The sequence below is a fragment of the Trichosurus vulpecula genome, chromosome 3, assembly GCF_011100635.1.
Source record: "Trichosurus vulpecula isolate mTriVul1 chromosome 3, mTriVul1.pri, whole genome shotgun sequence".
Classification (NCBI taxonomy): Eukaryota; Metazoa; Chordata; class Mammalia; order Diprotodontia; family Phalangeridae; genus Trichosurus; species Trichosurus vulpecula.
The window spans coordinates 431,455,645-431,527,733 of NC_050575.1; the positions used below are offsets into that span (position 1 = coordinate 431,455,645).

At 39.6% G+C, this 72,089-nt stretch overlaps 1 protein-coding gene and 2 pseudogenes across 1 annotated transcript; 1 reads left to right on the forward strand and 2 right to left on the reverse strand.

Moving 5' to 3' along the window:
* Positions 1–4,150: 4,150 nt before the first annotated feature.
* On the reverse strand, positions 4,151–30,098 carry LOC118842823 (zinc finger protein 883-like). The gene is made up of 5 exons (XM_036750136.1): positions 30,043–30,098; positions 16,184–16,363; positions 15,879–16,097; positions 7,145–7,259; positions 4,151–5,378 (listed from the first exon to the last, which is right to left on the reverse strand). Exons 1-5 carry the CDS (start codon positions 30,096–30,098, stop codon positions 4,212–4,214), a joined length of 1,737 nt encoding a protein of 578 aa, XP_036606031.1. The 3' UTR covers positions 4,151–4,211.
* Positions 30,099–31,836: 1,738 nt separating this feature from the next.
* LOC118844504 lies at positions 31,837–33,011 on the reverse strand (annotated as a pseudogene).
* Positions 33,012–63,481: 30,470 nt separating this feature from the next.
* Positions 63,482–72,089, forward strand: part of LOC118842824 — a 9,618-nt pseudogene continuing 1,010 nt past the window's right edge.

A 72,089-nucleotide genomic window follows, 5' to 3' on the forward strand; every position in this document is an offset into this window, starting at 1 on the left:
CCACTGCTGCCAATGATTCAGTGCCTTGAGGCCTGCCCCGCCCAGTCCACCCCGGCCTGGTCTCTTCCCAGCGACCATCCAGGCTGTCTTGGGCTAGAGATTTGTTTTACTCTGCCATTTTGTGGGTTGTGTACTATGGAATTTGTTTAGAGTCATTTTTATAGGTATTTGGAGGGATTTGGTGGAGAGCTCAAGCGAGTCCCTGTTTTCACGCCACCATCTTGGCTCTGCCTTCAACCTATTTCCTAAATGGCACCAAATCATGTTGATGATCTCTGCTCTGCAGTATAGTTTGAGATCTGGTATTGTCAAGGTCCCTCCAACCCACTTTTTTTCATTATCTCCCTTGAGATTTTTGACATTTTGTTCCTGTCGATGAATTATTTTTTTTCTAAAAAATTGTTCTATTTTTTTCTATAAAGTAATCCTTTGGAAGTCTGACTGGCATAATAATAAGTATATTAATTTAGGTGGTACTGTCATGTTAACTATATTAGTTCAAGCTACCCCTGAGCAAATAATATTTCTCCAATTATTTAAGTCTGCACTTGTGTAAAGAATGCTTTGTAATTGTATTCACATAGTTCCTGTCTGTGTCTTGGCAGGTAAACTCCCAAACATTTTATACATTTTGTAGTTATTTTAAATAGAATTTTTCTGTTATCTCTTCCACCTGAGTTGGAAATATACAGAAATACTGAGAATTATATCCTGTATCTTTGTTAAAGTTGATATTTCAATTAATTTTGAGTGGACTCTCTAGGGTTCTTTAAGTAAACCATCATATGACCTGCAAATTGGGAAAATATTTTCTCTTGATTCATGCTTCTTGTCTCAATTTCCTTTTCTTCTTATTTCAATAGGTAGAATTTTAAGCACTATATTAAATAATAATGTGCCAATGGGCATCCTTGCTTTAACTCCAATCTTATCTGAAATTTCTCTATGTTGTCCCCACTACAAATAATGTGGGCTCTTGGTTTAGATGTTTTCATACTAAGGAAAGATACATTTATTCTTTTGGGTTTTTTTTAGTAAAATATTGGAAGTTCCCATTAAAAATGAAGAGGAATGTGTTGAAGCTTGTCTAAAGTTTTGTCTGATCTACTGATATACTCACGATTTTTTTGTTCTTATTGTTAATATAGTCAATCATATAGATAATTTTCTTTATGTTGAAACAATTCTATATTTGTGGCATAAATCTAACATAGGTATAGCATATAATCTTTATGATATGCTCCTGTAGTCTCCTTGCTAATTTAAAAAAAATTTTGTTTACATTTATCTCCATCTGAAACAGATGCATTGAGGTCCTCCACTATTATAAGTTTACCATCTATAATTCATTTAGCTTTCCTTTTAAATATTTAGGTACTATGCCATTCGTTGGAAAAATGTTAAGCAGCAATATTGTCATAATGATCAACTGTGAAAGACTTAGGGTACTCTGATCAATACAGTGATCTGCAACAATTCCAAAGAACTCACAAAAAATGTTTTTCACAGAGAGAGAGAGACAGACAGACAGACAGAGACAGAGAGAACCGAGAAACTCTGAATGCATATTGAAGCTTTTTTTTCATTTTCTTTATTTCTGGCAACATGTCTAGTATGTAACTACATTTTGCATAACTTCACATGTACAATGAATCAATACTTAAAGAAATTAATTCAGGGTGTTCACTGGAAGGTTAAATACTGAAGCTGAAGCTAACTTTGGCCACATAATGAGAAGACAGGACTCACTGGAAAAGACCCTGATATTGGGAAAGGTTGAAGGCTAAAGGAAAAGGGGACAGCAGAGGATGAAATGGATGGATAGTTTCATGGAAACAATGAACATGAACAGATTTTAAGACACAGTACAAGATAGAAGGGATTAGTGTGCTGTGGTCCATGGGGTCACGAAGCACTCCAATACAATAGACTATTCTTTGTCCTTTTAATTCAACTGCTTACCAGAATCTTCTGGGCTTCCTAGAATTTCTAAGCACTTCAAATATCTCAGCAATTTAAAATACCACTTTTTTGTGAACAAAAATCTTTTCCTTTTTAGTTATTTTCAGTTTTTAAACTTGAAGATTTGCTCATTGACATTATCTATGTAGCCTTAGGTAAGTCTCAACTCTACAAGTAAAATGGGAATTGTTGGACATATTCTTGGGATACCATGGCAAACTCCCACTCCCATGAGTGGGCTGGTCTCCAGGGGGCAGCTGCTCCACTAGGAATTCTAAGACATACTGAAGGGTTGGGAAGTGCTGCTGGTGTGTTTCTCTAGTACTAGAACTCAAACCTTGAACAGCAGCTTTCCATTGGTTATTAATATCAATTGGCCAGACAAACTTAATTAGCTTTTAGAAACAGGCATTTACCAAGGTGGTATATTAAAAGCAGATGGTACAAAACATCCCCTCTGAGTAGGGGTACAATATGACAGGCACACATGGAATCAGGGGAAAGTGAGCAAGAAGACATGACACAGAAAAGGGAAATCTCACAGGTCTGGAGTCGTATTTCTGGAAGTACTTTCTCCTCTTTGTGTGTCCTCAGGAGGTTCCATTTTTAGCATGGTATAGCTTTCTGCTGGGCTTCTTGTAGAGTCCTGAAGCTAGTCTAGTTTGTGGTTATCTCTAAAGAAGACACTGCCATCAGTTATTGGTTTTCTGGGTATACTGCTTAGGATGCCCATGTCCTCCAACCTTTCAAAGTTCACAAGGTCTTCCTCGTTAAGTCAAGGGGGAGGGGAAGAAACAGAGGATTCTCTCCTTCACTCTCCAACAACGCCGCACCGCCCCCCCCCCCATGATTCTTTCTCAGGGACTTGGTTGGAATTCTTCCCTCTATGTTGCCAGACACTCAAATCCTGGGTTGAAACTGGTCTGCTCTTTTATATAAGATTCACAAGCTACAACCAAATCTCTTCAACCAACCTCAAAACTCCCATGCAGCACTGATTTATTGTATCCAATGGCTTTTGCTCCTATGAACTAACTTCTCAAACATAATCAAATGCCCTTGACTCATTGATTAATATGTGTTCTCACCTGGTGAAGGTATTCATTTTGAATGAGGTAGGATGATTGATTCAATAAAACCATCCAGGCCTTGCTCATACCTCTGATTGATTCAACTAGGAAATCCTCTGTAATTATTGGGACAAGTCTATGGAACATCATTCTTATGAATAGTAATATTGTATATCCTATCTAACAGGGGTGCTATAAAAAAAGCACTATGCAAAACTTCCAAAATCAGAAAAATGTGAGTCTTTAACAGACAATTTAACATAACTGTTTAATTTTCTACTCTGTAATGCTATAAGCCATCTCATTATGTGTTAAAAAATGAAGAAAGGGGGCATCTAGGTGGTGCAGTGAGTAGAGCACTGGCCCCAGAGTCAGAACGACCTGAGTTCAAATCCGGCCTCAGACACTTGACACATGTACTAGCTGTGTGACCTTGGGCAAGTCATTTAACCCCAATTGCCCTGCCAAAACAAAAAAAAATGAGGAAAGGAGGGAAAAGAAGTGATCCTTTCAGTGAAAGGAAGAAATTATGGGGAAACCTTGAGCACTATGAGTTAGGATTCACAATGGAACAAATGAGGGTATCCTGAACCTTGCATGGCTTAAAAATAATGTGTAGAAAGTGTGACTGGAATAAATAGATAAGAACTTACATAAAACAGGGCTACAGTTCTGAATCCAAAGATAAGTGAGTTGGTTTCCTTATTTTTAAGTTGAATACATATCTATGTAAAAGCTATAGACAGGCTCTGGTTCTAGAGAGATTTACAGAAATACAACATTTTGGACACAGACTTGAACATGTTTAATATTTCTTTCACTACAAAGGGCTTTATGTTTCATTAATTTGCTTAAAATTAAATATGTTTTAATTTTTTTTTGCTATTAGGTATCTTGGGATTTAGTTGTCGCTATTTTGCATTTTGGAGCACTCTGCTCTATCAGATTTGAACGACTAACCACGAAATGACAGCTAATGTTTTATAGGAGCACTTTTATTCTTCTATGAAGCCCTATACAACATCACAGTTGGTAACAAACTGTGCTGCTTGGACTCTCAGGTATTTAGCAAAATGATAAGTCTAACTGAGATTTCCCCACAGTCACTGGATTCCCAATGCTATTCTCAAATGTAAATTACCTGAAATTTCATGAGATTCTAACTACACATCAATGATTTCATGAATCATTAAATTCACAGTGCTTTCCTTCAGTATGACTTCTCTGATGTTTAGAAAGGCATGACCTCTGGCTAAAGGTTTTCCCACATTCATTACATTTATATGGTTTCTCCCCAGTATGAATAAACTGATGCTCAATAAGGGATGATTTTCGGCTAAAGGTTTTTCCACATTTAATGCATTCATAAGGTTTTTCTCCAGTGTGAATAAACTGATGTTCAAGAAGAGATGACTTACGACTAAACATTTTCCCACATTTAATACATTCATAAGGTTTTTCTCCAGTATGAATGAGCTGATGTTCAGTAAGGTGTGTGCTCTGACTAAAGGCTTTCCCACATATATCACATCCATAGGGTTTCTCTCCAGTATGAATTCTCTGATGTTTAGAAAGGCATGAGCTTTGGCTAAAAGCTTTCCCACATTCATTACAATTATAAGGTTTCTCTCCAGTGTGGATTCTCTGGTGTTTAGAAAGGCATGAGCTCCGGCTGAAGGCTTTCCCACATTCACTACATTTATATGATTTATCGTTAGTATGAATTCTCTGATGCTGATTAAGGAGTGTGCTCTGGCTGAAGGCCTTGCCACATTCATTACACTCATAGGGTTTCTCTCCAGTGTGAATTTTCTGATGTTCAAGAAGAGAGGAGTTGCGACTGAAGGCTCTTCCACATTCATTACATTTGAACGGTTTCTCCCCAGTATGAATTCTCTGATGTTGAGTAAGGTGTGCACTTCGGCTGAATGTTTTCCCACAATCATTACATTCATAGGGTTTCTCTCCAGTATGAATTCTCTGGTGTTGATTGAGATAGGAGCTTTGACTGAAGGATTTCCCACATTCATTGCATCCATAAGGTTTTTCTCCTGTATGAATTCTCTGATGTTGAATAAAGTGTGTGCTCTGAAGAAAGGCTTTCCCACATTCATTACACTCATAGGGTTTTTCTCCAGTATGTATCCTCTGATGCTTATTAAGGGATGAGCTCCGACTGAATGCTTTCCCACAATCATTACATTTGTAGGGTCTCTCTCCAGTATGAATTATATAGTGCTGAGTAAGGGTTGAGTGATCGCTGTAAACTTTTTCACATTCATTACATTTATATATTTTCTTCTCTGTATTTCCCTGGTGTTTAATTATATCTGAATTCTGTTCGAAGTTCTTTCCATGTATATCACATTTATGTAGCATTTTTTCCATAAGAACTTTCTGTGTTGTATCAAGGGTTGACTTTAGACTATATTTTCTCCCAAAGTGACTACATTCATGACTTCTTTCTCTAGGAGTTTCATTGTGGGGGACTACTGCTTGCCTCACATGTCTCTCCTCATTCCCCAGTTGCTTCTTTAACCAAGCATCACACTCCTGGGTTTCTCTTAACTTGTAGTCAGAGGGACTATCCTGTGATTCCATTACTACCATCTGAAATGATCCTTCTTCAGAAATTTATTTCTTTGGAATTGATTTGTTGGCCTCAGACCTAGTATCCCAGTCTGAAAAACAAATAAAAAAAATTCAGTTGGCAGATTTTTCCAGTGCTGGGTAAAAGGTAAATGAGATGATAATGTAACTCAAAAGAATGTGTCTACAAGGAGAATATGCATGTGATATATCATACAAATGGTTTTACAATCTGTCAGGAAGCAAGGTGATAAAAGGGAGTGAGGGCTGTTGAAAAGTGAAGATGATCAAAGAGAATAGACTGTATGAGCAATGTATCCCAATTCAACTATTTGGTTTTTCAGCTCTATAACACTTCTAGCATTTAGTAGCTGTTTCATATTTCGTTGAAGTATAACTTTCTGAGATCTGAATGACTCCACTACCATGACAACAGTATTATTTTTTCAAAGTAAAAAGGTTTCATTAACCCTAATCCAGTTCTGTGTTGTTACCATGATATTTCTGGATGTCTGATGGTTGGACCTGTGCCAAAGACGGAGATCTCCTGGACTAAAGGTCTACTTAAGCTTCCCTAAGCTCTATTCCTGTATCCTTTCTGCTTGAAGTAGTCTTCCCTATTTGGGCTGATGAGGCTAATACATCTGTGATCTCTATGTGTTCCTATAGCAGGTGCCTTTTCAGTCCTGTCCTGGGCTTACTTTTGCTTGCAGCCTGCCTAAGATCTCTTTTCAGCTGTCACTTTAGAAATGAAGTTTCTTGTTGAGAGGTGTCAGTTGTGGCAGTAAGTGAACAAGATGACCTCCTAGTGTGAATTCTCCTTGACTTTCTTATTAATGCAGTAGTGGGTGTATGCAAATGAAAACTTTAGATTTTTTTCATGCAGCTAATTTCCTGTATGTGGCTTCTAAGGCTCACGGAACAGGCTCCAGCTCTAGGAAAAGCCTAGGTGCCTCATATGCATATGAAACTATCTGCTAAGTTGGGTTATATGGCTCCATATTGTTCCCAGACTGAAAAATCCCCAGTATTTTTTTAGTGCCACATATAACTTGTAAGAAAAGTGGAGATAAAAAAAAATAAAAATAAGAAAAAGAAAAGTGGAGATAAAAGCTTAATAGGAGAATGCTTTCAAAATCAGCCAGCCACGTTCACCAGCACTCATAAAGCTCTCTGGCCACTGATTCCATGGCCTGGGGGTTCTATGATGACAATGTTTTATAGAAGAGCAAGATATGGGGAGGTGGCATAAGGGAGAGAGGATGCAAAGCCTTTACCTTTTTCAATCCCTAAACAACATCACCATTACTGGCAATCTGTGCTGCCTTGACTCTCCGGAATTTGCCAAGGTGAAAAGTCTGACTGAGCTTTCCCCATACTAATGATATTCCCAGTGGCATCCTACAACATGAGTCATCAGATATTTGATGAGAACCTAGGTAAACATGAATGATTTCATACAATCATTAAATTTATAGGGCTTTTTCAATGATGCTTGGACAGAAAGGATCTCTGGGGCTCATGGCTTTCCCACATTTATTATGTTTATAGGGGTTCTTTCCAGTGTGAATGAACTGATGTTCAATAAGATGACTTACAAATGAACATTTCCCACATTTAATACATCCAAAGGTTGTTCTTCAATAAAAATGCACAGATGTTCAGCAAGAGTCACTCTGAATAAATGCTTTCGCACATTCATTACACACAGAGGATTTCTCTCCAGCATGAATTATCTGATAGTTATCAGTGGAAGACCTCTGGCTGAAAGCTTTTCCACTATCATTACATTTGTAGAGCTTCTTTTCCAGAATGAATTATATAATGTTGAGTAAAGACTGAGCAGTCACTAACGATTTTTTCCATATTTATTACATTTACAAATTTTTCCCCATCTTTACCTAATATTTAACATCTGAATTCTATTTGAAGTTGTTTTTGTATATGAGAAATTTATGTATTCTCTTTTATAAAAGACTTTTTGTTGCATAGCAACAACCCTCAAACTATTTTTTACCCCCAAACAACCACACTGATGATCTTTTTCTTTAGTGAGAATATTCTTGGGATGACTATTGTCTCTAATGTCTCTGCTGGTTTCCTTATTGTTTTGTTAGTCAAACTGCTCTAAACTTTTGGAATACCAGGGAATACCCTGTGTAAATCTTTCCATTACCACAATCTCAGAAGATGTCTTGGTTTCAGAAATAGTACCTTAAATATGATTGGAAAGAATTTTTTAAAAATACACATACCAAATCTTTTCTATGTTAGGAAAACTGAGAAGTTATACTGAGAAAGTAATGAAAGTGGATAGAAAAATTACAGGTAATATATGTATTTGCCATTTTTCATGTATGAAGGATGGCAGTATAAGAGGAAAAGTAAGAAAAGAGAGTGGCGTCTCTATCAAAGTTAAGATGATCAAAGAGAATGAAAAAATTAGGTGGTAAGTAGAGTGAACAAAAAAAGAGGCTAAGTAGAATTAGAGAGGAGTAATAGTCCCCCAATAGATAATATATATACAGCACTTCGAGGTTTGCAAAGTGCTTTACATATATTAAGTCACTGGACCCTCATGACGACCCTGAGAGGTAGTGCTATTATGTATGTATATGTATATAAGTATGTGTACATGTTTGTGTGTAAGCATATGTATTGTATATGTGCATATATGTCTAGGTATGTATACAGATTATATATACAGATATGTGTGTATATGGATACATATATGTGTGTATATATTTGTGTATATATATATATATACACATACATATATAAATAAACAAGTTTAGAGAAGTAAAATGAATTCTCTGGCTTCACGTACCTAGTAATTAACTAATTATCTAAAGCAGGATTTTAATTCTTATCTTTCTGATTTCAGGTTCTATACTTGATTCACTGTCCCACTTAGCTATGCCAGGGAAGGATATCTGGAAAAATGGGAGGATGATTTTTAGGAGGTGCTCTCTGCTACTACCCTAATTAAGGCCCTTATTACCCCAACCTTGAATTAGTGTAATAACTTCCTAACTTACCACAGGTTCCAGTTTCTTTCTTCTCCATCCCATCTGGTATGCCATCAATAGCTTGACCTTTCTTGAATACTAATTTAACACCATTTAATTCTGCTAAAACACTAATTTCCTCTTATAACACAATGCTTTTAACATCTCCTTAATGTTTACATGATAAAATCCCAACTTTTCAATGTCATAAAAAAACTAATCCTAGTCTATTAACTTTTTCTTCATCATTCTTTTTTAATCTAGGTCTGTTGCTTCATCATTCCCCATGAAAACCATGCTACCTCAGTCTTTCTTTCTAGTGAGAATGTACCTAGCCTTAGTCACTGAATGAGTGTTGCCTCAGACAAACTGAGACCTGGGAAAGACCTTTACTTAAAAAAGTCAAGGTCTCCTACCTCACGTGGGGCCATCTCCAGTTGGCCTGACTGATATCTGGCCACCTGACCCAGAGGGCTCTGGAGGAGAAAGTGAGGCTGATGACTTTGCACAGCCCTGTGTAACCAGAATGGCCTTTGTTTTCTTTGAGTGACTCAATTTATCTCAGTGAGCTTTACTAGGTGCTAAGCCCCAGGCCCAAACCCCATAAGGTGTTAACGTAATCCATGTGGATGTGAACCTTCCAGGCTCCTAAGGGGAGGGGCCAACTCAAGAACCAATCACCAGAGCCTGAGCTCTGGTGATTCAGATGATGTTTGATGTCTGAAGCCCTATAAGAAGGGAGGACAGAGCCATTTGTGCGGGGCTCTGGAGGTGGTGTTGATGAGGAGACTCTGGGCAGCTGTATCTAAGGAGCCCTCCAGCTTGTAAACCCGGATGCTGAAACTTTGTTGAACTCTGGTAACTTTGTGTTGGGATTGAATCAGACAAAGTCTGTCTGTTGATGTTTGTAATTTGTTTGCATTTTGTTTTGAAGTTCAGGGTACTGGCTTTTTCCCCTGAACTAACTGAATGATATTTGAATTAAAAGTAAGCTTGTCAACCCCTTCACCTTGCTTTCCTTAATTAAGTAGATCAGAAGAACCTGTGCTGTTGGCAGCGTTCTGGGTGCTGGCTGTGGGTGAATCATACCCCCACAGAAGCTGCTAGCCAGATTGTTGAAACATATGGCATAGTCGGTAGGATCTGGCTTTAACAAGGAAGCATGGCATGTTGGGGTACTGGGCTGGTTGAATGTTTCCCAGTTTTTGGATTGCTCTTTGTACTTGGAGTGGCTATGGTTCTGTGCAGCCTCAGGAGCAACAAAGTCCTGAAGGAAAACAGGCTGGTGGAAGTGCTGGGCATGGTTTCCCAGGGGCCCAGAGCAGGAGATAATCCCTTCTTCCCAGGGCTTAAGCTGATAAGCCTGGCCCCGGAGGACTGTACTGAAAGGGTAAATGTCTTGAGATTATATTATATATGGAGTTTTGAAACAGGAGTGGAGAATGGCCTTCCGACAGATTTGGCAGGAGGGGCTGGTGAGGAGAAAGAAGAAGCAGACAGCAGCTGCCAAAATATCGATCCAAGAGACTGCCTGCATGAGAACTTTGGAAAGGTGAGAGCAGTGAGCTACTTTCCAGCTGACTTTGGTGAGGTGAGCACAAAGATGGGGAACCACCTACATCCGGATTCCAGAAGAAGCCAGGTGAGGCCAGTTGGAGTTGGAACCCAGGAGCCTGAAGTCCAGCCCTGGGGCAAGATGGAAACTTTGCAGCAAGGCACTGAGTCTGCCTTTTTGGTCCCTTCAGCTTGGGCTGCTTGGGATCCAGGAGGGAGGCATGGATTTGTTTTTGTTGGGGTGGGGGAAGTGCCTTGGACCCCCAGGGACCCCATCCTGTTGGCTCTATTGCCCAGCAGACTCTCGGGACTTGGAACCATGGACTGGAACTTAATGGGGAGAACAGACCCTAAAAGAACTTTGGACTCTTTCTTTGAAATTGGGACTTTGGGTGCCACGTGGAAGCCTGCAACCGCAGTTTGGGGAGGAGATATCCCCAAGAGAACTCTATTTGTTTGTCTGTTTGCTTTAGGACTTTACTAACTAAAGCATGCCCATGTCTCAGGGTACTGGGAAAAAGCCTGCGATGGCAGTGTGCTGCTGAAGAAGCACTTTATTTGGACACTTTATGAGCTTAAGAGATTAACTTGCTTTGACCCTAGGGGTGGACATTTGAATAGTTAACAATTATTTTGGGAATGATTGATTGAAGAAATTATCTTGCTGGGACCTAGGGGTGGGTCACATTTGAATTGTAAACCAATATTTGGGAATGTCACTGAATGATATGTTTTAGTTTCCTTTGTAATTGGATCACACAGTATGTTCTAGGATACATGGCTGATTAGATTATGTATCCTAGAACAAGGGGTGGAGTGTAACCAGAATGGCCTTTGTTTTCTTTGAGTGACTCAATTTATCTCAGTGAGCTTTACTAGGTGCTAAGCCCCAGGCCCAAACCCCATTAGGTGTTAACGTAATCCATGTGGATGTGAACCTCCCAGGGTCCTAAGGGGAGAGGCCAACTCAAGAACCAATCACCAGAGCCTGAGCTCTGGTGATTCAGATGATGTTTGATGTCTGAAGCCCTATAAGAAGGGAGGACAGAGCCATTTGTGTGGGGGCTCTGGAGATGGTGTTGATGAGGAGACTCTGGGCAGCTGTAGCTAAGGAGCCCTCCAGCTTGTAAACCCGGATGCTGAAACTTTGTTGAACTCTGGTAACTTTGTGTTGGGATATGAATCAGACAAAGTCTGTCTGTTGATGTTTGTAATTTGTTTGCATTTTGTTTTGAAGTTCAGGGTGCTTGCTTTTTCCCCTGAACTAACTGAATGATATTTGAATGCTGAATTAAAAGTAAGCTTGTCAACCCCTTCACCTTGCTTTCCTTAATTAAGCAGATCAGAAGAACCTGTGCTGTTGGCAGCTTTCTGGGTGCTGGCTGTGGGTGAATCTTATACCCCCAAAGAAGCTGCTAGCCAGATTGTTGAAACACCCTGCGTCCCTTAAATCCAATTCACTTGCACGTCATGGCATCACCTTCTTGTTATCATTGGTTCTCTTCAAGAACAACAACAGTGTCCCCAGCACTTAGCACAATGCTAGACACATAGTAAATGCTTCACAAGTGCTTACGGACAGGAATCATTCTCCTGTCTTAACCAGCCCCTTCACTTGTTGCCCAGTGGAGTTTGAGGAATTTTATAATCAAACTATTTGTGTGTGTTTGTCTATTCAAATCTCTCTTATCTATTTCAGATAAGAGTGAGGTTCCTCTGATATTCATTTCCTCCACCCTTTCGTCTACATTTGTATACTCTTCTTCTCATGGATGACAATTATTAGAAATACATCAGTGTATTTCCTTTCTCTTTCCCTTCCTCAAACCCGCGGAAAGAATCGATTCATCTCAAGAAAACTTTTCTTATTAAATTTCCTCAATACCCTTTGAAGACATTAAGGTTCTAAAGGCACACTTATTTCTTCTCTTAATACAATGTTAGCACTATATCATCCACTTGCTAACAAATTTAACTTTTTGATGTTTCTCTGGACTCCTGTATTTGCACTTGAAAGTTCATGTTTAGCTGAAGTCTTTTCATCAGAAACATTTGAAAATCCTCTCTTCCACTAAAGATCCATTTTTACCCCTGTAAGATTATACTCGACTTTTCAGGGTAAAGTATTCTTGGTTGACAGTCCTGTATTTTCCCCATATTCCTGATGGATTTTCATATTTAAATGTTTCCCATAGTTTTGTTTTTCTTTTTTCCTCCAATATTGTATTCCAAGGTCTCCTCTCATTAAGGTAGAGGCTTCCAGGTCCTATGTGATCCTAATTGTAATTTGTTGGCACTTGAACTGTTTGTTTCTGGATAGTTGCAATATTTTTTTTCTTTCATGTGGGAGCTCTGGATATTGGTGATGACATTCCTAAGACTTGTCTTTCTAGAGTTCCTCTTTGTAGGTGATTGGTAGAGTCTTTTTACCTTTATGTTGCCCTTTGGATCTAAGCAGTTTCCACTTATGATTTCTTGATATATAGAGTCTAAGTTGGTTTTTTTTTTAATTATGGTTTTCAGAGAGTTCAATGACTATTAAATTATCTCCCCCTGACCAGGTCAGTTGTTTTTTATATCAAATCGCTTACATTTTTGTCTCATCATTTGTTTTTTTTCCAAGATTTCTTGCTGTCCCCTAAAAATCACTGACTTCTATTTGGCTTATTTTAGTTTTCAAGGAGTCCATTTCTTGGGTAATCAATCAATTCATAAACATTTGTTTAGTGCTTATCATGTGCCAGGCATTGTGCTAAGTGCTGGAAATACAAAAAAAAAAAGGCAAAAGACAGTCCCTGCCCTCTAGGAACTTACAATTTAATGAGGGAGACAACATGCAAACAATACATATAAAGCAAGCTATATACTGGATAAATAGGAAATAATTAATAGAGGGAAGGCACTGGAATTAAGAGGGGTTGCGGAGGGCTTCCTGTAGGAGGCAGGATTTTAAATGAAACTTAAAGGAAGCCAGAGAGGTCAGCACTCAAAGTGGAGGAGGTAAAGCACTCCAGGAATGGAAGTCAGCCAGAATGTCTAGAGTTGAGAGATGGAGTGTCTTCTTTGTGAAATAGTCAGGAGGCCAGTGTTATTCAATCAAAGAGTACATGTCAAAGAGTAAGTTATAAGAAGGCTGGGAAGGTAGGAGGGGGCTAGGTTATAGAGGGCTTTGAATGCCAAGCAGCATTTTTTATATCTGCTCCTGGAGGCAAGAAGGAACCACTGGAGTTTACTGAGGGGAATAAGGTAACTGGACGTGTTTTTTAAGAAAATTACTTTAGTGGCTGAATGGAGGATGGGCTGGAGTGGGGAGAGCCTTGAAGCAGGCAGACCTCACAACAGCTGTTGCAATAGTCCAGTCACAAAGCTATGAGGCTATGAGGATCTACATCAGGGAGGGAGCAGGGTCACAGGAGAGAAGGGGGGGCATACTGGAGAGATGCTGTACAGGTGAAATCTACTAGAGATGCTGTACAGGTGAAATCCACAGGCTTTGGAAACAGCTTGGATATAGGGGGCAAGACAGGGGTAGGAGAGAGTGAGGAGTCCAGGATGATGCCTACGCTGTGAGACTGAGGGACAGTCTGAGGGTCTGTCTTCTAAGTTACTCATTGTCCTTCCAATCCTTTCCTCTAGAGCTTTTGTTTCATTTTTTTTTATCTCTTGCTTCATTTCCTCTAGGTATTCATGTGCTTCTTGGGGACAATAATGTTTTCCTTTGAGTCTCTACTTGCAGTTCTTTTGGGGGATCTCTATGTTTGCAATAATTTTTGATCCTGATCAGTGTTTTCTCTGACTTACTCATCTCTTCAGTTTTGGTTCCCAACTAGGGCTTTGTGACAGGGTCAAGCTTCACCCTATGTTGCACTTGTGATGGTACAGAACCATACTGGTCAGCCCAAAGGGGATAGGAGATTTCAAGAATGAAACTCTAAAAGGAAATGGAGATGTTGAGTGAAAAGGCATGGATATGAGATATGTAATCTAATGAGGTGTGAATGGGCAGTGTTCTTGTGTACTGGAAAGCGAAGTGTTAGAATACTGGAAATGCAGAAAAGGACCGAGGTATGAAGGACTTTACATTCCAAGCAAAGGAGTTTATATTTGATCCTGAAGGTAAGAGGGAGCTTGTTGAGAAGGGCACTGATATGGTCAGATATAAGTTTTAAGAAAAGCACTTTGGCAGCTGAATGGAAGATGAATTATTGATGAGAGACTGGAAGAAGAGAACTCAATTGGAACAAGAGTATAGTCATTCATTTGAGAGGTAATGTAGGCCCAAACTAGGGTGGTGGCTATGTGATTGGAAGGAAGGGGATGGATATGAGATGTTGTGAAGGTAGAAATAACAATATTTGGTAAAAGAATGGCTGTATGGGGTAAATGAAGAATGAGGAATCTGGGATGACATTGAAACTTAATGCCAATGTATCTGTGAGAATGGTGGAGTTCTCAACAATAATAGGAAAACTGGGAAGAGAAAAGAGGATAAATTGTATTTTGCTTAAACTGAGTTTCAATGCTTCTAGGACATCCAAAGGAAGTAAGTTAAGTGAGCCTGGCGCTCAGGGCAAAGACAAGGGTTGGATATGCAGGGAATATCAAGTAATGAAGGATAAACATGACTGTGGCACGGTGCTATAGAAATACTGTTAAGAATGCTAAAACTCACAATGAGCTAAGGCTGGTGAGTGAGTCGATAAATATTTATTAAGTACCTACCATGTGCCAAGCACTGGGGATGCAAAAAAAGGCAGAAGACAGTCTGCTCTCAAGGAGCTTTCAGTCTAATGAAGGAGGTAAGATGCGAACAACAATGCACAAAAACCGTATGTACAGGATAAATTGGAGATAATCAGCAGAGGGAAGGCATTAGTCTGAAGAGGGAATGGTGTTAAGGACAACAAAACGGTTTGGTTTTTTTTAAAGCTATACCGTAAAAAAACAACAAAAAAAGCAGGTTCAGAAAAGGGCTAGGACCGGTGTCTGTGGTGGAGAGGATAATGACGAGTGACGAGAGAGAAGGTGGAGCTATTCCTTTCTTATTCTGTATCTGTCTTCTTTACAAATTACAATGACCTTTACAATGGAAATGACAGAACAAAAAATGACCACTGAAGTTGATACCCAATATAAGAGCTCTTAGAGCCCCCTCAAGTAACCTGTTTCGGGAACTTCATGATTCCCTTGTGTCCTGAAAGATCCGGTAGCTGCAACTGCTGAGTCACTTTCAGTGTCAAAAAGACCACGGGAAATGGGACAAGTACTGTGAGACTGAAGATGGGACATGTCCCAATTTTAAAAAAAGGAACCAATAGTCTGCAAATTACAGGCCAGAGAACCTGACTGAAAATGAAATACTAAAATAAGTTTAGAATCATGGCAGAAATTTCTATTAAAAATACTTATAACAAGATATGAGAAAGCTGGACTGCTCCACAAGTGAAAAAAAATAGAGAAACTATAAATCTGTAACTGAGTTTGTTAATTAATGTGCTTGATGAGCGCCCCCTCTAGTCATGTCTAGGTTTTTACGCTTTGACTCATGGAAATTTCACTGAAAGGGGAAGGAAACGAAATCATCTCCCAGGACGAACAGAGGAAACATGAAATAACTTAACACATTTGTCTGTCCGTGGCATTCTGCACATGTTATGTATTACTGTATCCCGCATCGTATCCACAACGCGCTCGCCGCCGGATCACGTGGTCGGCTCCACGTACTCCACCCTGGGAACCACAGACCGAGGGGTTCCGGCTGCCCACGCTGGGGAAGAGATTACGGCAGCACACACTTCCAAAGCTGCGCATGCGCCAGCTCTCCCTCGGCCCCGCCTCCCCGGGCGCGCCCCCGCTCAGGCATGCACATGCACGCGCACAGTCCAGCACGCACACACAAGAAGCGCGCTCACACCTGAAGAGGCACCTAGCTTGCACACACGACACACGCGCACGAACACACCTATACTAACACGCACTACCCTGCAGGTCCGGACTCACCTTCCGAGCGAGCGGAGCCGGCTTCGAGCCAACAAAGGCGACCGGCGCCCCATCTCACTGAGGAACGACGCGTGCGCAGACGTGCCGCGAACTACGATGACCAGAATCCTCCGCGCCTCGAGGCCTCTATTTCCCAGACGCCTCCGCGGGGCGCTAGCCACTGCCTGGAAAGCGTCTTTCCTAAGGTTATAGAGGGGGTTTGTGGCGAGGCAGAATTGGAACCCACGTCCTCTGGCTCCAAATGCAACGTGCTCTTTCCAATATCCCCAAGCTTAGCTAGGGTCCACCTTGTCCATCCAGGCTGTAGAACCAATAGGATGGCTGTTGAAAGATCTAGGAGAATGGGAGACAGCCCTAATTATAAAACTCCGAGTTGTGAAAAATAAGATGGTTATGTCTGGAGTCTGAAAACTATAGATTACTGAGCTTCGGTTTTGTTCCTGGCTAATCGTTCCAGAAAAAAAAAATTAAAATGTATACACATATACGTATATAGAGATACAGATATAGATATATGAAACTATATATATATATATTTACACACATACATACATATGTATATGTGTATATATGTTTCAATATGCTTCATACAGAGACAGATCCACAGGGCAGCAAAGTGGAAACTGAGGAAATTGAGCAAAAGGGATTTTTCACCAGCATATAGCTATGGGGCAATGCACATTTTCTTTTTAGACTTGTCTAAAAATCTGACTGTGATTTGTATATAAAGTCTGAGTTGTCAGAGATAGATCTACTTTCTTCCTTTTTTTCAATTCTTCCAGTAGTTATTTTTTTGTCCATTTAACTGGTTAAGCAGTATCTGCAGAAAATGGAATGTTTTTAGACAAGTTTGTTCATTGTGGAGCAAATTAGTAAAATAGAATTTTTAGTGCTTTTATCTGTTGCAATCCATGTACATTCCATCCTGAAGGGAGCTATCCAGCAGTAAGCGATGTCTAGGCTTAGTCCTTTTGGAATATTTAAAAACCTAGATGTTCTCCAGTATGTTGGTAGATCCTCTGTGTCATATGGATGGGTAAGAATCAGCCAAAAAGAAGAGGAGGCATGGATGGGTTGGGATCTGCACTGTCGGAAGGGGCAGGAACCTTGATGAGGTCACAGATCCACAAAGGTGTACACATTGAGACTGTATATAAGGTGATGTGTCATCTGTGGGACTCCTGTGTCTGTCACAGTCATGAGTGCTTAATGTACCTTGAAGTACCCAAAGTAACTACATCTGTGGCTGGAACCAATGATTCTGCCCTCCCCCACTACCACAACCTAATATGTGGGTAGAATTAGAAGTAGATGTTTTAATATTGACTTTGTGAAACCACAACATACTAAAAATAGTCTGCCAAATATATGCAATGTCTAAAAATTCCATTTCTCCATGTTGAAAGTAGAAAACTCTTCACACGTTGGCTGGCTCTCCTCCCCTAATGTTAAAAACGAAGACCACATGGAAAATAGAGAAATCAAAATAGGAGTAACAAAATCTGTCAAATGTTAAACTAAAATCATTTGAAGCTAACATGGATGACAAATGGTCTGTTATGTACATTTAGAGGCAGCCAGGTGGTGCACTGGACAAAGCCTGGACCTAAAATTAGAAAGAAAAGTTTGAATACAGTCTCAGATATTACTAGCTGTATGACTCTGGTAAAGTCAATCAATGAATAAACATTTATTAAATGTCTACTATGCGCCAGGAACTGTGCTAAGTTCTGGGGATACAAAAAGAAATAAAAAGCAGTCCCTGCCCTCAAGGAGTTTACAATCTAATGGAGGAGACAATATGTAAACAAATATATACAAAGCAAGCTAGATACAGGAGAAATAGGAAATAATTAACAGAGAAGAGGAACTGGAATTAAGAGGGGTTGGTGAAGTCACTTAACATCTGTCAGTTTTAGTTTCCTCATCTGTAAAATTGGGGTAATAATCACACCTATCTTGCAGGGTTGTTATAAGGACCAAATGAGATAATATTTGTAAAAAGTGCTTAGGATGGTGCCTGGCACATGGTAGGTACTTAATAAATGCTTGTTTCTTCCTCTTCTACCTTCTTAACTTTTCCCCCTTCTTTCTCCTTGGAGAAATAGGCTTATCTTTTGTCTTAGAAAATAGCCTTGAGGAAAAGAGGTGATGCAAAGAAATTAAAAAGAAAAGGCAAGTAAAATATTTTAAAGAAAAATGTAATGCATCATTTTTTTAGTAGGAAGAGTTGAATTTGTCTACAGCAAAGGGCAAAGTAAGAGAAGGGCTGAGATAGGAGGAAATGTGGGGAAAGGAGAAGGAAGGTGGAAGGCTGTCTATGCTAGATGGAGTGAGTGTCCTGTACCCTGAGGAACCAAGGGAAAGACTAAGAATCTCAGTAAAGAATACAAGTGAGCCATTGCTGAGGCCAAATTGGCTGAACAGGCAAGTATGAAGACATGGCAGCCTGCATGAAGTCTGTAATAAAGCAAGGAACTGAATTATCCAATTAGAGGAAGAATTGTCTCTCAACGCTTTCAAGAATGTAGGATGCCAAAGGTCATCTTGGAAGGTCATCTCAAGTATTCCTGAAAGACTGAAGGTGCTGAGAAAAACAGCAAGTGGTTTGAGAATACACAGGAAATTCAAACCATGTAAAGAGATATTTGCAATGATGTACTTACTCTATTGGGAAAGTTTTTGTTTCCTAAGGCATCATTAAGCAGAAAGCAAAGTTTTCTATTTGAAAATGAAAGGCAACTATGCCTGGAATTTGGCTAAGGTTGCTACTGGAGAACATTCATGAATTAGGGATCTATCATAAGCATTTCAAGAAGCCTTTGAAATCAGCAAAGAGAACATGCAACCAATTTGTCCTAAAAGAAGCTGGATCCTAGACAGAGAAGTCTTTTATCAAAGTCATTTTAGAGTTTAATACATTAAGCAAACAATCCAGAATCACTCACCAACAATATACTAACCATCCAATTACTGAGAGAAAAACCAAAATTGTGGATATTGGAAGTCCACGGAGAGGAAATTGAGGAGAAGAGAGAAATAACCAACCTTCTAACTTCTGTGTGCCTTGTTCTAAAATAATGATGACGATAAAATAAATCATTTACACAGTGTTTTAAGATTTGCAAAGCACTTTACAAATATTCTCCCATTTGATCCATAGGAGTGATGGGACCTGGACCCCTAAAGTAAAAAACCAAGTCCCTGGAAGTAACCCTGATTGCCTAATTAGCCTAACCCAGGTGGCCTAATTCACCTGCTTGACATTCCTTTCACGGTCAGACCTAGCCCACCCCAGACTCCTTACCACTCCTTATTCCCATCCAGACCCTTCCACTATCCTTTTTTGCATATAAGCATCAGCATTATCCTCATCAGTTTGCAACTTCCCTGGCTTTATTGGTTTTACAATAAACTTTACCACTTGACTGGAAGACAGTTTGAGTGCATGAATTCATTCCAGACAATGCTGCCCCGTACCCTGATATTTTGGGGGGTTCCTGTCACCCCTAAACTTCATCATGTCCACCCTAGGAGGTGGGTGCTATTATTATCCCCATTTTACAGATGGAGATACTGAAGCAAAACCGGTGAAATGACTTGCCCAGGGGTCATAGTGCTGGGCTAAGTGCTTTACAAATATTATCTTGCAAGGCAGGTGTCTTAAGCTGGAAGCTTTTTTAGAGCAATTGAGATAAATTGTTTTTGGAGTAAATGAGAAAAAAAATAAGTAACTTCATTTCTGTTAAGTCTGAATATGTTTTGAAAGAACAGATAAAGGACAAAAATGAATGTTTCTTTCCCTGGCAAATCACACAGCCTAAATTTGAGTTTACAATTTTTTTTTCAAAGTCAAAGGATCCTTCCTTTGAAAACTTCAGTAATTTGATAGGCCAATTAAAATTGTCTAAGAATTTGATAGTTCCTTCTTTAGTAGGTTTGTATAAAATACTGGCCTTTCTTGAGACAGAACTATTTTATCCTGAGAGCATCAGTTTCCTCCCTGGGAGTTCTTCCAACCTTTTCTGTTACATAGTCCATTCTGACTTCACCCAGACAGGGGAAAACCTGTCCTTAAGTCTTACCCATCCACAAGAGCTTCATTTGATCTTTACTTACCTGGGGAATCTGGCCTTAGATCTTATTGACCAAGGGTACATAATTCTAACAGGTATATGCTATAGCCAACTCTACCAGCTCATGAGAGCTGATTGTTAAATTTTCAGGGTGAACATTTACACTGTGAAAAATGATTATTAACAATCAATTTCTTAGGGAAGTTCAGAGCCCCCCCACCCCACTTTCCAAAGTCCTGACTTTAAGTTAGGTTTTTCTTCAGAAGGACATTACATATGAGATTGCATTGACTCTCCTAATCCTGGTCAGACCCAACCCAAGCTTGTAAAGAATTTAATCTAAAGTAGAGAAGCCCATTTTGTTCTACAAAGCTTGGATGGAGACAGATTATTTTGTCTAGATCAAAGCTTCTTAAACTGTGGGTGCCTGGGCACTGTGTAACTGAATGTGGGGGTCAAAAAAATTTGCCATCAGTAAAATGTTTCTGAACAAGCAATGAACAAAAATTAATTCAAAATCAAACAAGTTGCTTGCAGCTTCACTTCAGCATTGGTTCTGAACACAAAATGTGCATTTTGCACTGTGCATGCCCTCACACCACACAATGCCAATGAACTCTGCCAGAAATGCCTTGGCTCAGATTCAAGACTATTGTATGTTATGAATTGCACTATTTTTACTGTACAGGCAAAGTTTTCTGCTCTTACGGAAAAATAATAGTTTAATTATGGAAAATAAAGACTTTAAATATTTTCCTACTGTCATTCCTCAGCATGTAAGTATCAGATTAGTATATCTTTGGATTATGTTGTGTTAAAATCTTTGATTTTAAAAATTGCTGTTACCTCTTTCTTTTACCGAAACATAAGTGTTTAATTGCAAAAAGTAAAGATAAAAGCCCATTAATAATATTTCCCCACCATCACCATTGTATTTGTATGTAAGTGTGAACATCAATTTTTAAAATTAAGCACAAATGTAATTTCATAAACTAAAGCTAGTATTTATTTGAGAAATTATTAGCAATATTTATTCGTATTTTAGGACAAAAATATTTTTTCAGTTGTTGATAAGTACCTGTGGTGCTAATCATGATTAAAGATCTTCCCCCTGCCCCCCCCCCCCACCCATTTATTAGGTCTCAGGTGGAGCTAGTTAAGGGAAGCTTGATTAGGGGAGGCTTATTTGTAGGCAGGCCCACACTCTTTGCTAACTAGGTGCTAAGGTTTAGGGCCCTAAACAGGGTATATATACACTGAGGGTAGCCATTGAGCTCAGACTAGAGAGTTGTGGAGGAGAAGGAGGAGGAAAAGGAGCAGGAGGAGGAGGAGGAGGAGGAGGAGAAGAGAGAATGGAGAACTGTGAGAGAGGACGGAGAACTGGAAGAGACAGAGAGATGGAGAGACAGAGAGAGAACTGGAAGGGCTCTGAGAACTTCAAGGGCTTTCAGAGCTGCAGGAGGAGAGGACACAGGCAAGCAGACAATTAGGATCTGCGAGTGAGTGTTTACAGGAAGGCCCCCGCAGAGAGGAAGGTTACCGGCTGGCTTGGCTCCTTGCTGAGATATTGTGCTTTAATTTTCTTGCTGTTACATTGAAGTAGACTTACTGGTTTTGGAATACAATTGTTGCTATGTTGAATTGGAGTTATTGGTTTTGGGATTTGATCCTCTGGTGTCTGAATAAATGGCTTACTTCTGCCTTCTATATAGAGAGTCTCTCATACTTTGCGATTCCGAACTATAAAGGCATATTCATGGCCACCATCGATATCATGAATCCTGCCTTACTGATACAGTGCCTAAATGTAGACAGAAGAGGTAAAAAAAATACCGATGACAATGCTGCAGACTCTTTGCTACCAGGTTGTAGTACACTTAAATTGACAAGAAAAAGAAAATATGCTGAATCATTTTTGCAATATGGACTTACTTCTAATAATGATGATGGTGTAGAGAAAACTTCTTTGCTTAATTTGTAATGAAATTTTGGCTGTAGAGAGCATGAAACCAGTCAAAGTAAAGTGACATCTTAATACCAAATATTCAGAGTACTGCAATAAACCAAAGGAATATTTTGAATGACTTTTAAAATCTTCAAATAAAGAAAAACAATGTTTTGAGAAATTTGTTACTGTCAGTGAATAGCATTTACTTGAATCTTATGAATCTTCTTATTTAGTTGCAAAAAGCTAAAAAGCCATATGCAGTAGGAGACCTCATGTTACCTGATGCTATTAAATCATCAGAAATAGTTCAAGTGAAAAAGTATGGGGATGAAATTCATAAAATTCCTTTATTGAATGTTACCATTTCCAAAAGAATTTCTGAAATTAGTAATGACCAATTCCAGAAGCTTATTACCAGGCTTAAGGGCAGCCCAAAGTTTGCAATTCAGTTTGATGAAACAACTGATATTTCTAACCTGGCACAGCTGTTACTTTATGTAAGATATGTTTATGAAGGAAGCATATATGAGGGATTATTTTTTTGTCACATATATTTTAAGGTTGATGAATTTTTCACAAACAAAGGTTTATGGTGGAAAAATTGCATTGGAGTCTGTGCAGACTGTGCTGGAGCAATGATGGGCAAGAATCTTGGATTCATAGCAAAAGTTAAAGCTGGTGGTGATGAACATATCACTTTTACTGACTGCATGATCCATGGGGAGGCACTTGTAGACAAAAAATATCACCAGAGTTAGATGTTGTGCTTCATGATACTATCAAAATCATTAACTTCATTAAAAACTGTGCCCTAAACAGTTGTTTGTTTTCAAACCTTTGGAAAGACATGGACTCTGATTACAAAAGCTTATTATTACATGCAGAGGTAAGGTGGCTCTCAAGAGGGCAAAGTTTAATCAGATTATTGAAAATGAAAGATGGAGTTGTTATATTTTTGACTGAGCAGAAATCCAATTTTGTTAATTTTTTTTTGAAATGACATGGCTTTCAAAACTGTGTTATTTGTCAGACATCTTCAAAAAATTCAGTGACTTAAACATGTCACTTCAAGGAAAACATTTATGTTGAAAGATAAAATTGAAAGTTTTACTAAAAGGTTAACATATGGAAGAATAGGGTGGAAAATGTTTCTTTAGAAATATTTGCAGCTACAGATGATTTTATAATTGAAAATAACCTTCCCAAAGATTCAATTGTATGAGTTATAATTGATCTTCTAAAGTGCTTGGAGACAGTTTCAGAAATACTTCCCTTCAAATTTTGATTCTAAAAAACTAAGTTAGGTTCATAAGCCACACTCAATTGAAATAAAAAATGTCAGTCATCTGTCTTTAAAAGTTTAAAAAGAATTTGCCAAGTTATCAAGTGATGGGGAAACTTGAGTTTCCTAAAAAAAAATCTTTAAATGAATTTTGAATTGGGATTAGGACAGAATTTCTAACACCTTCTGAAATGGCCCTAAATATACTTCTGTCATTTTGTATGGTGTGTTTATACAAAATGGCATTCTCGGCATTGATGATTATAAAGTTGAAATATCCATCACCTCTGAAAAACAGTGAAGATGCTCTCTGTTCTGCAGTATCAAGTATTCTACCAAGATTTAATTCTTTATGTAAAAATAAACAAGCACATCCATCAGTATGCAAATTTGCTTTCATCTTTAATAAATGGTAAAATTATACGCATACTAAAGAATTGTTTTAAAATAAATTTCTTCATGATATATTATCAGTAAATGTTTGATTTATATACATACATATTATATACATATAATATATATATTATATATTATATATATATAATTATATACATATAGTATAATTATTATATACCTATATACCTGAGGTTACATAACAATTTCCAGTGACTCCAGTCATGAGTGGAAAAAGTTTAAGAAGCCCAAGTCTAGGTAGCCCAAGACTGGGAGTGGTTGGATATAGCTGGGAATGGTCTGGTATGGCGCTGTTTTCTCTGTCCAGGAGTGAAATGATGTTGGAATGACATCAGCCCCTGCTGGAAGGGTATATAAACTGTGCAACCTAACCCCAAAGGTGAGCTCAGTTACTGACTGCATCCCATGCATTCATATACATGTCTACCCACTTTGAGAGACATAAATGGCATACAGCTTAATTCTGTTTGTCTTTCTTAGACTGAATTCTGAAGGTTGACACACCTTAGAAATAAGCAAATGCTATAAATCAGGGCTTAATTTATTGTTCTAGCACAGTGCCTAGAGCATAGTAGCCATTTAATAAATTTTTATTAATTGATTGTTTACATAAAATATTGAAATATAAAAACTGTTCTGTTGTCTATTAGAAAATAAACATTCATAAATATTTATTTTATTGATTTTACTCTAGACTTGAGAAAGTGGAGAAAATATGAAGAACAAAGTACGTCATGCATTTTTGAAGAGTTAATTGTTAACCATTTACGAGCATACCTTTAAGGGTTCTAGACTTCACTGTCTTGTTGCTTGCCAGACTCACTCAGGTAGCAAACAGCTAGGTCTTATTTCTGTTGCTCAGCTATATTTTGATAGCCCTTGTTGATGAGGTTGGAATGCAGGAGAGCAGGTTCTGGTGTGAAAGAATACACTTAGACTTTCTCTTAGCCAGCAGGAGCTTTACTGATGCAAAAGCCACAGTCCTGTACTGTAGCAACAGGGCTAAGTAAAGCAACTGGTATTTGGGGGGTGGAGCTAGGCTTATATAGCAAAATTCTGGCAGAAAGCCGAATTGCCTGTAGATGTTCCAGATGAGGATGTAGTTTTATGGCAGTTCCAGATAAGGAGGAATTTTATGGTACAGGATAAGGGGGACAGGAGACATTTTATGATACAAGATAAGGAGGAGTTTTATGGTATTTCAAGATAAGGAGAAAAGGACTTTAGGATGCTCTCAAGTTACAGAGTGAGAAGAATGTATATAACAATGAGGGTGGACCTATTCTAACGAGCAGCTTCATAAAGTACTGGAAACGCAGCCCTTAATATTCTATTTAACCCCTAGGGTACCGTATGCTGTAACCACATCGGTACCCTATAGAGTTAGTGATATAGCATTAATAGACAAATATACTGGTAGGGCTTTACAAAGTTAAGTACTGTTCATCTGAGAGTTTGGTTAAAGGAGGCAAACAAAAATGATGGAGAAAATGTTAAAATGCAGATGAAATTTAAAAGTGTGCCATGCAGGTTTTTTTCTTCTCTAGAGAGCTGATTTTCTTTTCTTTTTATTTAATTTATTTAATATATTTAGTTTTCAGCATTGATTTTCACAAGAGTTTGAATTACGAATTTTCTACCCATTTCTACCCTCCCCCCACTCCAGTCAGCCCTCCCTTCTGTCACCCCACTCCCCTCCCATCCCCCTTTCCCTTCCTTTCAAGATAAATTTCTACACCCCATTGCCTGTGTATCTTATTTCCCAGTTGCATGCAAAAACTTTTTTTTGTTGTTTTTGAACATCTGTTTTTAAAAACTTTAAGTTCCAGATTTTCTCCCCTCTTCCCTTCCCACCCACCCTCCCTAAGAAGTCAAGCAATTCAACATAGGCCACATGTGTACCATTATGTAAAACCCTTCCACAATACTCAGGTTGTGAAAGACTGACTATATTTTTCTTCTTCCTCACCTATCCCCCTTTATTGAATTTTCTCCCTTGATCCTGTCCCTTCTCAAAAGTGTTTGTTTTCGATTACTTCCTCCCCCACCTGCCCTCTCTTCTATCATCCCCCCTTTTTTATCTTCTTCCTCCTTTCCTATGGAGTAAGATATCCCATTGACTGTGTATAGTATTCCCTCCTCAGGTCAAACCTGATGAGAGCAAGATTCACTCATTCCCCCTCACCTGCCTCCTCTTCTCTTCCTACAGAATGACTTTTTCTTGCTACTTTTATGCGAGATAATTTACCCCATTCTATCTCTCCCTTTCTCCCTCTCTCAATATATTCCTCTCTCATCCCTTAATTTGATTTTATTTTAGATATCATCCCTTCATATTCAACTCTCCCTGTGCCCTCTGTCTATGTATATATACACACATACATATATACATACATACACATTCACTTATATATATGTATATATACATAAACATATATTATACATGTATATATACATAAACATATATTACATATGTATATATATATATGCATATTCCCTTCAGCTACCCTAATACTGAGGTTTCATGAATCATACACATCCTCTTTCCATGTAGGAATGTAAACAAGACAGTTCAACTTTGGTAAGTCCCTTGCGATTTCTTTTTCTTGTTCTTTTTCTTGATTACCTTTTCATGCTTCTCTTGAATCTTGTGTTTGAAAGTCAAATTTTCTATTCACTTCTGGTCTTTTCACTGAGAAAACTTGAAAGTCCTCTATTTTATTGAAAATCCATATTTTTGCCTTGTAGCATGATACTCAGTTTTGCTGGGTAGGTGATTCTTGGTTTTAATCCTAGCTCCACTGACCTCTGGAATATCATATTCCAAGCCCTTCGATCTCTTAATGTAGAAGCTGCTAGATCTTGTATTATTATGATTGTGTTTCCACAATACTCAAATTGTTTCTTTCTGGCTGCTTGCAGTATTTTCTCCTTGATCTGGGAGCTCTGAAATTTGGCAACAATATTCCTAGGAGTTTTCTTTTTGGGATCCATTTGAGGAGGTGATCTGTGGATTCTTTCAGTTTCTATTTTACCCTCTGGCTCTAGAATATCAGGGCAGTTCTCCTTGAAAATTTCTTGGAAGATGATATGTAGGCTCTTTTTTTGATCATGGCTTTCAGGTAGTCCAATAATTTTAAAATTATCTCTCCTGTATCTATTTTCCAGGTCAGTAGTTTTTCTAATGAGATATTTGACATTGTCTTCCATTTTTTCATTCCTTTGGTTCTGTTTTATAATATCTTGATTAATCATAAAGTCACTAGGTTCCATTTGCTCCAATCTAATTTTTAAGATAGTATTTTCTTCAGTGGTCTTTTAGACCTCTTTTTCCATTTGGCTAATTCTGCCTTTCAAGGCATTCTTCTCCTCATTGGCTTTTTGGAGCTCTTTTGCCATTTGAGTTAGTCTATTTTTTAAGGTGTTGTTTTCTTCAGTATTTTTTTTCAGTATTTTTTGGGCCTCCTTTAGCAAGTCATTGACTTGTTTTTCATGGTTTTCTCTCATCCTTCTCATTTCTCTTCCCAATTTTTCCTCTACTTCTCTCACTTGCTTTTCCAAATCCTTTTTGAGCTCTTCCATGGCCTGGGACCAGTTCATGTTTTTCTTGGAGGCTTTTGATGTAGGCTCTTTGACTTTGTTGACTTCTTCTGGCTGTATGTTTTGGTCTTCTTTGTCACCAAAGAAAGATTCCAAAGTCTGAAACTGAATCTGAGTGTGTTTTTGCTGCCTGGCCATGTTCCCAGGCACCTTACTTGACCCTTGAGTTTTTCAGCAGCGTATGACTGTTTGTAGAATACAGAGTACTTTGTTCCAAGCTTGAGGGGATGTGCTGTTGTTTTCAGAGCTATTACAGCCAGCTCTGCCACACCAGCACACCAACCCGGACTGGACTCAGATCTTGTGCAGGCTCTGACTCCTGCTCTGATTCGCCACTTAATTCCTCCCACCAGGTGGGCCTGGGGCCAGGAGCAACTGCAGCTGTAGTTCCTTTAGCTGCCCCACCTCTGCTCCTCCTGGGGCGGTGGTCAAACAGTGAACTCTTTCCACTCTCTCCTGCAGCTTTTCCCACTAACGTTCTCTGTTGTCTTTGGTGTTTGTGGGTTGAGAAGTTTGGTGACTGCCACAGCTCACTGATTCAGGATGCTAGGGCCCGCTCCGCCTGGTTCCCAGTCTGGTTGGTCCACATGGGCTGCACTGGGCTCAGCTCCCCTCCTGCTCCCAGCTCCGTGTGCGATAGACCTCACTCAGCGACCATCCAGGATGTCCTGGGCTGGATCCCTGCTTCCCTCTGCTATTTTGTGGGTTCTGCAGTTCTAGAATTTGTTCAGAGCCATTTTTATAGGTTTTTGGAGGGGCTTGGTCAGGAGCTCACACAAGTCCCTGCTTTCCAGCTGCCATCTTCAAGAGCTGATTGTTAAACATTTACCAGCATGACATTGCTTTATTGGGTATGCTTCCACAGTTCTTTCATTCTTTCTTTGATCTTTTTGGAGTATATGCCTAATAATGGGATCTCTGAATCAAAGAGCGTGCACAGTTTAGTGACTTTGATGGTACAATTTCAGATTACTTTCTAGAATGGTGAGACGTACTGTGTTTCACTAACAGGACAGACCTAATTTTTCACTGTCTCGTTCTCTACTGGCCCTGGAGAAGAGTCCTAGCACTCTGTAGATGTTCAGAAAATACACTGACCCCAATAACTCTTCCTATATTTGGGTGGGGAGCAATCTGTCTGGTTCTCAGCCCAGGGCAAGAATAAACATTCCTCTCAGTATGCCATAGTGGAGAGGGAGCTGAGGTTATAATCAAAGAAAGAATTTAGAGATTGTCTACCATCGGTTCCTAAAGTGGGTGATAGTGCCCCCGGGGGTGCTGAAATGATCAATGGGTGGTAGTAGTAGCCTTGGGTGCAATTGGGGGGTGTTGAACAAAAATAAGGGCACAGTTGAAGCATAAGGAAACAAGAGAAGTTTGAAAAAACATTAGTACATGTTTCATCTGTTGTGTAACGGAGTTAAAGTTGTAGTAATTACATTTTTTCCAAATAAACACACAAAACATGAATTGTAACCCATCAGAGGTCAAGTCTGCCAACAGGTCTTAACAAGGAAGTGTTGGCAGGTAACCTTGTCATGCATTGTCAGGAAGTCTGGCATGCATTGGCAGGAATATGTGAGTGTAATGACTTGTTTACAATGCAACACTATGGTTACATGATACAATATTACATTGTCAAAATTTTAGTCGAATAAAATACCCACAACTTTACAGTAAATTTTAAAATTTAAGATGTGTCATTAAAAAAATTACATGGTTTTGAAATGATGTAAATTAAAAAAAAACACATTAAAGGGCTAAAGAAAGTAGATTTCCAGGGGGTATTGAGTAATTTTTTTTTTGGAAAAGGGGGTGGTAGGCTAAATAAGTTTGGGAACTTGTAGTCTAGTCCAACCAAGAGAGGTGATGTGATTTCCCAAGGTCATACATCAGAGGAAGCATCAGAGGAAGAATTTGAATCTAGGTCCTCTGCCTCCAAATCAAGGGATATTTCCACTGCACCAAATCGGTATCAAAACCTCTCCCAACACTTACTAGCTGTAGGACCTTGGGCAAGTAACTTACCCTTTCTAGGCTTCAGGTCTTTATCTTTAAAATGAGGGGATTGGACTATATGGTCTCTGAAGTATCTTTTAGGCAAATCATGGAAGGTGTATAAACCTCAGTTTTCTCATCTGTAAAATGGAGATGATGATAACACCTATTTTTCAGGGTTATTATGAGGATCAAATGAGATACATTATGCAGAGTCCTATCTAAAACTGGAGTATTGACTTCCACTCCAATAACGAGTCTTTTCCTGTCCATTCAGATACAACCAATTTAATTTTTAATGATTTATTTGGTGCTTACCATGTCCTATGAGTACTAATTCTTATCTCAAAAAAAGTGTTCGTTATGTAAAGGGACCTTTGAGTAGCCTCTAAGTATTGACTCTCTTGTTCCTTCTTCCTTCCGTCCTTTGTCATACATTTCACCATCCTCACCTATTTCCATCTCTGTAATGAACCCACCAAGTATCAGGGTGCACGTTGATTTCATTTGGAGGCTCTGGTTGAACTCTGCGTTGCCTTACTCTGGCTCTTCATCCTCTTCAACTAATGTTGATGCATGGACCGCAGCCACTTTCATGGTGGTCTTTCCCCCAGTCCATACTTACCATTAATATTACAATATAAGATGACTAAATATATGATAAAATAATTAATATCCCTTTTTGCTTTGGGATGTATGATAAAACTAACTCTACCAATTCCTTTCTTTGACTCTTCAATGAATATTTTGAGCCATGCTTCCACTTGAGCACAACGTAGGGGCAGCCAGGTGGTACAGTGGATAGAATGCTGGTCTTGAAGTTGGGAAGATCTGAGTTCCAATCCAGCCTCAGTCACTTATTAGCTGTGTGACTTTAGTCAAGTCACTTAACTTCCGTTTGCCTTGGTTTTCTCATCTGTCATATGGGTATAATAATAGCCCTTCTCAAAGACCTGTGGTGAGGAGCAGATCAGATAATGATTATAACACACTTAGCACGTTGCCTGGGGCATAGTAGGTGCTACGGAAATATTAGCTGTTAATAACTTTCTATCTATTTCTCGTTCGTTGCTAGTGAGAATGTCAAGACTGACGTGATCTGACTTCTCGAGCAGTGATCTTACTATTGGGTCTACTAAACATGAGGTGAGCCCATACTCTTTCTCCAGGGGAGAACCTAATCCTTAATTTGAAGTTATCTTTAACTTAATCCTGGACTAAACATTAAATTCCATCTCCTGAGGGGAAACTAAATTCAATTGAACCTTAACTTAAGCTTAGTCTTAAAATTTAACCTCAACCCCAAACTCCAATGGAAATCTTACCACGCATCAGAAGAAATAGGGCTCCAGAGGAGGAGTCCAACCATTGTAGGCAGCATTCTGTGGAAAAGTCCCTCGGTGAAAGATTAACCGGAAACCTCTAGAGAGTTGTTCTTAAAGATTATCAGCTCCGGGGCCAGAGTCCAGGCTCAACCTAGCTGGTTTTGCCGAAAACTGAGGAGGGTGAAAGATTAAAAGGGCTGAGGAAGTAAATGTTTGGGCTGCAAATTATATTGATTTATTAAGCAATGCATGACAAACTGGGACCAGCCACTTTCCTCATTGTTGGCACTGGACCTTGAATACAGGGGGAAACAGATTTTTATATGCTAAAAAGAGTTAATTAAAAATATGTCAAAATAACAAGATGTTAGATGGAGCCAGCTTTTACTGGTAAGTTTTGTAATGAGATGAAGACAATTCCAATAGGTCCAATAGGTAAAAAGCCATTGAATCTCAACCGCTCCCCAAGGTAGCAGATACAGCATTATTAGCAAGTAGGGTACAAACTTCATAGGTATATGACAAAAGGCAGGCAATACAAAAGCTGCAAACTGGGCGACACCTTTCCCTACTGACCCTTCCCCAACATTGATTGAGGAGCAGGGCTGGGAACTATGGGTCACTGAATTAGCAGAACTTTCTCTTTTTTTCAGTACAAAATTTTAATTTCAGAGCTTAACAATTATAAATGCTTGTGTACATTTAGTCAACCAAAAATCAAACCTAAGTCTAAGCCACTGCATGTACACATTGAAACAAAAAGTACAAATCAGTTTGGGGACTTCTTTACCGTAAGGAAATAATTAACTATCTTGCACATTAAACATCATAAATTGCAAAGTCAGCATTTTATATTACTGATTTTCTTAACTTTGAAAAACACAACTATAGTTGAATATTACAACAAAAACAATAGTAGTGAGTGTGTTAAAATGATTGTAGTCCTTCCCTCATTTACTATTGCATGCAAAAGTCAGCATTACAATGAAGAGTATTCACTGGCCCCCTCATCAAGAGCTTCGACACTGAACCCCACCTCTGGGATGATGCCCATCATCCTCCTAAGCTTCTCCGTGGCATCTTCTTTCTTGAGATGGGTCAAAGTTCACCAGTTCTATGTGATCCACATATTAAGCCTCCTCTACTTCCTTTCAGGAAGTAATTTTTCTAACGAAGAAAGGTTGTCTGATGAAAGAAAGCCATTTTCTGGGAAGTTGTCCTTAAATTCAATTGTTAGAATTCCTTTCTCATAAGGTCGGCAATAAATGGGCATGCCTTCCCTCAGCACACATTTGATATCTCCATGTTTTACAATCTGACCATGACGAGAAGTAATGACTATAGTTCTATCATCAAGAGTTGTTATTGGTTTCTGAAACCCACACAATGCTTCAAACAACTGGCTATCCTTACATATGAAAAGGTCCTCATCACATCGTGTAAATATACAGCATCGTCCTTCTCATCCAAAACGATGATATCTCCTGGCTCAAGTCCTGGCTCCTGGTCACCTTCACCATGGAATGTTATCTTTTGACCATCTTTCACGCCCTTGTTAATATGAACTTCCAGAATCTTCTTCTCTTGAACAATTTTCCTTCCATTATAGCTTTTATATCTGTCTTTAGGGCTGATTTGTTCCCCACGCCCTTGACATTCCATCAAACTGATTGAATTTACTGAACCGTTCCAGGTCCCATCTGATAAATTCTTATTTGCATTCCAGTACCTCTGTAATTGGGACAGCATTCTACAGCTCTTACCAACCTGTCCTTCACATTTATCACAAATTACGTTCTTTTGCAAAGCCAGTTTTCTCATTGGACTATTATATCAATCTTCTAAGGTCACTGATAACTGAAGAACAACATTTTTACCTCTCCATTCCCTTTGCAGTCTTCCACCTCCTCCATAAAACATATTAAAGATATCTATTGGAGAACCAAAGCCACCACCAGAACCACTCTCTTTGACAGCTTGTTCTCCACCTTTGTCATTATAAATCTCTTTTCTTTGCATCAGAAAGCACTTCATAAGCCCGAGAAATCTACTTGAACTTTTCTCCTTCACTTGGATTCTTATCTGGGTGGTATTTTAAGGCTAGCTTTTTATATGCCTTTTTTGGTTCTTCCTGGGAGGCATTGGGTTTTGCCCCCAAAACATCATAGTAAGTTGTTTCCTTCATGGCTTGTAATAGTCGGAGAGCGATGCTCACCATATTGGAAAGCCCACGTCTGGGATGGGGTAAGAGAGGACTGCCCAGGAGCAGGTTGGGATGTTGAGGGATCAAGTGGAAGAAAGAGAAGATTGGGGAGAGGGGAGTTCTTGTGCTTTGGACTCAGGCAGCGGCAGCTGCTGCCCTCCACTTCTCACTGAGTTTTCTGGAAAGCTCCCCATAATTTTCAATAATGGTATCTGAATACCATAGTTAGGTAGGCTTTACTCATGGATAGAGTAGAATTTGTGGGTTTAATTGTAGCATTCAATCTCTCTGTAAGAATGCCTCCTTTGATTAGAAGGGCTACTAACTCTTTAAGCAGTTCCTCATCCTCAAACGATGGATGAGTCTGAAATTCCCAAGAATAACCTCTTGTTGTCCCTTACTGGGTATATATCCATGGTCATAATTCTCAGGCAAGATTGGAAAAACTTCCTGAGTTACTTCACTTGCCTTAACATCAATGTCCTTAATGGTATACTCTTCTAATTCTTCCAATTTTCTGCCTAACATCCTTAAAATGTCTTTAGTCTGGGTCTGTGTCTGATAGCAGGAGATCTCTGTGCTTTTCACCTGCAAAAGCAATATACTACAAGTGTCTTAGGTCCTATCTTTTCTAGAGATTGCTCCATTGTAACCACATTACTATACAAATATTAATGCAATTTTTAAATGTACAGTATTGAAGCAACAATGTTCTGTTGGATTAATATACTGTGTTCAAACAGCTAAAGACATGAAATCAAATCATCAAAACAGTACCAATGGCTTTTCCAGGTATCAACATATGACAAGTAATTATAAATACAGTAGCTTCCAAACTTTTAGGAGGTACACTATTTCAATAAATTCAGAAATTTCCTAATAGTAGGATGACAAAAAACTAGTTTGGATAAGTTTGTTACCCCTCCAAAACCCAATAAAACATAATTTGATTTACATTGAAAAAATTTCAAATATTACTGGGACTGGGAAGAAACAAAATTGTCTGTGGCTCTAAGAAGAAATTCTACTTCTTATGAAGAAAAATGAAAGAGAGAATTTAAGTGAAAAGTATTTTCCAGAACGGGAAGACAAACTCCCACTTATTCTTTTTTTTTATAGTTTTTTTAAAAATTTATTTATTTTTAGTTTTCTACATTCAACAAGCTTTTGAGTTTTAAATTTACTTCGCCTTCCTTCCCTACCCCCTCTTCAAGACAGCATACAATCTGATATAGGCTCTGTATATACATATATATTGGAGGGTTTTTTTTGGTGAGGCAATTGGGGTTAAGTGACTTGCTCAGGGTCACACAGCTACTAAGTGTCAAGCATCTGAGGCTGGATTTGAACTCAAGACCTTCTGACTTCAGGGCTGGTGCTCTATCCACTGTGCCACCTAGCTGCCCCTACATATACATTCATATTAAACATATTTTCACATTAGTCATGTTGTAAAGGAGAATTATAACCAATGGGATGAACCACAGGAAAGAAAAAACAAAACAAAACAAACAAAAAAAAGACAGAGAGCAAATATTATGCTTTGATCTGCACTCAGACTCCATAGTTCTTTCTCTGGATGTGGATAGCACTTTCCATCATGAGCCTTTTGGAGTTGTCTTAGAACCTTGCACTGCTGAGAAAAACTAAGTCTGTCAAAGTTAGTAATCACACAATGTGGCTGTAACTGTGTACTGTAACTGTGTAACTGTGTGTCTTGGTTCTGCTCACTTCATTCCATATCAGTTCAGGTAAGTCTTTCCAGGTTTTTCTGAAATTATCCTGTACATCATTTCTTATAGCACACCAGTATTCCATTACATTCATATAACACGACTTGTTCCGTCATTCCCTAATTGATGGGCATCCTCTCAATTTCCAGTTCTTGACCACTAAAAAGAGCTGCTATAAATATTTTTGTATATGTGGGTCCTTTTCTCATTTTTATGATCCCTTTGGGATATAGCCCTAGAAGTGGTATTGCTTGGTCAAACGGTATGCGCATTTTTTTTTTTTTTTTGCTTTTTGTCAGGGCAATTGGGGTTAAATAACTTGCCCAAGGTCACACAGCTAGTATAAGTGTCAAGTGTCTGAGGCCGGATTTGAACTCAGGTCCTCCTGACTCCAGGGCTGGTGCTCTACTCACTGTGCCACCTAGCTGCCCTGGTATGCACATTTTTATAGCCCTTTGGGCATAGTTCCAAATTGCTCTCCAGAATGGCTGAATCAGTTCACGACTCCACTAACAACGTAATAATGTTCCAATTTTCCCACATCCTCTCCAGTATTTATCATTTTCCTGTTTTGTCATGTTAGCCAATCTGACAGGAGATATGTGGCACCTAAGAGTTATTTTGATTTGCATTTCTCTGATCAATAGCTATTTAGAACATTTTTTCATATGCTGATAGATATCTTTAATTTCTTCCTCTGAAAACTGCCTGTTCATATCCTTTGACCTTTTCTCAATTGGGGAATGACTTGTATTCCTATAAATTTGGCTCAGTTTCCTGTATATTTTAGAAATGAGGCCTTTATCAGAGACCCTGGTTGTAAAAATTCTTTCACAGTTTTCTGCTTCCCTCCTAATCCTGGTTGCATAAGGCTTTGTTTATGCAAAAATTTTTCAATTTAATATGATCAAAATTATCCATTTTGCATTTCATAATGTTCTCTGTCTCTTGTTTGGTCATAAATTTTTCCATTCTCCATAAATCTGACAGGTAAACTATTCCTTGCGCTCCCAGTTCACTTATGGTATCAGCCTTTATATCTAAATCGTGTACCCATTTTGAATTTATTTTGGTATATGGTGTAAGGTATTGGTTTATGCCCAGTTTCTGTCAAACTATTTTCAAGTTTTCCCAGCAGTTGTTGTCAAATATTGAGTTCTTATGCAGAAGCTGGGGTCTTTGGGTTTATCAAACAATCAATTCCTATAGTCATTGACTACTGTGCCTTGTGTACCTAACCTATTCCACTGATCTACCACTCTATTTCTTAGCTGTACCAAATAGTTTTGATAATTGTTGCTTTATAATACAATTTAAGATGTGGTGTGTCTAGGCCACCTTCCCTAGCATTTCTTTTCATTAATTCCCTTGATATTCTGGAACTTTTGTTCTTCCAGATGAATTGTGTTATTATTTTTTCTAGCCCTATAAAATATTTTTGGTAGTTTGATTGGTATGGCACTTGAATAAAGTAAATTAATTTGGGCAGAATTGTCATTTTTGTTATACCAGCTGATGTTCTTCCAGTTATTTAGATCTTATTTTATTTGTGTGAAAAGTGTTTTGTAGTTGTGTAAATGTAGTTCCTGGGTTTGTTTTGGCAAGTAGACTCCCAAATATTTTATAATCTCTCCAGCAATTTTAAATGGAATTTCTCTTTATTTCTCTTGCTGTTGGGCTTTGTTAGTAATATATAGAAATGCTGATGATTTATGTGGGTTTATTTTACATCCTGCAACTTTGCTAAAGTTGTTTGTTACTTCAAGTAGTTTTTTACTTGATTCTCTAGGATTCTCTAAGCATCACATCATATCATCTGCGGAGTGATAGCTTTGTTTCTTCTCTGCCTATTCTAATGCCTTCAATTTCTTTTTCTTCTCTTATTGCTAAAGCTAATGTTTCTAGTACCATATTGAATAAAAGTGGTGATAATGGACATCCTTGTTTCACCCCGATCTTATTGGAAATACTTCCAGCTTATCCCCATTACATATAATACTTGCTGATGGTTTTAGGTAGATGCTACTTATCATTTTAAGGAAGATTCCATTTATTCCTATGCTCTCTATTTGTTTTTTAAATAGGAACGGGTCTTGTATTTTGTCAAAAGCTTTTTCTGTATCTATTGAGATAATCATATGGTTTCTGTTAGATTTTTGGTGATATGATCAATTATGCTGATAGTTTTCCTAATATTGAACCAGCCCTGCATGCTCAGTATAAATCCTACCTGGTCATAGTGCATTATTCTCATGATAAGTTGCTGTAATCTTTTTGCTAATATTTTATTTAAAATTTTTGCATCTATATTCATTAGGGAAATTAGTCTATAATTTTCTTTCTCTGTTTTGACTCTTCTTGCTTTAGGTATCAGTGCCATATTTGTATAATAAAAAGAACTTGGGAGGACTCCTTTGCCTATTTTCCCAATTATTCTATATAGTATTGAAATTAATTGTTCTTTAAATATTTGACAGAATTTGCTTGTAAATCCTCTGGCCTTGGAAATTTTTTCCTAGGGTATTCATTGATGGCTTGTTCAATTTTATTTTTTCTGAGATGGGGCTATTTAAGTATCTTTCTTCTTTTGTCAATCTGGGCAATTTATATTTTTGTAAATATTCATCCATTTCACTAAGATTGTCAAATTTATTGGCATACAGTTGGCTAAAATAGTTCCTAATTATTGTTTTAATTTCTTCTTCCTTGATGGTGAATTCACCCTTTTCATTTTGATACTGGTAACTTGGTTTTCTTCTTTCTTTTTTTAAATCAAATTAACCAAGAGCTTATTTACTTTATTGGTTTTTTCATAAAACCAGCTCTTAGTTTTATTTATATTAGTTCAATAGTTTTCTTAATTTCAATTTTATTAATCTCTCCTTTGGTTTTCAGTATTTCTAATTTGGTACTTAATTGGGATTTCTAATTTGTTCTTTTTCTAGCTTTTTTTAGTTGCATGCCTGATTCATTGATTTCCTCTTTCTCTATTTTATTCCTGTAAGCATTGAGAGATATAAGACTTCCCCTAAGAACTGCTTTTGCTGCATCCCATAAGTTTTGGTATGTTGTCTCGTTATTGTCATTCTCTTGGATGAAGTTATTGATTGTTTCTATGATTTGTTGTTTGACCTGCTCATTGTTTAGGATTAGATTATTTAGTTTCCAATTAACTTTTAGTCTATTTTTTCCATGGCCCTTTATTGCTTATAATTTTTGTTGCATTCTGATCTGAAAAGGATTCATTTAATATTTCTGCCTTTCTGCATTGGATTGTGTGGTTTTTATGCCCTAGTATGTGGTCAATTTTTGTGTGGGTGCCATGTACCACTGAGAAAAAGATATATTTCTTTCTATCCCCATTGAGCTTTCTCCAGAGGTCTACCATATCTAACTTTTCTAAAATTCTATTCACCTCCTTAACTGCTTTCTTGTTTATTTTATAGTTATTTATCTAGTTCAGAGAGGGGGAGGTTGAGGTCCCCCACTAGTATACTTTGCTGTCTATTTCTTCCTGTGACTCCCTTAACTTTTCCTCTAAAACTCCCATTTCTAAAAGAGAAACTGATCACTGGGGAAAGAGCTTTGAAACTTTCAAAGTCTAAGCCTGAGAAGTATGTCTGAGGCAAGGTCTATTCAATCGCTGAGGGCCAGGTAAGAACTGAGGTGAAAGGAGCAAGCCTTAGGAGTCACCATCATAACAATCAATCTGAGAGGGAAAAATCTCCTTCTAAACTCCTCACAAATTATTACCTTACAGAACCAAAATGTAAACCAGGCTATTTATAGAAAACAATTTCTATTTATACTCATTCTAAGCCATCAGAAAAATAAATAACCTGAACCAATCAGCTTTATGGTCTGAAATGATTTGGGCTTGAGTTGCTTATCCTTCATTTTGGAAGAGGACAGTGACATCAGGAGGCTGATGTATTGACTCCCCAAGGAATTAGATTTAAGTGAGGCAGAATTGGGTGAAATTGTCAGACTCACTCTCTCTTCCAGAATCATCAAAGTCCAGAGGCAAGACAAAAGTTAGGATGACTGGCAATGGTCCAGGATGCAGTGGATGACCTTGGTATCTTTGATGCCTGACCAAGCTCTAAGTGCTTTGTAGTACCTACTTCAGTTGCCTTCATGGCCATTGGAACTGTTAACATGGGCTCTCTGATGACTATACCAACCTGTCAGAGTTACACAACAATTAGCTGATCACATCTTCAGAAGCTCCAAACTGCTTGACATATCAGTGACTCTCTGTGAGTGATCTCTAGCTGAATTTAGAGATGCCTGTAGTGGCCAGAAACCACAGAACCAGCCTTGAGCAGCTCAAGAGCAACCTTGAACAGCAGCTGCAGACTTCAGACCTCACTCCAGACTTTTTAAACATCCTGTTGCCTGGTTTATTGTATCTACAGATGTCTTCTCCCTTAACCCCCTGCCCCTAGCCCAAAGCCTCTAGAAACTTTATTATTTCACCCCTTTTCCACTCTTCTCTGACAATATTCACTTTGGTTATCTGTGATAGGACTCTGTTTCATTTCAGGCCCCCTTATGGACCTGGGGGTCTTTGATTAACAGAACAAATTGTTCTAATTTTCCCATTTCAGGAGACAAGTCTTCCCACGCTTGGGGTAGACATCCCTCTAACTCATCAATGTGTTCGAGGCCTGTCAGTTACCTTCAACCTGGTTTAGCCCATCTGCGGAGACTGTGTTATTGAGGTATGGCTGTGCATACTACAACTTCTTGGCACCACAGATGAGAGTTGGGTGATAGGTAGACCCCAAAGGTGGATGAGAAGCCCTGAATAGGACTCAGTGAGCCCTCACACTGGAGGTGCTAGTTCTCCCTCAACACCTCATAAATAGCAGTGGGTTGAAGTGGCTCCATTTAAAATATGGTGGGCTGCTCTTGAGAAAATGTACTGAAGAACTAGATAGGATGGAGAAAAAAACAGATTATCCAATATTTTTAGGAAAAAAAAACCTATTAAATCCCATAATTTCTTGCAAAAAAAGGACCAGAAATTATATTCCACACATGCAGAGTGAAGTAAAGCCTGGAAAGACTTGTACAAACTGATGCAAAGTGAAATGAGCAGAACCAGGAAAACACTGTACAGAGTATCAATATCATGTGATGACCAACTATGAATGACTCAGCTTTTCTCAGCAACACAATGATTCAAGACAAGTACAAAGGACTCACCAAGGAAAATGGTATCCGTATCCAGATAAAGAACTGATGGACTCTGAATGCAGATCAAAGCATATATTTTTTCCCACTTTATTCTTTCTCGTGGATTTTTTACTTTTGATCTGTTTCTTCTTCCATAACCATGATGAATATGGAAATATGCTTAACATTATGGCATATGTATAAACTATATTGAACTGCCTACTGTTTGCAGAAGAAAGGAGGGGAGGGAGGGAAGGAAGGAGAAAAATTTGTAATTCAAAATCTTGTAAAAATTAATGCTAAAGATTTTCTTGATATGTGATTGTGAGACAAAAATAAAATATATTTAAAACAAAAACATAAAAAAAGCAAAAAAAAAAAAGAAATTATATTCCAAAAGACAGAGCTCCTACATGTAGTGAAATCCCATATGAAACAAAGCCCTTACATGTAACTTGTTGTTTCCACAATCTGGCTAGCAGCTTCTGTGGAGGTATAAGATCCACCCACAGCCAGCACCCAGAAAGCTGCCAACAGCACAGGTTCTTTTGATCTGCTTAACTAATGAAAGTAAGGTGAAGTGGTTGACAAGTTTACTTTAATCCAGCATACAGACAACATTCACTTAGTTCAGGGGGAAAAGCCAGCACCCTAAACTTCAGAACAAAATACAAACAAATTACAAACATCAACAGACAGACCCAATACAGTTCATAGTTACCAACATCTAGGTTCAGCCCGGGAGCTCAGAACAAGGGCTGGCCCAGAGTCACACGCCACCACTGCTATGGCAAAAAGCTCCAAAGAACAGACAGCCAATCCTTAGTTTTTTTTTATATCTTTGTCAGCGTCAGGGGTGAGTCACACATGTGACTCACCCACGTGACCTAGAATCATCACAAAGAGGCAACTTAAACCCACGTGGTCTAAGAGCCTCTGCTGTCCCAGACATGTAAACTAGGCCCTCCCTGGAGTTAGCCCCACCTTGGGCCCCACATTAGTTGCCAATCCACACCCACTAAGGTTTTACACCTAATAGGGGTTTGGGCTTGGGGCTTAGCACCTAGTCAGGGTTACTCAAAGAAAACAAAGGTCATTTTGCTTACCAACACACTTGTGTGGCATGAAGGGAGGCAGGACAGACATTTCTAACCTATTCTCTCCCCTCACCCCACTTCTTCAAAAGAGAGCATTTATTTTTTGCCAGGAGGACAAGCAGGAGGTTGGGGCCAGAGTCAGCTCTGATCTCCTCAGAGAGGAGGTCTAGGGTATATCTATCTACCCTTAAATATTGTTTGTCTAGGGGATGAGATTTTCAGGCCCATGCTAATTTCTGTTCAGTGTTTCACTATTGGAGAAGGGGGACCCCAAGCTCTATATCCAAGGCTTGGCTCCCTTCCCACCAAATACCAGTTCCACAATGAACCCACATAAAAAAAAACTATTTATCCAGACTGATAGAAAAAAAGTGAGAAAATCTACATAAGAAAACATATACCAGACAATCCAGAGTGAAGGAGCTCTCCCATTGGGACTGAAGTAACTCAGTTTAACTGAGAGTATTCCATACATCACCCAAGGGTTTAGCCATGTCCGACTTTTTATGAGACCGTAGGGCATAGCTTGTCAGGCCCTGCTATCCTCCACTCTCTCCCAAAGTCTGTCTGACCTTATGTTTTGTGCTTCCATGGCACTACCTATCCATTTCATTCTCTGCTGTCCCCTTTTCTTTTTGCTTTCAGCCTTTCCAAACAATAAGGTCTTTTCTAATGAGTCCCATCTTTTCATTATGTGGCCAAAGTATTTCATCTTTAGCTTCAGTATTTGGCCTTCCAGAATAGTCTGAATTAATTCATTTAAGTATTGACAAACAGTATGTCCTTGCTGTCTAAGTGACTCTCAAAAGTCTTCTCCAGGATCACAATTGAAAAGTGTTAATTCCACAGAACTCAGTTTTCCTTATAGTTCACCTCTCACAGCGATACATAGCTTTGACTATATGGACATTTGTCAGCAAGGTAATATTTCTGTTTAGTATGCTGTCCAGATTTGCCATGGCTTTCCTTCCACAGAGCAAATATCTTTTAATTTCATGGATGCAATCGCTGTCTGCAGTAATCTCTTAGCCCAAGAATATGAAATCTGATGCTGCTTCCATTTCTTCTCCCTCTATTTGCCAGGAAGTGATGGGATCAGTTGCCAAGATCTTAGTTTTTTGATGTTTACTTCAAGCCAGTTTTTACACTGTCCTCTTTTGCCCTCATCAACAGGCTTTTTAATTCTTCACTTTCTGCTATCAGAGTGGTATTGTCTGCATATCTGAGATTGTTGATATTTTCCTGGCAACCTAAAGTCTAGCTTTTGATTGATCTAGACTGGCATTTTGCATGATGTACTTTGCATGATATACATCTTTGTAATGCTCCATTTCTAATCTTAAACCAATACCCTGTTTAGTTCTAAGTGTTGCTTCTTGGTCCACATATAGGTTCCTCAGGCCACAAATAAGGTGATCTGGTACTTCCAGCTCTTTGAGGACATGCCACATTTTGTTGTGATCCATATAGTCAAAGGCTTTAACGTACTCAATGAAACAGAAGTTGTTTTTCTGGAAGTCCCTTCCTTTCTCTGTAATCAAGTGAATGTTGCCAATTTAGTCTCTTGTTCTTCTGCCTCTTTGAAAACCAGCCTGCTCTTTTGGGAATTCTCAGTTCCTATATTGCTGAAAGCCTAGCTTGCAAATTTTTTTTAATTAATTAATTTAATATATTTAACTTTCAGCATTGATTTTCACAAGAGTTTGAATTACAAATTTTCTCCCCATTTCTACCCTCCTGCCCACTCCAAGATGGTGCTTATTCTGGTTGCCCCATTCCCCAGTCAGCCCTCCCTTCTGTCACCCCACTCCCTTCCCATCCCCTTTTCCCTTCTTCTCTTGTAGGGCAAGATAAATTTCTATACCCCATTGCCTGTGTATCTTATTTCCTAGTTGCATACAAAAACATTTTTTTGTTTTTGAATGTCTGTTTTTAAAACTTTGAGTTCCAAATTCTCTCCCCTCTTTCCTCCCCACCCACCCTCCCTAAGAAGGCAAGCAATTCAACATAGGCCACATGCATATCATTATGTATAACCCTTTCACAATACTCATGTTGGGAGAGACTAACTATATTTCGCTCCTTCCTAACCTATCCCTCTTTATTGAATTTTCCCCCTTCGCCCTGCCCCTTTTCGAAAGTGTTTGTTTTTGATTACCTCCTCCCCCTATCTGCCCTCCCTTCTATCATCCTCCCTTTTTTATCTTCTTACTCCTTCTTTCCTGTGGGGTAAGATACCCAGTTGAATGTGTATGGTATTCCCTCCTCAGGTCAAATCTGATGAGAGCAAGATTCACTCATTCCCCCTCACCTGCCCCCTCTTCCCTTCCTACACAACTGCTTTTTCTTGCCACTTTTATGTGAGATAATTTACCCCATTCTATCTCTCCCTTTCTCCCTTTCTCAATATATTCTTCTCTCATCCCATAATTTGATTTTATTTTTTTAGATATCATCCCTTCATCTTTAACTTACTCTGTGCCCTCTGTCTATATATATTATATATATGTATAATATATATAATATATACATACACACACATACAAACACACACACATACACACACACACACACACACACATATATATATATATGTATATATATATATATATATATATATATACACGTATATACATATGTATGCATATTCCCTTTAACTACCCCAATACTGAGGTCTGATGGATCATACACATCATCTTTCCATGTAGGAATGTAAACAAAACAGTTCAACTTTAGTAAGTCCCTTGTGATTTCTTTTTCTTGTTTACCTTTTCATGCTTCTCTTGATTCTTGTGTTTAAAAGTCAAATTTTCTATTCAGCTCTGGTCTTTTCACTGAGAAAGCTTGAAAGTCCTCTATTTTATTGAAAGTCCATATTTTGCCTTGGAGCATGATACTCAGTTTTGCTGGGTAGGTGATTCTTGGTTTTAATCCTAGCTCCTTTGACCTCCAGAATATCATATTCCAAGCCCTTTGGTCCCTTAATGTAGAAGCTGCTAGATCTTGTGTTATTCTGATTGTGTTTTCACAACGCTGAAATTGTTTCTTTCTGGTTGCTTGCAGTATTTTCTCCTTGATCTGGGAGCTCTGGAATTTGGCAACAATATTCCTAGGAGTTTTCTTTTTGGGATCTTTTTGAAGAGGTGATCGGTGGATTCTTTCAATTTCTATTTTACCCTCTGGCTGTAGAATATCAGGGCAGTTCTCCTGGATAATTTCTTGAAAGATGACATCTAGGCTCTTTTTGTGATCATGGCTTTCAGGTAGTCCAATAAGTTTTCAATTATCTCTCCTGGATCTATTCTCCAGGTCAGTGGTTTTTCCAATGAGATATTTGACATTGTCTTCCACTTTCTCATTCCTTTGGTTCTGCTTTATAATATCTTGATTTCTCATAAAGTCACTAGCTTCCACTTGCTCCAACCTAATTTTTAATGTAGTATTTTCTTCAGTGGTCTTTTGGACCTCCTTTTCCATCTGACTAATTCTGCCTTTCCAGGCATTCTTCTTCTCATTGGGTTTTTGGAGCTCTTTTGCCATTTGAGTGTAACCAGAATGGACTTTGTTTTCTTTGAATGACTCAGCTTACCTCATTGAGCGTCCCTCGACACTGGGGCTTGCTCTTCTGGGGCAGGAAGCCCAGCGACCATGCCAGGAATCAGAGAAATTCCTGTCTGATGAGTCATGGGGCTGGCTGAGGGGAGGTGTGTTAATCTGGTCTACGCTAGGGGGAGGAGCCAAGTCAAGAACCAATCTGCCCTGGTCGTTCAGGCGGCGCTTGATGATGTCAAAAACTCTATAAGAGGGTGTATCAGGAGGGCCGAGTTTATAATCTCAAAGAGGATCATAAACATATCTGAAAGGTTCGGAACCGCCGGATATAAGAAACTCTCAAAGTAGAAGGCAGAAGAATCAAAACATTTATTTAGGCTCCACAGCAACCAACCCATGAACCAGCAGCCCCATTTTGATATGTTGATCATAATCTTCCAGGCCCAATAAGTACGCCTTGAAAGAGTAACCAGGAGGCTACAGAGAAACATGATTGCGTAAAGCAAAATCATGTTTCCCCCTTTTATGGTAATAAGATTACCCACTGGACTGAAGTCTTTGTTCAGCTTCCTCCCGTAGATCAGCTCTGCTACTGGCAGCTCCTGCCTCAGCTGTGTCTGTGTCTGTAACTGAAGCTGCAACTGTAACTGACGATGTAACTGTCGCTGTAACTGACGATGTAACTGTCGCTGGCTCAAACCGGAAAAGGAAAGAGGAATCTTCAAGCTGTCCTCTCCCCTCTTATAGGGTTTTTGACATCATCAAGCTCCGCCCGAATGACCAGGGCCGATTGGTTCCTGAGTTGGCCCCTCCCCCTAGCATAGACATTAACACCTCCCCTCAGCCAGCCCCATGACTCATCACACAGGAAGTTGTCTGCTTCCCGGCATGCTCCCCGGGCCTCCTGCCCCGGAAGAGCAAGCCACAGTGTCCAGAGGCTCAATGAGGTAAGCTGAGTCATTCAAAGAAAACAAAAGCCATTCTGGTTACACTCCACCCCTTGTTATAGGATACATAATCTAATCAGCCATGTATCCTAGAACATACATTGTGATCCAATTACAAAGGAAACTAAAACATATCATTCATTATAAAGCAAAACATATCATTCAGTGACATTCCCAAACATTGGTTAACGATTCAAATGCGATCCACCCCTAGATCCCAGCAAAATAATCTTTTCAATCAATCATCCCCAAAATAATTATTAATAATTCAAATGTCCACCCCTAAATCCTTGTATCCATTACATAGGATCAATAATATCATAACAATAAAACAACACAGCAAGGATAACACAAAATAAGTAAACAGAACACTATCATCATTTCCACCCCCCTTGAACGATTGGGGCTCAAAATCTTGGGGTGAGGGGTGAAGGTCTCATTTTCCATAGCTTCTTCATGCTGAAATTGGATGTAGAGATGGCCCTGCCCCCAAAAAGTCCCATTCCAGAGGTCATTTCTTTAACAAGCTGGCAGGAATTCCAAGAATGCTACATGCTTAAGCAGTCACCGGAAAGTGCAGGGTGCTTAAGCCTGAAGGAAACAAAACTAGCAACAAGGTTAGCCAAAACAAAGGACAAAAAGAATAGACAAGTATGGACTATAATTCTTCAAATAAAATCATCTCAAGTTTGGTTGAGATTTCAGTTATGCAAAGATCCAACATCAGAGCCAAACTCAGGTGGGAAATGTTTCTTTTCAAAAGGAACATAATGAGGAAGCCAAGAGGATCCCACCCTAGATATAGACTAAGATTGTCCTCCCAGCCTTTCCCCAAATGTACAAGTTTTCATCCGTTAATCACACAAGGTCACCTTCAGTCTGAGTGGCTTGTAGGCTTGCAGGAGCAGTTCTTATTTCCCTATTTCTCGTGTTATCAAGTCCTCTATACATTCTGTATAATTCATTGGTTGGAATTCCATCTATCATTTCAAAACCTACTCCTGCTCTCAATAAAGCAGTAAACATTTCTTTCCTTGTTACTCTCCTTTGGCGCCAAGTTTGCTGGTTATTCACCCTTCTCTCTCGAGGAGATCTATCCCCTCCCCAGTCACCTAAGTCATGTAACTGTAAAATCTTATTTATCACTGTTGTAAGACGGCTCCCTACTTCTCCAAGTAATAAATTCAAAATTAGTTGTTTATAAGCAGGGGGAGCTGTCCTAATTATTAAATTCCTATGAGGCAGTTCCATTGAATCATTGTAATATTTGTCTGCAGTTCCTACCATAATGGCAGTCTTCATTACCTCCTCCTTTAGTCTCATGATACAATCTCTAAGTGAATACCAGGGTCTGTGCTCAGTGGGCCACATAGAATCAGTAGCATATCTCTTATTGCATCCCACAGCGGCTAATGCCAACAGAGTAGTCCTGCTATCACCATCTCCTTGCTGATGATGTTCCCTAAAAGCTTGTTGAACTAGAGGATCATGGCTGATACCTATGAATCTCATGCAGTCTGTCCCATCTACTGATATTCCACCGGCCCCTTGATCACTGAGTCTTACCATCCAAGATATCAATGGTTCTCCTATTCTTTGGCTGAATCTACTCAAAATATCTGTGACCTCTTGCGGTGAGAAATCTTCCTGAATTTCCCTTGTAACTGAATCTTCACCTCGGGTTTCTGTCTTCCTCCTTTGTATGGGTCGAGCCCTTGTCTGATCATTTAACCATCTCCTATTCTCTGTGTGAGGCACATCCTGAACCCCAGTAGTGTTTTGTGCCTCAGCCCCTAACATTGTCTCATTCTCTCCCCACTCACTTCCTCTGCCACCATGGCTAGGACGAAGCAGGCAGTCAGGCTCTTTCTGGGCTGGGTTGAAATGCACTCTGGGCTTTTTTGGTCTCCTGTTGCTCTTAGCCACATTAATAGAAAAGTTCTCATTTGAGTCAGTTTGGTCTCCTGCTATCTGAGATTCCTCTTCTTCCTGTGGGGTAGGAGTGCCCCCATGTCTTTCACTTAATCTCAATCTTTCGTATACTAGCCGGTAGGCTGATAACACTATCCAGCTTTGCCTAGATAGTGATGCCCCTGACTGAATCCCAACTTCTCGTAAACACTTTTCCAAATCCCTAGGATCTCCTCTCCGTAGCCTTGGTTCCCAGTTTTCACAGGGTCCAGCTTTTTTAGCCAATTCTTTTGCTAGGGAGGAATAAAATGGATCCTCCCATCCTGGGATATTCATCTCTTCCTCTGAAATTGTTCTGCTTCTAAATAGAGATCTTATACCTAGCGATCCTGTTCGTGACGCCAAATGTATCAGGAGGGCCGAGTTTATAATCTCAAAGAGGATCATAAACATGTCTGAAAGGTTCGGAACCGCCGGATATAAGAAACTCTCAAAGTAGAAGGCAGAAGAATCAAAACATTTATTTAGGCTCCACAGTAACCAACCCATGAACCAGCAGCCCCATTTTGATATGTTGATCATAATCTTCCAGGCCCAGTAAGTACGCCTTGAAAGAGTAACCAGGAGGCTACAGAGAAACATGATTGCGTAAAGCAAAATCATGTTTCCCCCTTTTATGGTAATAAGATTACCCACTGGACTGAAGTCTTTGTTCAGCTTCCTCCCGTAGATCAGCTCTGCTACTGGCAGCTCCTGCCTCAGCTGTGTCTGTGTCTGTAACTGAAGCTGCAACTGTAACTGACGATGTAACTGTCGCTGTAACTGACGATGTAACTGTCGCTGGCTCAAACCGGAAAAGGAAAGAGGAATCTTCAAGCTGTCCTCTCCCCTCTTATAGGGTTTTTGACATCATCAAGCTCCGCCCGAATGACCAGGGCCGATTGGTTCCTGAGTTGGCCCCTCCCCCTAGCACAGACATTAACACCTCCCCTCAGCCAGCCCCATGACTCATCACACAGGAAGTTGTCTGCTTCCCGGCATGCTCCCCGGGCCTCCTGCCCCGGAAGAGCAAGCCACAGTGTCCAGAGGCTCAATGAGGTAAGCTGAGTCATTCAAAGAAAACAAAAGCCATTCTGGTTACAGAGGGGAGAGTACAGCTTGAAGATCCTCTCTTCCTTTTCTGGTTGGAGCCAGAGACGCCTACAGCCGAAGCTGAGCTTCCGGTAGCAGAGCTGACTAGAGGCCAATGGGTAATCTTCTTACCGTAGAGGGGAAGCATGTATACGATTTTGCCTTATACCATCTCGGTTCTCTGTGGCCTCCTGGTTACCCTTGTGAGGTGGACTTATTGGGCCTGGAAGCTTTTGATGAAAATGTCAAAATGGGGATGCTGGTTTGTGGGCTTGTTACTATGGAGTATAAATACATGCTTTAGTTCTCCTGCCTTCTGCCTAGAGAATTTCTTATATCCTGCGGTTCCGGACCTTTTAGGCACATATGAGATTCTTTTTGAAATCATAAATTCTGCCTTCCTAATATATTTGGCGACGAGGTGGATGGGATCGCTAGATATAAGATCTCTATTCAGAAGCAGAAGAACTTCAGAGGAAGAGATGAATATCCCAGGGTGGGAGGATCCATTTTATTCCTCCTTAGCAAAGGAATTGGCTAAAAAAGCTGGACCCTGTGAAAACTGGGAACCAAGGCTACAGAGAGGAGATCCTAAGGATTTGGAAAGGTGTTTACAAGAGGTTGGGATTCAGTCAGGGGCATCACTATCTAGGCAAAGCTGGACAGTGTTATCAGCTTACCGGCTAGTATATGAAAGATTGAGATTAAGTGAAAGAGATGGGGGTGCTCCTACCCCACAGCAAGAAGGGGAATCTCAGATAGCAGGAGAACAAATTGCTGCTCAAGAACCCACTGACTCATATAAGAACTTTTCTATTAATGTGACTAGGAGCAACAGGAGGCCAAATAAGCCAAACTCAGCCCAGACCAAGCCTGACTGCCTGCTTTGTCGTTGCCATGGTGGCAGGGGAAGTGAGTGGGGGGAAAATGAGACAATGTTAGGGTCTGAGACAGAAAATGCTACTAGGGTTCAGGACATCCCTCATACAGAGAATGGGAGATGGTTAAATACTCAGACAAGCGTTCGTCCCGTAGAGAGGAGGAGGACAGAAACCCGAGGTGGCAATTTAGTTACGAGGGAATTTCAGGAAGATTTATCACCACAAGAGGTCACAGATATTTTGAGTAGATTCAGCCAAAGAGTAGGAGAACCATTAATATCTTGGATGGTAAGGCTCAGTGATCAAGGGGCCGGTGGAATATTAGTAGATAAGAGGGACTGTATGAGATTCATAGGTATCAGCCACGATCCTCTAGTTCAGCAAGCTTTTAGGGAACATCATCAGCGAGGAGATGATGCTAGCAGGACTACTCTGTTGGCATTAGCTACTGCGGGATGCAATAAGAGATATACTAATGATTCTATGTGGCCCACTGAGCACAGACCCTGGTATTCACTTAAAGATTGTATCATGAGACTAAAGGAGGAGGTAATGAAGACTGCTAGTATGACAGGAACTGCAGACAAATATTACAATGATCCCATAGGAATCCCTCATAGGAATTTAATAATTAGGACAGCTCTCCATGCTTATAAACAACTAATTTTGAATCTGTTACTTGGGGAAGTAGGGAGCCATCTTACAGAGGTGATAAATAAGATTTTACAGTTACATGACTTAGGAGACTGGGGAAGGGATAGATCTCCTCGAGAGAGAAGGGTGAATAGCCAGCAAACTTGGCGCCAAAATGGAGTGACAAGGCAAGAAATGTTCACTGCTCTATTGAGAGCAAGAGTAGGTTTTGAAATGATAGATGGCATTCCAACCAATGAATTGTACAGGATGTACTGAGATAAAGGACTCGATAACAGGACAGATAGGGAAATAAGAACTGCTCCTGCAAATGCTACAGACGTTGAACCTTCATACCCAAGTGAATCACATGCTAGGGAATACTAGGAAACAGGCCAGGCCCCAGCCCAAATTAAGGGAATACGTAAGCTGGATTGCAGACCTCACATTAACTTGACCATATATTGGAAAAATGGGTCAAGTACAGTAACTAGGGCATTAATAGACACTGGGGCCGAGGCCACCCTTATCTATGGGAATCCAGACAAATTCAGCCATGGAACTCCTATTACCATCACAGGACTTGGAGGGACTGAAATATCATCCAGACAAGTTAAATTGATGATGAAAATTGGACAGTTGCCCAAGAAAGAATATAGTGTGGTTATTGTGCCTATTCCTGAATACATCATTGGAATAGACATTTTGAAGGGTATGACCTTAAATTTACCTGAAGGGAAATACCAATTTGCTGTGAGGAAAATAGGCATTAATGCAGTCTTAGTGGGGAAAATCAAGATGGATCCAATCACTTTGCCCGAATCTTCTGAAGTAATTATTTTGAGGCAATATCGTGTGCTAGGTGGGCAAGATGAAATTGCCAACACTATAAGAGAATGTGTTGAGGCAGGAGTGTTAGTCCCTACAACTACTCAATGGAACAACCCTGTCTGGCCAGTCCTAAAGTCAGATGGGACATGGAGGATGACAGTAGATTATAGACAGCTGAACAAAGTGACTCCTCCCTTGCATGCTGCTGTTCCAGACATGGTTACTTTAATAGAGAGAATACAAAAACATGAAGGGACTTGGTATGCAGTTATTGATTTGGCCAATGCCTTCTTTACAATCCCAATAGACCCCAAGCAATGGAACCAGTTTGCTTTTACTTGGCAAGGCCGACAGTATACATTTACATGCCTGCCACAAGGATATATTCATAGCCCAACTATTTGCCACGGGATTGTAGCTGAGCATTTGGATGAATTAAAGCTACCTGGTGTACAGCTTACACATTACATAGATGACATCATGATACAGGGAAAGAACATAAAAGGAGTGGAGGAGAGTTTAGCATTATTAATTGACCATATGAAAAGCAAAGGATGAGAAATCAACCCTGCAAAGGTTCAAGGGCCAGCTCAAAATGTAAAATTCTTGGGGATACAGTAGAATAGAGGACTGCGAGAAATTCTCCCACAAGCTCGACAAAAAATTCAGGATTTTCCCACCTCTACTAATAAGAAAGAGGCCCAAAAGTTCATAGGGCTATTTGGTTATTGGAGACACCACATCCCACATTTGGGGCAAATTTTAAAACTCTTGCATAAAGTCACCAGAAAGAAACATGAATTCGATTGGGGCCTTGAACAAAGTAGAGCTTTTGAGGAAGCAAAGGCTGCTATACAATTAGCTCTGGACTTATGGCCTATGCAAAATGGGCCAGTGGAGTTACAAGTGACTGTACAAGATGACTATGAAAATTGGAGTCTGTGGCAAAAACAACAGAGCCGAAGTGTACCTTTAGGCTTTTGATCAAGGAAACTGCCCTCATCCGGAGTGCAGTATACACCTTTTGAGAAGCAGCTGTTAGCTGCATATTGGGCTTTAGTAGAAACTGAGCAACTAACCCTGGGTCATGAAGTGTTATTAAGGCCTGGAATTCCAATTATGACTTGGGTAATGAGTACCCCAGCTTCTCACAGAATTGGACATACACAAGAGGCAAGCATAATCAAATGGAAGTGGTATATTCAGAATAGGTCCAGAGCAGGCAAAAGTGGAGTTTCTGCTTTACATGAATCGGTGGCGAACATTGGCACTGAGAGAAATGAAAAACCCCTTGAATCTAAGCAACAGATGGTGCCATCCTTAGTGAAATGGAATAATGGGTATGATGGACTAAATGTAGAACAGAAGAAACATGCTTGGTTTACTGACAGGACAGCAAAATATTTAGGACAGAAGAGACATTGGAAAGCAGTAGCCTATAACCCCTGTGCTAGGCGGACTCTGGAAAGTTCTGGGATAGGGGGAAGTAGCCAATATGCTGAACTGATGGCAGTACATCAGGCCATCAGAATGGAGAAGGGAGGACAGTGTCATATATTTACTGATTCATGGGTGGTAGCTAATGGATTAGCTACTTGGATGCCTATATGGAGGAATCAGAATTGGGAGATTCATGGCAAACAAGTTTGGGGTTAAGAGTTATGGGAAAATATATGGGACATGTCTTTGGTTATGGATTTGTCAGTTTTTCATGTTGATGCTCACTTGACCCTGACCACACCAGAGCATGAGTACAATGCACATGCGGATCAACTAGCAAAGATTGCCACTGAATGTATTGTCCCTACTCCAACTCCAACTGATGACTCAGCCTTAGCAAGATGGGTCCACCAGACTGCCGGCCATTTAGGGGTCCAGGCCACCCACCGATGGGCACAGGATGGAGGTATCAGTATCTCTCATGCGTTGTTAAAACAAATAACAGAGGGGTGTTGTATATGTCAATTAGAAAAAGAACGAACTCTTCCTACGATAGTTGCTGGAGAAATAGCGAGGGGAAAAGTTCCAGCCCAAATTTGGCAGATAGATTATATTGGCCCACTACCCCAGGATAAAGGATGTAAATATGTATGTACGTGTGTTGACACCTATTCAGGTGTACTAGTGGCTTGTCCTTATAAGGATGCAACTCAGAAAAACACCTGTAAAACCCTAGATATTGTAAGTTTATACTATGGAACCCCAATGCAGATTTAAAGTGACAATGGGTCACATTTCAAGGGCAAAGAAGTGAAAAGATATTGTGTGTTGAATAATATAGAATGGATATATCATATTCCATATTACCCACAAGCATCTGGGCTGATTGAAAGAATGAATGGATTGTTGAAAGAACAACTGAGAAAATTAAGCTCTAATAATTCATATCGACATTGGAAGGATAATTTGTCTATTGCCTTACATAATTTGAATAATAGGCCCTTAGGGGGGAGTACACCTCTAGCCAGAATGATGACCCCAAATTTGCAGATTAGAGAACAGGAAACACGTGAGATCCAAAATATTGAATTTTGGACTGTGAGGGAAGATGTCCCCCTACCATGTCCAGGAACACCTGGTTCGGCAGGATATGATTTACATTGTATAGAGAATTTTAGGTTGAATAGGAAAGAGATAAGGAAAACCCCTACTGGAGTATGTATGAGAATCCCCAAGAATCATTTTGGACGGATATTACCTAAACCAGGATTAGCAGCTCAAGGAGTACATGTATTGGCTGGAGTGATAGATTCGAATTATCAAAAAGAAATTGTTGTGACCCTCCAGAATCTGGGTGAAAAACCTGTACAATTTGGCAGGAATGATAGGATAGTTCAAGTGATTATTATCCCCTGTGAAAAAATACCCTTTGTGAAAACTGACCCTCCTCCCAAAATAATTACTAGAGGGGCAAAAGGGGCCTGCTCCATTGATAGAATAAAGTTGGGAGCTAAGGTATGGGTAAAACGGAAGCCATATGATATTCCAAAGGCTGCAGAAGTCATAGCCCATGGGAAGAACAACACTGTAACAGTTGTCTATTCAGGGGAAGATAATTACCAAATCGTACCCCTGAACCATATATTTTACCATGAATAGGGCTATAATATTAGATTCACGGACCCCACAGGTATGGCTGATGCTGGTAATTGACACAAGCCACTCAGAGGAAAGGTGACTTTGTGTGATTAATGGATGAAAGCTTGTACATCTGGGGAAAGGCTGGGAGGACAATCCTAGTCTATCTAGGATGGGATCCTCCTGGTTTCCTTTGTACATCTGGGGAAAGGCTGGGAGGACAATCCTGGTCTCCATCTAGGGGGAGATCCTCTTGGCTTAGTTTCCTCATTGTATTCCGTTTAAAAAGAAACATTTCCCATCTGAGTTTGGCTCTGATATTGGATCTCTGCATAACTGAAATTTCAACTAAACTGGAGATGATTTTATTTGAAGGATAATAGCCCATACTTGCCTACTCTTTTTGTTCTCTGTTTTAGTTAACCTTGTCGCTAGTTCTGTCTCCTGCAGGTTTAAGCACCCTGCAGTTTCCGGTGACTGCCTAAGCACGTAGCATTCTTGGAATTCCTGCCAGCTCGCTAAAGAACTGAACTCTGGAATGGGACTCTTTGGGGCAGGGACACCTCTACATCCAATTTCAGCAAGAAGAAGCTATGGAAAATGAGACCTTCACCCCTTACCCCAAGATTTTGAGCCCCAATTGTTTGAGGGGGGGGAATAATGATAGTGTTCTGTGTACTTATTTTGTGTTATCCTTGCTATATTGTTTTATTGTTGTTATTTATTGATATTATTGGTCCTATGTAATGGATACAAAGATCTAGGGGTGGACATTTGAATTATTAATAATTATTTTGGGATGATTGATTGAAGAGATTATCTGGCTGGGATCTAGGGGTGGATCACATTTGAATCGTAAACCAATATTTGGGAATGTCACTGAATGATATGTTTTGCTTTATTGTGAATGATATGTTTTAGTTTCCTGCATAATTGGATCACAATGTTCTAGGATATATAATTTAATTTGAATTATGATTGGATTGTGCTTCCTAGAACATTGTGAGGGGTGGAGTGTAACCAAAATGGACTTTGTTTTCTTTGAATGACTCAGCTCACCTCATTGAGCTTCCCTGGACACTGGGGCTTGCTCTTCTGGGGCAGGAAGCCCAGCGACCATGCCAGGAATCAGAGAAATTCCTGTCTGATGAGTCATGGGGCTGGCTGAGGGGAGGTGTGTAAACCTGGTCTACGCTAGAGGGAGGGGCCAAGTCAAGAACCAATCGGCCCTGGTCGTTCAGGCGGCGCTTGATGATGTCAAAAACTCTATAAGAGGGGAGAGTACAGCTTGAAGATCCTCTCTTCCTTTTCCGGTTGGAGCCAGAGATGCCTACAGCCGAAGCTGAGCTGCCGGTAGCAGAGCTGACTAGAGGCCAGTGGGTAATCTTCTTACCGTAGAGGGGAAGCATGTATATGATTTTGCCTTATACCATCTCGGTTCTCTGTGGCCTCCTGGTTACCCTTGTGAGGTGGACTTATTGGGCCTGGAAGCTTTTGATGAAAATATCAAAATGGGGATGCTGGTTTGTGGGCTTGTTACTGTGGAGTGTAAATACATGCTTTAGTTCTCCTGCCTTCTGCCTAGAGAATTTCTTATATCCTGCGGTTCCGGACCTTTTAGGCACATATGAAATTCTCTTTGAAATCATAAATTCTGCCTTCCTAATATATTGAGTTAGTCTATTTTTAAGGTGTTGTTTTCTTCAGTTTTTTTTCATATTTTTTGGGTCTCCTTTAGCAAGTCATTGACTTGTTTTCCATGGATTTCTCGCATCATTCTCATTTCTCTTCCCAATTTTTCCTCTACTTCTCTAACTTGCCTTTCCAAATCTTTTTTGAGCTCTTCCATGGCCTGAGACCAGTTCATGCTTTTTCTTGAAGGCTTTTGATGTAGGCTCTTTGACTTTGTTGACTTCTTCTGGCTGTATGTTTTGGTCTTTTTTGTCACCAGAGAAAGATTCCAAAGTCTGAAATTGAATCTGAGTCCATTTTTGCTGCCTGGCCATGTTCCTAGCCAACTTACGTGACCCTTGAGTTTTAAATAGCTCAGCTGCAATTGTCACCTCCACTAGCCTTACTGTTAGCAATGCTTCCTCAGTCCCCCTTGATTCTATTAGTCTCTTCCCTGCTTCATTTTGTACTGCAAGGCCAAACTTCTTGTTATTCCAATTATGTTTTGATTTTCTACTTTAGCATTCTAATCCTTTATGATAAATGTGACATCTTTTATGGGTATTATTTCTAGAAGATGTTATAGGTTTTCATAGAACTGATCAAATTTGGTTTCTTCAGCATCAGTGGTTGAAGCATAGACTTGTATTACTTTGATGCTGAATGGTTTACCTTGGATTCAAACAGATATCATTTGATCATTTTTGAGATTATACTCTAGTACTGCTTTTCTCACCCTTGTCTTAACAATGAAGGCTACTCCATTTCTTCTAAGGGTTTCTTGTCCACAGTAATATATAGTGATCACTTGAATTAAATTCACACATCCCAATTCATTTAAGTTTACTGACAGCCAAGATGCCAATGTTTAACCTTTCCATCTCCTGTTTGGCCACATGCAGCTTACCTTGGTTTATAGATCTCACATCCCAAGTCCCCATGTAACTTTGACCTTTACAGCATCAGACACATACACCACTGAGCTTCTTTTCAGCTTTGGCCCAGCCACTTCTTTCTTTTTGGAGCTACTTCCCTAGTAGCACCTTAGACAACTTCTAACCTGAGGGGCTAATCTTCCCGTGTCACCTCTTTTATAATTTTAATATGTTCATTGGGTTTTCTTTTCTTTTCCCCCAGCATACCAAATAGCACTTATTTTTCGAATTATTTATTTAATATTTTAGTTTTCCTCAATTACATGTAAAAATAATTTTAAGAATTTGTATCTGAAAACTTTGAGTTCAAAATTCTCTCCTTCTCTCCCTCCCTTCTTACCTCCCTTCTCTCCCCTCTCATTGAGAAGGCAAGCAATTTGACAGAGGTTATATACATGCAGTCATGGAAAACATATTTCCACATTAGTCATGTTGTGAAAGAAAACACAGACAAAATGAAAAACAAAAGCAACCGCAAGCTTGGCAAGATGCCAGAGTGGTTTGCCAGTTTTTTCTCCAGCGAATCACCTTTTGTCAGAACTCTCCATTATGACGTGGCATAGATCACAGTTTCATTGAGCTATACCAGCCCCCCTGCCATGCCAAGGCAGTGATCCAGGAAGGAAAGTTTTTTTTTCCCAATTGTGTCTGATTCTTCACAACTCAATTGGGAGTTTTCTTGGCAAAGATGCTGGAGTGGTTTGCCATTTCCTTCTTCTGTTCATTTTATAATGAGGAGACTGAGGCCAAGAAAGTTAAGTAACTTGTCCTGGGTCACATAGCTAGTAAGTATCTGAGGCCAGATTTTAACACAAGTCTTCCTGAATCCAGGCCCTAGAGCTCTATTTACTGTTCCATAAGGTTAAACTCTCCAAAGTCTCTAGTACAACAATCTGGGGACAAGGATATGGTGAAGACAGACAGCTTTTCCCATGTCTTCCCAGACTCTTTTCTTTCATCAACCTGAAAGTGAGATTGGCCTCTTCCATGTACCCTTTCCAAGTTGGAGTCTAGAAGTATGCAGAATGCAAAGTTTGAGGAAAATCTCTTCTCTCTATAGCTCTCAACAATTTTGCCATACACCTGAAGCAGGGGAGGAGATAGTCCCATTCCAATGGGCTTTGGAAGTAAGGTTACATTGAGATTATAATGTATTTATTATTTCTGCATTTGCTTTAGTATATGAATAGCTATGATATTATTATCCTTTTTCCTTATTGTTATGTACGTATTTATAATTAAGATCTAAAAATATCATTATTGAATGGCTTCCTTTGTGTACAAGGAAGCACACTGGTGGGGGCTCAAGAGCTGAAGTGGTGAGTAGGATATATTGAGTAAGGTATATATGAGTAGTATGTTATTATAATATATATAGATTATATTATATATAATTGATATATACTATGTTATATATTATATGAGTAGGGTATATATAAGTAGTATATTACCCTATATCAGAAAAATGTCTAGGACCCTGAAAGAATTTGAAAGTAAATGTGATGGTAGGTCTTCCCTGGGAACCTAGATTTGCCAATATGAGAGCCGGCTGGAATGAGCAAGATAGCCCAGAGAATGAGTAGGGAACCTTATCCTCTGCATGGGGGTATGAGTCACCCCCATACACATTTTACATGTAACACATTTTCTCAAACGTTAGGTTGAGAGATTGAGTTAAAGGAAACTTGTTACGATGGTAACATATGTGTGCCTGGCATTCCAGTCTTGAGCTTCTTGTGCTGCCCTACTCTCCCTTACTTACAGCCTTAATGCTAGCTTGGCCTTGGCATCTGTCTCCTGATGCCTTCCCTCCACACTGCTTCGTTGAATGGATGGTACCTTGGACAGCGGAACTCATTTCACAGGTGGAGTTCCAAGCTATTTCTCTTCAGTCTACGAGTTTGGTGTGGACTACCAATGAGGGAATTGCTCAAGCTCGTGCCTTAGCCATGTTCTCATAGCCATCAAAAGAAACACCTTTGCACAGAAGATCATTATGATGTTGTTGTTGCTGTTGCCTAGGCTTTTTCAGTCACGTCAGACTCTTTGTGACCCCTGCATAGCAACAATACATTTTTATTGATTGATTGATTGATTGGGAGGATGGAGGAAGCACTGTTTCTAGATTCAGAGAATCTGGGTTCAAATAATCATTCTAACACTATCTGTCTTACTCTGTGCAAGCCTTCAGGTTCTTCATCTGTAGAAAAGAAGTGTAAGACCAGATGGCCTCTGAGGTCTCTTCTGGTTTTATTTCCATGATTCTTTGATGCTATAATTCTATGATCTCCTGTCATAGGAGAAGGGGCATGGAATTTCAAAACTAGTTGTTTAGCAGCAATATAGTCTTCACATTTGAGGCAATCAGGTATCATGCTATCTCTTTAGATTATATCTGCTAAGGAGTGGAGAGGAGCTGGACCTTCAAGAAAGGAGAAAGATGAAAACTTGGAATTCTCAGTCAGCAAACTACCTGTACACTTAAAGAAGAGCTTTTGTCCTTTTGGTAAGATATGTGGTGATTGAGTCATACAATGGTGCCTTCCATAGGAGAGGGCAAAGGGTATGCTGCAGCATACTCAGGACGGGCAGCAAAGTGGAGCCTATAAATACAGCAGGTGAGGAGAAGAGAAAGACGTACACACACACACACACACACACACACACACACACAGAGAGAGAGAGAGAGAGAGAGAGAGAGAGAAAGAGAGACAGAGAGACAGAGAGACAGAGAGAGAGACAGAGACAGATACAGAGAGAGAGACAGAGAGAGATAGAGAGACAGAGAGACAGAAAGAGAGAGAGACAAAAGACAGTGAAAGAGAGAGAGAAAGGCACACATACAGAGATAGAGAGACAGAGAATGATACAGAGACCGACAGAGACAGAGAGAAAGACAGAGAGAGAGAGAGAAAGGGAGAGAGAAAGGCACATACACAGAGACAGAGAGATACAGAGACAGAGACAGAGAGAGACAGAGACAGAGAGAAAGACAGAGAAAGAGAGAGAGAGAAACAGAGAGACAGAGAGAAAGAGAGAGAGACAGACAGACAGAGAGACAGAGACAGAGAGACAGAGACAGAAAGAGAAAGAGAGAGAGAAAGAGAGAGAAAGGCACACACACAAAGACAGAGATATGGAGACAGACAGACAGAGACAGACAGACAGAGACAGAGGGAAAGACAGAGAAAGAGAGAGAAAGAAACAGAGAAAGACACTGAGAAAGAGGGAGAGGGAGAGAGAAAAAGAGAGAGAGAGAGACAGAGAGAGAGAGAGAGAGAGAGAGAGAGAGAGAGAGAGAGAACTTTTGAAGCTCTCTTAGCTAACAGCCAGGGCATAGCTTCCCTGCTCTACTAACCCAGGGCTTGTTGAGTCTCTGCAGTGGGCAGGAAGGCATGTCATTCCTATCCTCTGGTAGACTCCTGGGCTTCCCTAGCTGTTTCTCCTTCTGCTCCCATTTACTTTGGTGAAGTCAGTTCCTCTAGAGCAGCAGAAGTCTAGACAAGGAGTGCAGAAGACCTGGGTTCAAATCTTTCCTCTGACACAAACTCTTTGACCCTGGGGAAGTCAATTAACCTCTCTGAGCCTCAGTTTCCTGGACTAGGAGTTGGACTAGATGGCCTCTCCAGAGCCTCTCTACTTCATTTTCCTGTCCTAAAAAAATTAAGGGGTGGGGCAAAATAGTCTCTTAAGTCTCTTTCAGCACTAAAGCTGATTCTTTGATGTGATTCCTCTCCTTCAGTCCCTGGGTAGGTCCCTAGTAGGGACCTATACACCCCTACAGGGTCCATAATAGTGTTCTGTCCTTATTAAAGGTTACTGAGTTTCTTGCCAGCCTTGACTGGTTATTTGCTTATTGTAAAAAACCCTTACCAAAAAATCATTTGGATTGAAGAGAAATTGCAGAGAAAGGGAGTTCTCCATTAAAAAGTCACTGTGGAAATATTCTGTATTTTAAATATTTCAAGGGAGAATAATTAAGATTTCCTTGTCTTAGATGGTGATCACATTTACACCCATTGCACTTTCTTCTCCCCCAACCCCCTTAAATATTTTCCATCTTCAGGAAAACATTGGGTGCATTTGACACCCCAATTCCACAAAATTCTCTGGAAAGGCTCAAACACTATCCTTTTGAGTGTCTTCCTCTAGTGTCATTTATACTATTTGACATTTTTCTAGATGACCTCTTAAGAACAGTAGGAAGAGCCCCAGGAATTCCATTCAGCACCATCCTTAGACAATCTTCCAAACAATTATGGTCATTGTTGTTGTTTGGGTGACTGTGTCTTCCTACCTCACCCTAGGCTAGAAGTGTAGCGGTCCCTTGGAGGGCCGGATCCCAATTCTGATCTTCAAAAAAGCCTTAACCTGGGTCATTTGGGTCCTCCTCAGACAGCCTGGTGGCACTTTGCCTGGTGGGGATAATGCTATTAGTGTGAAAACCCAAGCTTGTGTTTAACCTTCCTTCAGCTCTGAAATCCTGAACTTAAGTAGGCCACCATACTCATCTCCCCCAGCAGCAAAGGAATACAGATGTGCCTCATTGAGTATGGCTAGAAATGAACAGTCTTCAGGGAGGGGCTAGGCTTACCACAGCTGGTAGATCTAGACATTCTAATCATTCCTAATTAAAAAGGATTTTGTCTTGAGAGAGTGTTTGTGACTCTATAATATACTTCTCTCTTCTATGTCTCTGTCTCTCTGTTGGTTTATTCATTTATTCATTCATTCCCCCCTCAAATACAAAGTTATGCAAGTTCAAAAAACAAGGAAGATTTTACAAGGTTTATTCTAAGTGACTGTGCCTAGTACTAAAAACAATTGAAATTAAACAAGCAATTCATAGAAGTCAAATGTCATCAAAAGGGAAAGGAAAAATATGATCTTCTGCTCTCAGAGAAAATGTTAACTTTAGACAAGTTTTTAGAACTTATTGAGTGTTTCTAGTAGAGAATTTGGAATCTGGGATATACTGGAAATTGCCCCCTCACTTTGGGATGAGAAAAATTGGCCCTGTGTAAAAATTCCTCAGTGAATCTCTTTAGCACAAAAGGCAACCTTTTGTGTTTCCCCAGTAGATCCCCTAAAATTGTGTAGGGCTGTGCAGGTGCAAAATAGAAGGAAATATCTCCAAGTGTGCTAGCAATGCAATGGACAAAACAAATGGAGGACCAAATATACTTGACAGGACAAACAGGCATGCAGTTCAGAAACAAAGGAAACATCCTCAGTGGACCACTAAATACATGCTTCCTCCCTACCCCCCCCCCCCAAGAGATTGAGCATGAAGAGATGATTGGAATTTACCCATTACACTAGGAAGACACTGGCTGAGACAGTGAAGAAGTTGATTAATGGAGGTGGATACTTGGGTACCAGTTTAGACCAGAAGCCAGAGGAATTGGGTCAGAGGGATTGGGCCCCAAACATGAGAGAAAAACAGTCTTCCAGAGACTAAAAGAAGGTTAACAGAGACAAAAAATAGAGTATGAAATTGTGGAAAGGACCTTCATAAGTTGGAGGATACCTGGAAGAAAGCCATTGGGGGCAGTTGAAGGAACTGTGGGTAATAAGTCTGGAAAAGGTTAGACTTGGGGGTTGGAAATGGCATGGTAGCCATATTTAAAGGGTTGGGTTGGCCTATGGAGGAGGAATTAGAATAGTACTGTTTGGCCTCAGGGGGCAAAACCAAGAGCTGTGAGTGGGAATTGTAAAGAACAGCATAACCTCAGGAAAAACTTCCATCCCAATTAAATTACCAAAAAATTATTTTGTTTAGTTAGAAAATAATAACAATAATAATAATAATAATAAATTCATTTGGAGAAACAAAAAATCAAGAACATCAAAGGAGATAATGAAAAAAAGTTTAAACGAAGAAGGTTTAGCAGTACCAGATCTTTAACTATACTACAAGACAGTAATTATCAAAACTATCCAGTACCGGCTAAGAAATTTCTGATCAATGGAATAGAGTAGACATATAATTACAGCAGCAAATTAACATAATAATCTTGTATTTGACAAGTGAAAGGATTTAAGATTTTGGGATAAGAATTGATTATTTGATAAAAATTGTTGGGAAAATTGGAAAGCAGTATGGCATAAATTGGGCATAGACCAATATCTTACACCATTTACCAAGATAAGTTCAAAATGGATACATGATCTAGATATAAAGAGAGATTTTACAAGAAAATTAAAAGAACATGGAACATATTACTTATTAGACATGGATAGGCAAATAGTTTATGAATAAATAAGAGATAGCCAAATTAGGCGCAAAATGGATAATTTTGATTACATTAAATTAAAAAGGTTTTGTGCAAATAAAACAAATGTAGCCAAGATTAGAAGGAAAACAGAAAACTGGAAAAAATTATAGACAGTTTATCAGATAAAGGTCTCGTATTTAAAATACATAAAGAACTTTGCCACATCTATAAGAATATGATTCATTCCCCAATTGATAAATGGCCAAAGGATATGAACAGGAAGTTTTCTAATGAAGAAATCAACACAATTTACAGTCATATGAAAATCATTATTGATTAGAGAAATGCAAATTAAAACAACATTTAGATATCATTTTACACCTACAAGATTGGCTAAAATGAAAGAAGAGGAAAGTGACAAATGGTGGAGGGGATATGAAAAATTGGGACACTAATTCGTTGTTGGTGGAACTGTGAACTGATCTAACCACTTTGGAGAGTAATCTGGAATTATGCCAAAAGAGTTATTAAACTACCTATACCCTTTGACCCAGCAATGCCACTACTTGCTCTATTTCCGAAGATGATTGGGGAATATATATAGTGAATATAGTGACTCTCTTGGTGGTGGCAAACAACTGGAAACTGCAGGGATGCCCATCAATTGGGTAATGGCTGAACAAGTTGTGGTATATGACTGTGATGGATACTACTGTGCTATAAGAGATGATGACCTCAATGATCTTAGAAAAACATGGACAGAGTTAACATGCAACAACGAAGAATGAAATGAGCAGAACCAAGAGAATACTGTATATACTAACAGCAATATTGTTTTAAGAACAACTTTGAGCAAATAAATTATTTTACCTATTATAAACACCCAAATTAACTATAAAGTTCCTATGCAGGAGGATGCTATCTGCATCCAGAGAAAGAACTGATAAATAGAAATATGTATAGAATAATTTTACATATCTATGTATATATATACATAAGTGTGTGTATACATATATACATATATATATATATATATATATATATTTCTGTCTAATAGTAGCCATCTCTAGGGTGGGGGGGAAGGGAAGAAAGAAAAAGAAACACAAAGAAATTTATATGATAGTTTTGTTGTATATTTGAAAGGAATAACAACTTGTGAATAGTAGATTTGCAGTTTTGTGTGCAATCATATTTTTTGTTGTACTATGTTATGGATATGCTTGTTTTATTTAATAAATTAAAAATAAGATAAATTTTAAAAACACCTTCTTAACAATTAGAGCCATTTCTTCCATTTGAGGTCTTCAAGGAAAGGTAGGATGGTGGTGGGTGTGGGTCAGGAAAACCATTAATCTATCTTGAGACCTCACTTCTGACCTCCAGACTCTTAGTCACCAAAGTAGCCCAGTCACTGGACACCAGTCAGAAGAGTAATTTGTGTCCTCTTGGCAAGTGACCAGAGCTCATGCCTACCTTCATGAGAGATTTCCTTCACACCAAGGTCTATACTCTGGGGATTGAAATTGTCCAACCTACAATAAAAGAGATTGAGGCAGAGCTCTGAGGCAAGGACACTTTATTAAAGGCTCCCTCTAATGAAGTGGACCTCAGATCTTCCTCACAATCTGAGATGCCCCCTTCTTCTGGGATCTTGTATTTATAGAGTTTGATATGAAAATATGCAAAAGAGGAATGGTAAAATACAGAATCCCATTGATGGACGTATGACATGTAAGCTAAAATAGGTGAAAATGATCTGTCAGCAGGGTCAAGAGTTGGGTGAAACAGGGAATATCTCTACTGACTAGGTGGTTATAAGATGGATAAGTTCCTTCTTAGGTTAGGCAAGAAGAGATGTACAAGCTATACATAAGCTCCAAGAACATACTGGGAGGAGGGGGGAGACTTTCATGACATTACTCATGCTTGATTTTTCATGGAATTCGAGCAAAATGGGATGGAGATCTCTTTGTCAGTATTCTTGTGGTTGTGCAAGTGAGCTCCATAGCTGGTAAACAAGTAATGAACATTATGTTAAAGTTTGAGGCCCTCCCATTAGAATCTATATTCCTATGTGACCTATACAATATATGGGTTAATACATTGCTTATTCTTATACCTATTTTAGGTGCTTAACTAGAGATGTATTACTAGATGAATGTATTAAAATAATTACTAACGATCATTATTACCTCTTATAAAATCATAATGAACTGACTAATACTGATTAGAATTTGAGTAGGGGTCCTCAATGAATCATTTCTCTCAATACCATGCCCTCTCATCAAGCTGGTTGGAGACTTCATCAAAATGGTCAGGGAGTCCCCTAATCAACCATCCTTACAGTTGTAAAGAGACACGTAGGGAAGAGCTTGCTAACAAGGAGAGGTGTCCCAAAGTCACATGAGTTACTTTGGGAGGGAATGGGTTCCCCATCATGGGGGTCTGCAATTTCTTCTAAATTTAATTAAGTTCTTTACATATCTGAGAAAAGAGGTCTATCAGAGATGCTTGTTGCAAATCTCCACCCCACTCCTATACCCCACTCCTATTTTTATGCTTTTCTTCTAATTTTGGTAGCATTGACTTTTTTATGCAAAAGCTTTTCAATTTAATATCAAACTTATCCATTTTATATTTTGTAATACTTTCTATTTCTTGTTTGGTCCTAAATTTTTCTCTTCTCCCCATAGATGTGACAGGTAAACTATCCCATGCTCCCCTAATCTGCTTATGGCATCACTCTTTCTGTGTAAATCAGGTACCCATTTTGACCTAATATTGGTATATAGTGTGAGATGTTGGTCTATTCCTAGTTTCTTCTAAAATGTTTCCAGTTTTCCCAGCAATTTTATCAAATAGTGAGTTTTTGTCACAAGAGTTTGGATCTTTGGCTTTATCAAAAACTAAATTACTATGGTCATTCACTACAGTATATTGTATAGTTAATCTATTCCACTGATCCAGCACTGTATTCTTTTAGCCAGTACCAGATTGTTTTGATTATTAACACTTAGATTATATTTTGAGATGTGGCATAACTAGGTCACCTTCCTTCATATTTTTTTTCACTAATTCCCTTGATATTCTTGACCTTTTGTTCTTCCAGATGAAATTTGTTACTATTTTCCCACCTTTATAAAACAAATTTATGGTAGTATTATTCATAGAGTACAAAATAAATAGATTAATTTAGGTAGAATTGTCATTTTTTCATATTGGCTTGGTCTCCTCATAAGCAATTAATATTTTTCCAATTGTTTAGACCTGATTTTATTAGGGTGAAAAGTGTTTTGTAATTGTGTTCATATAGTTCCTGGGTTTGTCTTGCAGGTAGGCTCCCAAGTATTTTAGATTGTCTACAGCTATTTTAAAAGGCATTTCTCCTTCTTTCTCTTCCTGCAGGACTTTGCTGATAATATATGGAAATGCTAACAACTTGTGTTGGTTTATTTTATGTCGTGCAACTTTGTGAAAGTTGTTAATTATTTCAACTAATTTTTAGTTGTGAAAATCACTTAATATCAATTTAGTAACTTCAATAAGGGCCAGAGCTTGAACTAATAATCAACCAGAAGAAGAGCCTGGATCTAAGCCTCTTTGTTCTCTTAGTTAACTCAGAGAATACCTCTTCCTATGTCAACAAGCCCAGATGGGGCTGACTTAAGACCATTCTTTCCTCTGTCTATGGCCATTAAGGATGAGAACTTAGCCTGAGACACTATCTTGAATAATGTGACTTTTTCTTATCTTAATATTTTATGGGCATATACTATGTTATGGCATGTTAATGGTAAATTAAACACAGAAATGCTGAGTTGTAGTTTTGATTGACCCTTGTCAACTCTCTTATCTTATTGTATTTATGACCTATTCAATTTAGAAAAATCCTTTTTTGTATCATGGTTAAATATACATGGAGATCATAAATTTGAGTAACAAAGACATGCTGAGTTGTGACTGTTCTAAAAATGTATTTAAACCTCATTCTTTTGTTCAGACAGTCAGATTTTGTCTGGCTTCATACATGTATGTATGCTGCTAGCTTTAAGGACATAAACAATATGAATTTATGTATCACCTAGCCTGTTTGCCTCTTTTAACCCAACTTTCAGGGTCAATAGTTATGGTGCCGTAGACTGCAGACAGAACTGATGGAATGGCAGAACAGAATCCCAACCTCACCGATGCTAATGATTCAGGCACCTCAGGATTCATTTTTTCCTGGAGTCTTGGTCTGGATGGGGTTGGGTAAGCTCTCCCTATTCCCAGCTTCCAAAGGGCTCCCACTAGTTTTGTTGAAGTCTGAAATTCCCTTTAAGCTAGTTCTGGGGGCACGGAACAAATCTTTGATCAAACGCTCCGTATAGATCCCCTGGAAGTACTGATCGATCTCAGGAAAATTAGCACAAGTATTGCCAGCACTAGTGTCAGTTAACTAAAAGATAGCCCCAAATTATGTTGGCCACAATAGGGCTCTTTCAGACCAGTCAAAGTTACTTTATCTTAAAACCAAATTAAGTTTAAAGGCCAGCAAAACAAAACTAGCCAAGGGTGTGAATGTTTTCACCATGGGTTTGCAGAGATGACTAAGTGAGAACAAAAGGCAGAAGCCTGTTCTCTTAAGGCTCGCAGAGCTGCTTCAGCATCACCCCCAGTACTGGCTAATTTCCTCTATCCCACTCTCCCCTCTTGTCCAACAACGCCAGCCATAGCTGTTCCTCCACTCCTTCTGCCTTCTGCCTTGCCTCATTCCTCCCTCCCTTCCCTTAAAGGCTCTGATTCTGGGGAGGATAACTGAACTTTGCTGTTACCCCCTCCCTCCTCACCTTTCCTTACCTGCTCTACTCCTGAGGAGGATAACTCTGTTCAGCCGCTGTTGCCTTCTCCCTCTCCCCTCTTCTCCCCTTCCCTTAAGGGCTCTGTTCTTGAGAAAGACAGCTACGCTCTGGATATGGAAAGCCAGAAACATCAGGGATGCCAAGGCTTCCCCCAAAGGCCGTATCGGTGCTCCAAGCAAAGGTTGTAGGATCTGACCCCCATCCACTCCTACCCTGTCATGTCTTAGATCCTTGCAAATTCCACAACCCCCTTTCCTTGGAGTAATAGTAACTAATTCATGATGATGATTTCTAGCAAGCCTCTAAGTCCCTCTCTGTTATTAAATTCTGAGCTCAGCTTATATTTGTCCTGTTAATTGTCAGTTTGTCTGCTAGTGTGTATGTGAGTGTGTGTGCTGTGAAATGAGTCTATTACTTGGTAAAATTTAAAATGCAGGCAGCCAGAGATTTCTAAGGGCTACAGCTAGGGAAACAAACACAACTTTTCCTTGTGATTCCTGGTCTGGCCAACTCAGAATTACAGTGGAAACAGAGAGAGCTAAAAGCATTTTAGCAGATTCTAGGATTAATCATTTAAAAGTTTGAAACTGATTAGTTGGAATTTTGGGAGAAAACTCCTGAGACTGTAGGTAACTCCAGGACCTCACTTGTGCTGAAAGACCTCCTTCCAATCCTGATCACTTATCATTCCCCATTCCTTTCCGAGTTAAAAGGTTATCTCAGCGTGGGGATTTTTAACAGCCATAAGGGTTCTTGTTAACTTCTTTCATCCCCAGATCAGATTAAGAGAAGAGAATGCTGGAGAATTGTGGGGAAAACTTAAATCACCCTTCAGGAAGATCCTACCTAGGCCATGTCCAAGGTTGTCTTCAAAACTCTTCCCAGGCACAGACATCCACCTTTAGTAGTTCTCAGCCTGTAGCACATGTCGTTCTACTATTGGCTTTATGACACCCATCCCTGTAATCAGAGCTTAAAACAATAGTCAATTGAAGTCCCATAAAGTCTTAAATAGCAAATAAATATGGGCTGTTATCCTTCAGATAGGACCGTCCCAAATTTGATTAAGCTAAAATCAAATCAAGTTACATAATTTTTCTGTCTTCTAAAAATATTTCCTCACACTCTCTCAACATATTTAAACCATCTGAAACTAGATCCAGAACAACTATTCAGGGACAGGTGGGGCTTGGATAACTCCCATTTGTCCCCAAGCCTTCTTATTTGCCTTTCACATTTCCAATCAAACCTTTATTTGTCTTTCCAAATCTCTCAAGCCCATTTTCAGCTTTCCTTTACATTTCAACCATAAGACAAGATAGCTCATAAGTTATTACTCTTTAGTAACATGACTACTGGAATCCCATTTCTTAAACAAAACAAGAGGTTCCTAACTTCACTCTTATAGGTTGATGGATTTATGTCCTTGATTCACAAGCTTGTTTATTCTTCCCTAATTGTACTCATTCTGGAAGAAAGAGACACTTCAGGAATTAAATCTTATACATTAGATAAGTTCAAACACTAATTTTAACTCTTGCTTAGGTCATGGAATGACTACAAATTCAGAGTAGGCATTCTAAAAATCACACAAGAGATTTTTCAAAAGATTTCTAGACGTAGACAGCTTTCCCAAGAGTCTGGACCAGACTGGCATGAAGAACACCTCCTCCCGACTTGAGTAGCTAAATACCCATGACTGCTTACCCATTCTTTGATAGCTTTAGCTTATTTTACTTAGTTGCTTTGTTTTTCCCCTTATGCTCCCTACCTTTATCCCCTTGCAGCCTGCTCCTTCTGCTTGTTTACAATTACTTTGCAGTGGCTGCCCATCTCTGGGGATGTCCAACCACAGGAAAAAAAATGAATCCACCTAGATAAGTATTTTTAGAACTTTGCCCCTGAGGAATACCTAATGGAGGGCTGTTGTTCTTTTGGTAGGACATGTGATGTTTTAATCATAGAATGAAGCATTTCCTGGGTGAACAAATGGAGCCTGGAAATACAGCAGGTGAGGTGGGGAGAGGAAGAGAGAGAGAAAGACAGATAGATGGACAGACAAAGACAGACAGAGAGTAGAAGAGAAGGATGGAGAGAGAGACAGACAGACAGAGACACACAGAGAGTAGAAGAGAGTGATGGGGACAGACAGACAGAGAATAGAAAGGAGGGATGGAGACAGACAGAGATAGACAGAGAGTAGAAGATAAGGAGGGAGAGACAGACAGAGATGCACAAACAGAAGAAATAGAAGGGAGGGATGGAGAGAGACAGAGAGACAGACAGAGAGTAGAAGGGAGGGATGGAGAGAAAGAGAGAGAGAGAGAGAGAGAGAGAGAGAGAGAGAGAGAGAGAGGAGGGAAGGAGAAAGACAGGGGAGGGACGGTGGGAGAGAGGGATGGAGAGATAGAGAGAGAGAGACGGAGACAGAGAGAGACAGACAGGAGGAAGAAAGAGGGGATGCAGGGCAGGGAGAGGGAGAGAGAGAGAAAGAGAGAGAGAGAGAGAGAGAGAGAGAGAGAGAGAGAGAGAGAGAGAGAGAGAGAAGAGGGGCAGGGGAGGAGGGAGAGAGACAGAGACACAGAGAGAGACAAAGAGGAGAAGGAAGGGATGGAAAGAGACACACGGAGAGAGACAGAGAGAGAGAGACAGAGAGAGAGAGACAGAGAGAGACAGAGAGAGACAGAGAGAGAGACAGAGAGAGAGAGAGAGAGAGAGAGAGAGGCATGAAAGAGAGAAAAGAAGGGAGAAAGCCCAGAGACAGGGCATATCTTCCCTGCTCTACTAACCCAGGGTTTGTTGAGAATCTGGATTGGGCAGGAAGGCATGTCATTCCCATCCTCTGGTAGTCTAAGGGGATTTCTGGGCTTCCCTAGTCCTTTCTCCTTCTGCTCCCCTTCACTTTGGTGAAGTCAGTTCCTCTAGAGGAGCAGAAGGCTAGACAAAGAGTGGGGAAGGCCTGGGTTTAGATCTTTCCTCTGACACAAGCTCTTTGACCCAGGGGAAGTCAATTAACCTTTCTGAGCCTCAGTTTCCTCATCTGTGAAGTGGAGTTGTCTCTGTGGAGTGGTCTCTCTCGAGCCTATCTGCTTCATTTTCCTGAAAAAATGAGGAGAATGAGCAAAATAACCACTGTCTCAAAATAGTCACTAACCTTGATTCTTTGATGTGGCTTCTCTCCTTCCTTCCCCAAGAAGCTGTTCTCCAGAGGGGTTGAGGGAGGGCTAGAACAGGCAGAGGGAAGAATGAGGGTACCCTTTCCCCACTCAGGCAGGGGTATATTTCAATTCCAAGGCCATGAAGTGAGCTCCTAGGAGATCAGTGAGGCAACTAAGGTGGGGCAGGAAGGAGTTCCAAGAGCTCAGTCTCATTTTTTCTGTGGGGTCTCTAGGAGACAGAGACAGAAACATTAAAGGCTCCCTACCACATCAGGAGATACCAAGACCATGACTGGGAGCCTGTGAGGGAATTATTCTCTAAGGGAATGCTGGGAATATGCCTTCTGACTTCTGGCCTTTGGTGAAGAAGCCAAAAATATTCCTGTTCCTCCTGGGGGTGCTCTTTGTCCTGTTCTTGGGCTCTGGCTCCCTCATCCTGTATCTTCTGTCTTTATCTGGCCTCTTAGCTTGGCAGTGGATGACTTTTAGGCATTGTGTAATACAGTAGACAGTTGTTTGAATGCTGACCTGTTGGTTATCCAGAAAACCTTCCTGAGCGGAAGAGCTCCAGTTTTTGGGTGGCAGAGTGTGAGCATCAGGTAGTGGGCACCATCAGTGCCCATCCAGCAAAGAGATCTATTGGAAGAGGGAACTATCTAGAATTGCTCTGCTTGTCTGTGAAGAGGAATTAATTACTGAAGCAAAGGGATGGCCAGGAACTTGGTCCAGACTGTGCTCCAGTTTATCCTGGTGTCAGGGGTATGATGGAGTGGTCCTTGAGACTAGCAACTCCAATCACCCAGCTCGATGACTTTATGAGAGTCTTGGCTTCTGGAAATGCCATGAATCAGGGTATCACTTGAACTAGTGGCTAGGTTTCTTCTTAGGCATTACCAATGTGATTTTTCTTCCCGGAAATGATTGTTCCCTGCCCAAATCCTTTAATGTCTCTCAGTGTTTCATGGGTTTATTTATAGGGTCCACAGCACTGTGCTGTCATAGTAAAGCTTGTTGACTTTCCTGTCATCTTTAACTGGTTATTTTCTTCTTGCAAAAAGCCCTTAGCAAAAAAGTCATTTTGGATTGAAGAGAAATCACAGAGAAAGGAAGTTCTGTATTAAATGTCATTATGGGAGTATCTTGTATTTTAAATATTCCAAGGGAGAATAATAAGGACTTCCCTGGCCTAGATGGCGATTTACATTTATACCCATTATACGTTCTTCTCCCCCCTTCCCTTAAGTGTTTTCTGTCCCCAGCAA

Coding starts and splice junctions, on each gene's coding strand:
- LOC118842823 (XM_036750136.1), bottom strand. CDS start 30,098: ATGAAAGTGGCTGCGGTCCATGCATCAACATTAGTTGAAGAGGATGAA. Junction 7,260..15,878: donor GCCGACCACGTGATCCGGCG/GCGAGCGCGTTG, acceptor TTTTTATTGAAG/AACAACCTTTGGATGTATTA. Junction 5,379..7,144: donor ATAATAAATGTGGGAAAGCC/ATGAGCCCCAGA, acceptor CATGGAAAGAAC/TTCGAACAGAATTCAGATAT.